At 37.5% G+C, this 72,089-nt stretch overlaps 3 protein-coding genes across 3 annotated transcripts; 2 read left to right on the forward strand and 1 right to left on the reverse strand.

Moving 5' to 3' along the window:
* Window positions 1-19,440: 19,440 nt before the first annotated feature.
* ENAM (enamelin) lies at window positions 19,441-22,260 on the forward strand. Its single transcript, XM_032398202.1, has one exon. It carries the CDS (start codon window positions 19,480-19,482, stop codon window positions 22,258-22,260), a length of 2,781 nt encoding a protein of 926 aa, XP_032254093.1. The 5' UTR covers window positions 19,441-19,479.
* Window positions 22,261-30,955: 8,695 nt separating this feature from the next.
* Window positions 30,956-40,229, reverse strand: JCHAIN (joining chain of multimeric IgA and IgM). The gene is made up of 4 exons (XM_032400510.1): window positions 39,923-40,229; window positions 36,286-36,412; window positions 33,930-34,010; window positions 30,956-33,076 (listed from the first exon to the last, which is right to left on the reverse strand). Exons 1-4 carry the CDS (start codon window positions 40,206-40,208, stop codon window positions 32,872-32,874), a joined length of 699 nt encoding a protein of 232 aa, XP_032256401.1. The 5' UTR covers window positions 40,209-40,229; the 3' UTR covers window positions 30,956-32,871.
* Window positions 40,230-65,415: 25,186 nt separating this feature from the next.
* UTP3 (UTP3 small subunit processome component) lies at window positions 65,416-67,170 on the forward strand. The gene has a single exon (XM_032400509.1). The coding sequence runs from the start codon at window positions 65,705-65,707 to the stop codon at window positions 67,112-67,114; it is 1,410 nt and encodes a 469-aa protein (XP_032256400.1). The 5' UTR covers window positions 65,416-65,704; the 3' UTR covers window positions 67,115-67,170.
* The last annotated feature ends 4,919 nt before the right edge of the window (window positions 67,171-72,089 follow it).

Raw genomic sequence — 72,089 nt, forward strand, 5'->3', positions numbered from 1 at the left:
GATTTAGTAATAGAAAAACAGACAAAAGTCCCTGCCTTAATTGTAAAGGAAAGACTGACAACAAAATTTAAGTTAAGAAAATATGTGTGAATTGATTATAAGTGCAAAAGAAAAAGATAAAGCAGAAAGGGAATTAAGGAAGATGATGGAGTGACAATTTTCATTAAGTTATCTCATCAATGAGAAAGTAACATTTGAGTGAAAGACCTAAAGGAAGCAAAAGTGTGAGCCATGTCAACTCTAGGAAAAAGATTCCAACCAAAGGGCACTGCCAGTGCAAATGTCCTGAGGCAGAAGCACACCCAGTATCATGATAAAGTAACAAGACCAGGATGGCTGGAGCAGAGGAAGGATAGAAGGCTGGAGGAGACGGACATCAAGTGAGATCAGATCACATAAGAACTGGTAGCCGCGTAAGACTATCTTTAATGCAGGCTGCGATGAGGAGAGTCATAATCTGAGGTATATATTTAATGTATCACTCTGGCTATTGATTTGAGAATAAACTGAAGAGGAGCAAGAAGCAGAGCAACTACTAAGGTGGTAAGATTGGACCACAGTGGTCGGAGGTGGTGCAAAATGTCTGATTCTGGATCTGTTTTGAAGGTAGAGCTGACAGGATTTGTCCAGGAATTGGAGAACAGTCAAGGGTGACCCCAAGGTTTTAGGTCTGTGAAACTAGGAAGACGCAGACACATCTCTTCAGGCAATTGATTCTAAAGTATCTGAAACCCTATGATTTGGAGAAGCTTCTTCTCTTTATTCTGTGGTTGGAAACTTCCACTCAATTAGAAACTAGTTCTTAAAAAATTGAAAATATATGGTATCTCTTTTAAATTATTTTCTCTCTTCAGCAAGCTTTACAATAAAAAAAAAATCTTTCTTTAAAAATAATGAAAGAAAAATGTCCATTGTTTAAAACCCCAGTCTCTTCCAGTTACTTTCTTGGGAACACTAAATGATGCTGGGTCCCTACATTTCTTGTAGAAAGGCAAGTACTGAATTGCTGTTGGGCCCAGAACGCTCTCATCATCAGAGGAAAGTAAAAGAACCAAGACGGGCCTGAGGCTAGAAACAGGGGGAAATTGCATGCAGGGGACACTTACTAACTCCGGTGGCCCCCGTCAAGTTGTACCACTGTTTGTGCCTCTGTTTGCCCTTGTGCCGCTGTTTGCCCAGCCCTGTGATGTTGGTTTGTGGCAAACGGAAAACGGAGACAGACCTCCGTGCAAACCCACGCTCTGTCTGCGGAGCCTTAGCCCATGTTTGTTACTTAATCATCCTGAGCCTCAGTCCCCGCAGTCATTAAATATCTACCATTCAGAGTTTGAGCAGAAAACAATATATCTGAAGTACATAACTGTATCCTCAAGTCATATGCTAAACAAATGAGTGTTAACCCCTTGAGATCCAAGGAGCTGATCTAACATCCTGTGGGTGGGCTTAGGAGATTCATTTGCTGTGAATAGGTGGGTGAATGTGGGTGGTGATGGGTGGGAAAGGGAACCCACACTATACAAAAGCCATAAACAGAGGGCTGCACCCCATATATATGGGCCTGTTTAGGGAGAAGAGTTTGAAATGTGTGCACCATTTCAGTGTAGTTGTGTCAGTGTAGATGCTAGCATTTTCTGGAAAAAGTGATTAGATGATGTCTGGTAAGAAATGATGTGATAGACTCAACAAGCTTCAACTTATTCAATTATCTAGTCTGCTCTAACTGTTCATTTAAAAGGTGATTCATCTCGCCCATCATGTGCAACATTCCCAATTTGAAGAGACAGTCTCTTGCTTTCAGGAGAAGGAAGTTTTTTTTGTTTTTTGGGTTTTTTTTTACTTTCCATGCAATTGAACTTTAAAAAGCCATAATTTGTGTTGGTATTTGGAATTGAAACTTCACAAACCCACTTCATTTAAGTTCACATCCCACTTCATTTTTGCAGAAGGTCCTTTATAAAATCTTGGTCCTGGTGTCTTGACACCACGGGTGAAAACATGCATACTGTGTAAGTCTACACTATTTAGAGTGACAGGATTAACCACAGGCAGACCGGCATTCAAATCCCCATTCTACCACTTAGTCTTGGTGCCAGTTATTGAATTTCATTAAGATTTCACTTTCTCAATGGTAAACTCTTGGTGGGGGGATCACGGTTGCTATCATGTAGGGTTTTTGTGAATATTAGATAAGAAAAATCATCTAAAGCACTTAGCACAGTGCCCAGCACATAGTACGTGAAGTTATTACTGTTATCTATGTTTCAAGGTTCTGTTACTATAAAAGAATGGTAATTAGGCTGGGTTTGTGGTCACTATTTTATTTCATTAGTTAAATTTTTATAACTGTCTCTTCTCAAAAGATACTTTAGACAACAGCAAGAAATAGTAGGAAGGTTAGTAGAATTAGAAGTATAGGCACAAGCAGACAGGCTCAATATAGGGTCAGAGGTAGATTCACCATTACATTTACGAAGTGCAGGGCCCTTCTGCCCCTTAGAGGGCCCCAGGCAATGTGTTCACATGACCATGAGTTTTTGTAAAATATGCCCACAATTATCTAAAACTGCTGTTTCTTTGGACTCCTGTGGTTCCTCAATTATGTTTCTCCTAAATTCGAATAGCAGTGGAATAGCCATGGACATTTGGGGGAAGTTGCAATGGGGAAACATTTAGTTTGGGTTTAGTACAGCATATAGATGTGATCCACAGTCAACTCTTGTATATACTTAAAATATTGCTAGCCACCCTCGTGTAGAAATGGCTTCTAGAAAGGTTCCTACTTCCCATGTTTCTCACACCCACTCATTCTGCCTGTGACCCAAACATGCAGGACCAGAGTCTGTATTGTGATAGGAATATGTCCCTGGCAGCTGACACTAGGAATATGTATGTGGAGAAGGAGAAACAGGCCTTGAAACATACAGATGCTATGATAGAGGCCAGGCAGTTAGTAAAAATATTGTTTTTTTCCAGGTTTTGTGATGTTTGTACTATTTGTCACTGTTTTAAAATCTGAAATTTGTTGCAATTTCTTTTCTTATCTAAACAAATGTTTACTTTCTTACCTAAATTTTGTGGGCTTTTTCCTCAAAGAAAGCCCCCAAGATTATACTAGCTTAGGTCTCCTATACTTGGGATCCACCGTTAATTAAACATCAAATTCAGCTCTGAGTTTCCTAGTAACCAGAATATTACATACTTAAAATTATGGCAAGAGAGGAGATAAATCATCATGATAGTTGTCAGAAAAGAAATCAGTATTCCTCCAAAAAAGCTATGGAATGGAAAAATCACTGGTCTGGATTCTCCCAGTAGCAATGTGACTCCAGAAAAATAATATATATCAAGGACAGCAAGGTTTTTCATGAAATAAAATTCTAGAAGAAATTTTCTCTATAGAGTTTTATGTAATGCATATTAAGTGATGTAGTGCAGCTTTCAGCACTATCTTATGGAAAAGTCCTTCGCTAAGCTTGCCATTGGTTTGACTAGCCCCGCTCACTTCTTCCAGCCTTGCCCCTCACCACTCTCAGCCCTGGAGTTCTTTCCCAGCCATTCTAGATATTTCTAAGTTGCTGAGATTCAGCTTTCTCATTCTTCCTCCAGACTTCACCAGTGCTGTTCTCTGCCTTGCATCCTTTTCTATGCTCTTCTGGCTACCTTCAACTCAGATATCAGGTAACAGCTTTTATCTCACTTCCTCTGGGATGCTTTCCATAAAATCACTCTTACATGCTCTGAACTTCTCCAATTTTATTCCTTATTGTAATGCTGTGTAATAACAGTACTCCACCTGATATTGCAATGTCTAGATCCACTGTTGGATAAATAGCTCTGTGAAGGCACAGACTATCTATGGTGTTCACCATTCTAACACCACTCACTTGGACTGTGCCCAACATAAATGGTCCCTTAATAAAGGCAGATTTCCTATGCCTATCTCATTTGTGAGCTTTAGTGTTACTTAATGAAGGTGATTTTTTAAAGGAGCTAAACTAATCTAAAAGTACAGCCTACTGATAGTATGACTGATCCAGGGACAGATCTTGGAGTTCCCAGGAGGCTTGATAGCTCTTTTTCCAAAACCACTTTCCTCAATCAGGTATTTCATCAGAACTGAACTGCAAATATTTTAGGGTTCTCTTAGACTGAAAGTCCAGCCCACTAATATTCTACTCTACTGGGGGAGGATAATATCATATGCTTGGGAAAACAAATAGACAGGTTTTTGTTAAAGAAACTAAAACACTGTGAAGTCTAATGGCATTCCCAATGTCCCAGGGTTGGTGAGTCATCAATCAAGAACTAGAAGCTAGAGAGTGTGACTTCCTGTGACTTTTCTCCACAGTTAACATTGAGACACCAAAATAGGAATATTGGCAACCACTGTTTTGAAAGGAAAAGCTAGAAAACTCCATCTTCCCACTATTGCTTCAATTCAGGCCAAGGCAGCACGGAGTGGAGGACAGAACAGGGGCTCTGGAGCCAGACTATCCAGCTTTAGATACCTACTGGCTGCGGAACCGTGAACAAACTATTTAATCTTTCTGCATGTTGGTTTCCTTGTAGTAAAATATGTGTAATAATAGAAGCTATCTCATAGGGTTATGGTGAGGAAAATAATGAGTTAATCCATAAAAGGTGCTTAAAACAGCTCTCAACATACACAGGAAATGGTCAACAAATAAATTATTTCTACACTGAGACGAAATCACAACCAGCTTATAGGAGGTGTAAGAAGTAGAAAAACATTTAACCCATATGAAGGACTTAGGCAGGAGTCAGGTGCTGTTCTTAAGCACAGTGTAGACGTTACTCAGTATTCTGAACCCCAAGGCCTGTGTTCTTAGCCACTGGGTTACATTTTCTTCTCCGGGTGAAGAGGGAAGATGGAGAACAAGATAGTCTACCCTCGATTCCGAATCATTTTAAAACTGATCTTGAGTACCTACAAGAGAGTTATGACTCAGAGCTCCAAGAAGTAAACACTACCTCTGAGGGTGGTCCAAATAAATAACCATCCACCAGCAGGAACTCACGGACATCCCAGAATAACTTTGTCTTTGCAGGCCAAAAGCCGGACTTAAACTGGATAAATCTGATCAACTTTATGATCCTGTTTCTTTTTTTCTGTATTCTATTTATGTACATTTCATTGCTCCAGGGGCAGTGGATGGTGGGTGGGGAGGGGGGACTGTATTTGTTTTCCATTTTTGCTTTGTTTTGTTTTTTAATGAATAAGCATAATGAGAATAATGAATGAAACATTCCTCAAAAAGTCTTCAGGAAATATATCAGTGGTCAGTATTAAAGCAGCTATTAAGCAATATCTAATCATAATCATGGATAACATCTATCTATCTATTTATTTATAAGATTTATTTGAGCTCTATGCTGTGAACTTTAAAGATTTTTTATTTATTTATTTACTTGACAAAGGGAGACACAGCGAGAGAGGGAACACCAGCAGGGGGAGTGGGAGAGGGAGAATCAGGCTTCCCGCGGAGCAGGGAGACTGATGCGGGGCTCAATCCCAGGACCCTGGGATCATGACCTGAGCCGAAGGCAGATGCTTTACCCACTGAGCCACCCAGGCGCCCCTATGCTATGAACTTTAAATGAATTATCTCACTGAATTCTTAACAAACCAATGAAGGAAATACTATTATTATCCTCCACTTTACAAATGAAGAAACTGAAGCTTAAAAAGATTAATTCAATCGACCAAGATTTTAAAACAAGAAAGTCATGGAAGTTGGAAGTTCGAACCCAACGCTGAGTTCTGACTCGGAAAACTTGCTACCCTGGTGTCTTGTGCAGAACGAGTGGGCACTTAAGCTGGGGCTTCACATGAAGAGGCCAGTCAGGAAATGTTTGTAGAATAAAACACTATCAACCATTTAATCTGTGAGAGTTCAACAGCAACTCTTCTTCTCCTACGACAGAAGAGCGTCTCACTTCTGTCTCATGTTTAGAGCCTGTGGATATGCTACATGAACGGTTCCAGAGAGAAGTGAAGGTTATGGGTACTTAGAAACTATGTGGCCACCAGTAACGAATTCCAAAGGCACTATTCATCTCAAGTGTTTCATTCACTAATCCTGCAGTGTGAGAGTGTTCTATTAATAGTAATCCATAGAACTTCAGCTCCACAGTTGTGCTTAGAGGAGGATCTTTTTGTTCTGAGAACTATGACTGCCTTTATTCCTTGACTCCTTAGTAAATCATTACAAGGTATAATATTAATGATAGTAGAATTAAAATAAAATAAATTAAAATAAATCATTACAAGGTGTAATGTGGAACCATGTACTGATCTGTCATTGATTATCACCCCATGCCTACTAGGTGCTGGGCCCTTGGCATGCATTATTCAATCTACTTCTTAGAAGAAACATATAATCCCCATTTTACTAAATGGAGAAACAAACAACTGGATATTTGTGGAAAGTTTAAACTCAGGCCTGCCAACTCCAAAGCCTGGCCTCTTTCCACCATATCTACAGTAAGAAACCGAAAGACTTTTCTGTTCCTATTGGCTTCACATCTAGGACAATGAGAGAATCTTAATAATTGGAGACAACAACAACACAAAAAAGTGGGGCAGTCAGAGACCTTTGGAGGATATGGGCTCTCCTTCAGGGAAAAAAAAAAATGCATTTACACCCAAACACATAAATTCTTATATACAATTTCATACATTTACAAATCCCAGTTAAGAGGTTAAGAAGACTGGTTTTATGGACAAGAGGGGGAACACAGAGAAAAAAAAGAGGAGAAACACTAAATTTTTTTTAAAAGCCAAATCATTAACATGTTCACTAGTAGTTGTAATTGTTTGGAGGGAAAAATCATTTATAAAATCAGCAGAGATGATTGGAGTCAAAGGAAAGGTCACAAAGGACTGGTTTCAAAATATTTTATCAAGTTAAGCACTTCTTCAGTGTTTTGAAAGAAAAAAGAGACTTGATTGTTTCCTCAATCCTACCCACCACTACTAAGAATTCCCATTCAATAGCTCAGCTGGATATTTAAAACATGAATTATTTCACAACCACTAACCAGCCTTGTGGCAGAGGGAACAAGGGTAAATAAAGAAAGCAGCCAAAAGTAGGGGCACCTGCCTGGCTCCGTCAGTAGAGCATGTAACTCCTGATCTCAGGGTCATGAGTTCAAGCCTCACATTGGGCCTAGAGCTTACTTTAAAAAAAAAAAAAAAAAAAGTGAAGTTTAGTGTCACCTCGAAATAACCTAAATGGCTCAGGCCAACATCAAAACTCGTCTCTCTGTGAAGGGCGCAGGCAAAGGCCAGCGTCATCCAGCTTCAGGATCCCCATTTCACCTACATGAATACACTGTCCCCTCCATGTCCTACCACTTGCAAATTCATCTCAACATACACACAGTACAAACAGCATTAGAGCTGCTACTCACCGTCTACAAAATCAAAGACACACGGGCACTTGCAGCAGATAGACTTGTACATCTTGGAGACAGACTTAAAAGATCTTTAGAACTTCATTGAAAATCAAATATTCTGGTGCAATTTTATTCTTTGTGGTACTACATTCAGGGAGATGGTGGGGGGGGGGGGTGCTCAGAAGTTATTTGGCCCAAGAGGGAGGACATAGCACCCCAGGTGCCTTGGAAGAAGAGCCGCGCTCTGTAGAACCACTGCATGAACTGATGCGCACTATCATACCGAGTAGGAACCAGTTTGGGGCATCAAATTCAGACAGTCTTAATTTTTAAATGCCAACAAGAAAATAAGCAAAGATCACCACGACAATTTTTTTTCTCTTGTGGAGCCAGAAGAGAACAGCAGAACCCAAGGACAGCAAAGAGAGCAAAGTTGCTCTCATGAATGAAAAGTAAAAATTTCCCGTTTATTTAGAAGGGAAATCTTTATTATATAAAGTCAGATTTCAAAAAACATCCATCACATAACCCCTTCAGTAAATTCCTCAACTCATCGCCTCATGAAGTTGTATCATCACAAATAGCTGAGAGTTCATTTATCATTTTGCCTATCTGTTCCAAACGCTGAATCCCAAGTGAATCAACTATATTTGACTTCAAAAAGAACACTATGTCCTGGTAGCGTTATGTAATACAAACCAAATGAAGTCACTGAGTTGTCCATGGAGATAACATTACAGCTCATTTTAATTATGTATTAAATAAATATTAATAATATATTAAATTGTAGTATATGTTGGCCTGCATTTCGATGATAATCCATGATTTATCACAATAGGATATAGTTAATATTCACTTTTGTTCCCTAAATATCTTTGCAAAAACAAAGTTTCTATACTTGAAAAACCCCCAAATTCATCAAAGGAAGCATCTTCTAAATCTTACAGCTGTAAGCTCATTTTCCTGGACTGTTATTATACATAATAAGAGACTTGATTTGACAGCTCCTATAATAACACATTATAAATTTACATTGGATGTGTTTTTTTACCTTAAACTCTTGTGATGGCAAAACCATTTTTCTCAAAGCTGATTGGTTGTGCAGGTCTACAACAGAGCTTAAATGTGACCTTGCTATCCCAAGCTTTCTTACAGGAGGAATTTTTTTATTTTAAGCCTTTTTGTTACACACCATGACATCTTCGTGAAGAATTTTTGTTTTATTATTAAGAAATAAACGTGTCTTGCTCCTTGAGATCTCCTTGGCTTCAGCAACTTGTAGTTATTTCCACTGTAGACCAGTAAGAATATATTACAGACAGGCTAACAAAGTTCAAGTAAAAGTTATTTGTTATATATTGGACCTACTAACTGGCATTGGGTGAGTATTAGAGATTATCAGCGTAAATAATATAGTGTCAAAAAAATGAACTTAATTCACAGATATTGGTTGACTTCCTTATTGCATTCTTTGATGTTGGTTATATAGTCATTGTTTGCATACTGATCTTCTGATAAAACTTTAAACTAGGTTTATTTGGTGGATTGTTTTTCTTCTAACTTTTCTTCCAACCTACTTAGATCTCATTTAATACTATGCTTTTGTACATCTCCCTATAGAGCAGTCAAGTTTTATCAACACTGCATTAGAAATATCTCAAAATACCGTTCCTGGGTCATTTGCTCTCTGATTTAGCTTTTACCCTTCTCTTAAAGCAACAGAAGACTCAGCTTGATTTTGAAATCCCTCTAATAAGGCTATGATTGGAGAAAATAATTAACATAACATGCACTGCCTTAGAGCTGAAGTTTTGCTATTCATTTCATTTATTTGTTTCATTTTTATATTTGAGTTCCTTCTCATGCCAAATCTGTATTTTTAAAATTTTGGTGAAAAAATGCTGCTTCAGTACAGGCATGGAGCCCCTCTTCCTAAGCTAGATAATTTGGTGAGTATTTTCATTCACTTTTTATAATACATACAGGTCACATATCAACTAAATATAGTCAGAAGTACATTTGAGAGGGTAAAACACTGTTAAATATGTCAGAAGAAACAAAGATGGGATGAAGAAGTAAGTATTTACATAGTCTTTTACTCTATAGCAACCATTATGCATGTTATTTTCAGTTAAAAAAAAAAAAAAGCTCATCATAGACTTTCATCCAACCATGAACCTCTAGAGATGGAAGGAAACTATCAGTCATCCAATATAATATATTAATTTTACAAAAGAGAAAATGAGTGGCATTTTGTATTGGCAAAACAAAAGGCTACATCTTCTTACTTAAGTGTGTGACATTATCAAGAATCTCAATGAAAGCTGCTACAGAGATTAAATGGATGATTAGGTAAGAGAGAAATTAAACGTCCAATAGTTCCCCAAAATCTTGGGCCCTAATCTTAGGAGGTAGATTTAGAAAGGAAAGCATTCACCAATATTCTCTTTATTAGCTTCCTTGTGTTCTTGTGAGCCTATACTGAAGACATTAGCTTCAGTTGTTATTTTCAATTTTCTACAATGCCATGACTCTGAAAATCTTTAATTAATAGGAAAGACATTTACATATTACTGCTTCCTTTGTTTAATTAAACTCTCCGACTCCTCTGATATATAAAAGGTAATTGACTACACCTATAATTTAGGAAAATGCTGAAGTTTCCTTTAATTATACTGCTCCTACGGGAAGCAAACAGAGGGTGAGCATTGGCTCAAAATACTTCTAGATGCATTTCATGCCCAGAAAAAGGAAAGAGGAACAAAAAAGACTGAGCAACCACTGGTGTCTACATGCTGGTTACTCTGCTAGGAATTGTGCTGGATCTGATGTACCACGAAAATAATTCATTCTGATTAAAACTTTCACTTTCCTCTATCGTATATGCAAATAGAAGAGAGTTTTATTAAGGAATTACGCAAGTAAGTGCTTCAGGAAAAAAAAAACCTTGTTCAAAGATGTAACTACAAGTCTTAATTACACAAGGCTTACATAATTAACTAGAGTGGAATAAATGAAATCCATGAAAACATTCTCAAACTTCACATGTAAATCTACAGTCTTCAATCTTTTCATCTATATGTTTAATCAAAGTCTCTAACAAAAAGAAATACACCTTTGCCTATATTTTTCTATTTCTCTGACCAGCCCTTGAGCAGAAGTGATATTTTAAAGATAAAATAATAATAAAAGCAATAATAATAATAAAAACAATAGAGGAAAGAATAAAAGGGTAGAATTCTGGAATATTCCAGCCTCTATATAATGGAATGTTGTCTATGGCACCTTAGAAAGTAGCTCAAAGTGTTGATTTTGGATTGCACCCTCACTGAAACTGGGATTATTCTGAATGGTGATTATAATCAGACATTACTATGCTGTTCTAAACCAGCCTAGCAACTAGCACCTCAAAATCATCAATATTCATATTGTTCAGGTAAACTCCTAGTTTCTAATGTCATATTCCAGTGCTATGAACCATCTCCCATCTTCTCAAGTATCAATCTTCTCTCTCCCTCCCTCACTTTTATCTTTCATATTTAATCTGACCTTTTCACAGTTTAGAACAGTACGAGGTAATGACTAGTAGTTTCTTAACTTAAAGGGAAAATGGCGGCCAAGGCCCCCATCATGGTCTATTTCTGTGCTCTCCAGCAGAATTATTTCACAGTCCAAAAAGAAAATCTCATTTTGTATTCCAGGTACCAAGTGGAAAAATGAAGATTCTCCTGGTCTTTCTAGGTCTGCTTGGTAATTCTGTTGCTATGCCAGTGAGTATCAAAAATTTTTTAGGACTTTTCTTTGTGTTCTATTGTTGCATAGTGTAGAGATAATTATTGGGTTTATTTCAACTGATGTTCTGAATTTGTCACTATTGTTCTCTTACTTCCAGATGCAAATGCCCCGAATGCCTGGATTTAGCAGTAAAAGTGAGGAGGTATGTATATTAAGTCTCTGGGGAGAAGTTTTCCAAAGCCCTGTCCTGAGAGTCCATTAAAAAAAAGAAAACTTTCTGATATATAAAATTTCTTATGAAAGAGACAGAGAGAGGGAAATTTGAAAGACTTAAACTCTCAAATCAAGGCAAAGTAGTAATTTCCCCAGCATCATACCACCTACATACTTCAATGTTCCTTTCCAAGGTAAATGTGAATTTGGGTTCAAGTACAGTTAATGTTAGCTTCTTTGCTAAGTTTTCAAGCTAGCAAAGGTAGACATTTGTATCAAGGGTTTTTAGAAGGTAGACACATAAGCATATAGTATCTTCTACATGACTCATAGCCAAGATCATTAGCCAAATCCAATATACATCAGAAAGGAGAATCATCTTTTCATAGAATTATCACATTCTCAAATCCCAAACTTCAAAAATTGAGTAGAACATTCAAAAACTTCAAAGTAGACAAGATTTTTACTCTGTTATTCTATATTGATTCCTCTCAAAATAAAATTCTGACTTAAAAATTAAAGTGACTTAGGGTTTTAATTGCACACTTATTTTAAATTCATGCATAACTAGTAAAAGACATTATGACTGTTGTATGTTAAAATCAGAAATTCAACTTATTTCCGGTGATTTGTAGACTGATTAGATAAAAAGTTTTCACTTTGTACCTTTGGATTCCTTTGGTCACAGATCATGCGGTATGGTCAATTCAACTTTATGAACTCCCCACATGTAAGTTCTGCTTTTTACTATTTCTGACAATTTCTTGTTTATATACAGATAGTTACATTATAAGGCTTGTCATAGCTACTAAAGATACCAATAGCTATCCATGTGTTTTAATTACAGTGTAATCATTATAAGAGTTTCAAGGGGGGGAAATCATTTCACCTGTCTCCTTACCCCAAATTTTCTTCTTGTTCTTTACTGTTGTTCTCTTATGTAAATAAAAATCATTTATTAATTACCAACATTCTTTATATCCAAGAGAAATCGGTTCTGGGAAAAGACCACACAACATATAATCACAAATAATGAGGACAAAAAAATAGCATAGTAAATACTCCAGTTGTATGTGTGTGTGGGGGGGTAAATTTTATTTGGATTATCTTGAAAGATAACACTAAAATTATGAAATAAGTTTTTATCTTATTTAAATAAATTTAGGTTATAACTAGCACTAGTGCCAACTCTTAGAAGCAACTAATAATGAATCACGTATCAGTTGGATCTTTTGGCATCATTTTTCTGACAAAATTATATGACAGTACAGCAATACAATATGTCACTTTTACTTTTGTGATGATCATGAGAACCATTGGAGGAAAGATCAAGGACTTCATCAATTTTCTCTTAATCCTTTATTCAAGCCATTCTCTTTGAAAGCTTCTCACCCACTATCATCATCCTTGCCAATTTTCTCTTCAACTATTGATTGGCCCAACTCTTTCAAACTCTCATTCTCGGTTTTAGGGACTTTGCCTGTGATTTGAAATTTTCACCAAGTTAATGATCATGAAATTCTGCATCAATGCAAGATTCACAATTTCACCTTCCATTGATCCACATGGCATTTGCTCTGTATTTGTGTTCATCACCCAAGAGACAGCAAGAGACTGATTAATGAAGACTGGGGATAGAGACTGGTGTTAAACCGGAGCAGGAATGTTTGAATGGGAACTGACAGTGTAGGAGGTCAATTCATAAATTAACTTTTTCAGATTATAACTACTTTTGCTTCCCTGCCAACCTTGAAATTGTGGAGATTTTAATAATGAAGATGGAATTAATGAAAATTCACCAGCAACCAAAAACCATAGGCACCATATAAGGATGTTCACACAGAGAATTTTTATTCTCTCTCTCTCTCTCTTTCATTGTTTTTCCTGTTTGTCACTCTCACTTCCTTTACCTTCTTTTTTGCTTTCTCTCCTTTTCCAGCCTGTAACAAGCCACAGGAGTTTTGAATTTGACGTCATCTCCTCTGTAACCTGACTCATTCACTTCTTACATGAGTCAGTGCTTCAGAGTTAGAAAACTATTAGCCAAATTCTTAAAATGAAATTTCTTACCTAATCCTGTCTTTTGCTTTGCTTGGTTGGTTGATTTTCTAAGAGACTGAAATTCATTTCTGTAAGACAACATTTAAAGAAATGCTAAAGATCTTGAGGCTTCCATGGTTGAGTTAAATTTCATAGAATTTTTAAGATCCTTGGCTGAGTTTTAGAGACTAACATTAATGGATGAGGAAAGCTGGAATCTCGGCCCTCCTACAATTTGACTGTTATTTGCTACCCTTGCAGATGGCACAACTGGGCCCCTTGTATGGGAATGGTATGCCTCAGCTCTTCCCACAGTACCAGATGCCCATGTGGCCTCAACCACCACCCAACACAGGCCACCCACAGAAACCCTCATCCCCTTCAGCACCCAAACGCCAAAAGAGCAAGACTGATCAAGCCCCAGAGACTCAGAAACCCAACCAGCCTCAACCAAAAAAGCCACCACCAAAGCGGCCTTTAAAGCAGCCACCACCTACCCCAGCACGGCCAGAAGAGGAAACCCAGCCACCTCGGGTGAGGTTTGCCCAGCAAAATTCCAAACCAGAGTCCATAAATGGCCTTAGAGAGATTGGGAGAGCCATACCCTCCCCACATACACACTTTCTCCAGTGTTTCTCAATACAGGTACTGCTATGTATGAAATTGAATCTTTAGTTTTTACATTCTTCTCAGATGATGTTGTACCACATATTGAAAATTGCCTTGCAAGTTACCTCCAGCCTTTGTTTGATTAAAAATTACCAAAATAGGGGCACCTGGCTGGCTTAGTCAGTAGAGCATGTGACTCTTGATCTCACAGTCATGAGCTCGAGCCCCACATTTGGTGTACAGATTATTTTTTAAAAACTCTTTTTTAATTAAAAATAATTACCAAAATACTGTTGCCATAGAGAGGTTCCTTTTAAAATGCAGAGACATCATGGTATTATAACATGAGCATTAACAGAAGAGTCAGGGAACAGAGATTCAAGTTCTATCCCCAGCCCTTATTTATTGAATGATTTGAGCAGTCCCTTTAAACTTTCTGGGCTGCAGGTTCCCCACGAGTAAAGATATGATCTCTAAGTCCCTTCCAAATCTATGCTTCGATGATCCAAAATACTTGAAAGGTAACACTGCTTCCAGTACTTCTGTGTGGCATAAATAGTCCTGACTTAAAATGAGAAGATGTGCAAATGGTTTCTCAAGATATTATCCAGTGTGGAGCTTCTAAAAAATGCTGTCTCTTCATCAACAAACAGACACTATTTATTATCAGACGCCATTACAGATATAGAGAATACAAAATTGAATAAAAAGACACTCCTGGATCATTTATCAACTAAGAGATTGTGGGCAAATGACTCAACTTCTCTGAACTTCAGAATCTTCAGTGAAAAGGAAATAATGTCTTTGGCACATGTCTTCTGTTTTTTTGTTTTTTTGTTTTTTTAAGATTTTATTTATTTATTTGACAGAGAGACATAGCAAGAGAGGGAACACAAGCAGGGGGAGTGGGAGAGAGAGAAGCAGGCTTCCCGCAGAGCAGGGAGCCCGATGCGGGGCTCGATCCCAGGACCCTGGGATCATGACCTGAGCCGAAGGCAGACGCTTAAGGACTGAGCCACCTAGGCGCCCCTGTCTTCTGTTTTTAAATGATGATTCAATCAGTTTACCTCAATAAAATGCACAGCACAATACCTAGAACATAAGTGTTCAATGATACTAATTGTTGTTGTTATTATTATTATCATCTCAGCCCTAAAAAAAAGGAAATCACAGTTTAATGCGAAAGGAGATGCAGACTCCCAGGTATCAAACAATTGTATTTAATAGGTTTGTTTCGTTTTCCTTTTATCCTTCTCACTTCCGCATCATTGTGATTCTTTCTTTCTCTTTAGGCATTCCCACCATTCGGCAATGGGCTATTCCCACCATTTGGCAATGGGCTCTATCAACAGCCACCCTGGCAAGTCCCACATGTGAGTTTTTTTCTTTATACTAGAAGTGAAAAATAATATTAACATGTTATATCTCAAACTAGTATGAGTTCATACTCTCTAAATGGAATGCCATATGCCAATCAGTGGAGAGTATGAAAAAAAAATCATCACATCAGTAATCATGTAGGGGAAAAAATGGTTTAATGAATTTTTTACTTGGACAAATTTGTGACATGAACAGTTGAAATCGCCAAACAACCACTAATAACTTAGTTAATGAATTGATTTTAAAGGACTGTGCTATTTCACTACTATTCCCCACTTTCCTAAGAGGTTAGAAAATACAAAAATTATCTTCATTTAATGTAATGGGGAAATTGAGACAAAATGGAGTTTGAAAATCATAAGATAAGCTATGATTAGACTAAGATCTTTCCATGATATCTTATTATTTCTAGCCACAGATGTTTCATTATAAAGAATCTTGCAAAATAATATGTATGAGAATCTTTTAAAGTTTAAAATCATTAAAATAAAACAATATTGAAATTGCATCACAGGCATTAAAAATATAAATCACAAAATAAACTATTTGAACTAAAGAAAAGTTTAAAAGCCAATTGCTGTTAAACTAACAGAAGCATCAAATATTTGATGACTTTTTATTCAGCTATGGCATTGGTTTTTCTTGTCTATAACTCTATAACCAAGAATCCTTCTTATCAATAAGGAACAATTCACTCAAGGAGTAAGAGTTCCTTACTTTTTTTTTTTCTTTAAAAGAGTGACTTCCTTTCACTGGCCATTCTGAACTCAGGAAACTAAGGCTGTACCAGGTGAAGATTCAAAAAGCAGATAAGCATGATTCTCATGTTCAACTATGATCTCATCCACATAGAACTTCCTTAAGGTCTGTGGGAGTTGGACCAATCTTCTAAACCCTCCCCTGAGCAAACACTCAGCCTCCAAGTTTGATTAGGAAAATAAACCTTGCTCAAATAAAAAAGTTATAGTAATAATCCAGGAGAAATTGTCAGTTTGTCATCCTAAATGTGACATAGACTCTCTAAAAATAGCATCATTGTTTAATTTCCATTATTACATGTTCTAATATGGATGTTTAGATCATAACAGCACTCAAATCTCTCTCTCTCTCTCTCTCTCTCTCTGTGTGTGTGTGTGCGTGTGTGTGTGTGTGTGTGTGTGTGTGTGTTGGGGGGTGATGGGGTGACTGCTAGGAGATGCAGCCATACATGGTATTCTGAGTAGGATAATCTAGAATCCAGTTGAAGCCTTTGTATTTACCAGTATTCACTGATGGATTATAATTATAAAAATTATAATTAATAGATTGTGAGAGCTAATGACTCAGAAGCTAAAAACGAACAATACTAATACCCAATCACTGACTTGAACTATTTTAAGACGCCATGAGTCATGCAAACAAATGGCAGCCTAGAACCTGGTTTTCCCTTGAGTTCACTATGCTTTTCACATTTCAGAGGGTACCACCAGGTTATGGACGTCCACCAGTCAGCAATGAAGAAGGTGGGGTGAGTACAAGTAAAGCTACATTCCCCATTAGGAATAACAATCCATTAGCCTCTGCTTTTTGATTCCTATATAATAAAAAGGTTAAAATTCAACACATGAATTTGTAGCTCAAGTGCCCATGATATAAGAAAAGGAGCCAGTAACAAAAATAAATGTGATATATCATTTCTCCTCTACATGTACTGAACTCTCTCCCTCCCTCTCTTCCTTTCTCCCCCACTCCCTCACTCTCTCTCTCTCTCTCTCTCCCCCTCCCTCTTTCTCTCTTTTATTCTCTGTCTCTCTCTAAGAAGACTAACATAATAACCTTTGCTCCAGAGTCTTTGGACTCTGGACAGTGGTGGAGTAACTAAAAAGCAGAGAAGGAAGGAAATGCAACCTAGAAAGTTATCCCCAGAAGGGAATTAAGTAATTATCTAACTCCTTCATTGTACAAATAAATTGAAGCCCAAAGAAGATAAATTACTATTCAATTTCAGCCACTGAGTTAGTGGATAAACTGGACCTAGAGCTCTTCTGACACCCTGTCCAATGGCTTCTTTACCACACCACACTAGAAGAGCCAAATGCATGTCACAGAGTGATACACTGTGAAAATATTCTAGCCCCCTGTGTCATCAGAAAAGTCATTATAGTGATTCTGGCATGGGACTCCACCCCTGGAGCTTACTTCCTTTTTTCCCCTAAATATATATGTCCTCAGTGAAATAGCTCTGGGGGATGAGGGGATGAGAAAGGGAGCAAGGAGGGAGTTAAAATAATGACATTGGAAATTACTATTTAATGGCATAAGGTGCTTTTAAAAAGGGGTGCCCGGCTGGCTCAGTCAGAGGAGCAGGCAACTCTTGATCTCCAGGTCGTGAGTTTGAGCCCCATGTTGGATGTAGAGATTACTTAAACAAACAAACTTTTAAAAACTTTTTAAAAAGTTAAAAAGTTTAAAAAATAAAATAAAAATATCCTTTTGAGATTGAAATTACCAGATAAAAATGATTCAGATAATTGTATGCATCCCAGAAACAGGAACTTTGAATTTTCAAAACAATAGTATGAGAAAATAAAGCAGAATGGCCCAGGTAGCATAGGCATGAAAAAGTCTGTTTTTCCTCCTCCTGGGATGTCACTTAGCAGAATGTCCTCAAGGTTCATCCATGTTGTCATATATCAAAGTTTCCTTCTTTCTTAAGGCTGAATAGTATTCCGTAGTGTGTCTTTACCACATTTGCCTTTTCCATTCATCTGTTGATAGACATTTAGGTTCTACTGTGAATAGTGCTGCAAGTAGTAGTTGTGATTTGCAACTGCATAAAGTACAAGGGAGAGGAAATGAGGCTGGATGGAATAGTTGCGGGCCAGATGGTTATAAAAGAATTATTAGCGTGCTGGTGGTGGTGGTGGCGGTGGCGGTGGCGGTGTTATATAATGTATAACATTTGTTAGGTACTTACTAAGTACCAGGCACTGAGCTTTACAGATGTTATCGCTTTTGACCCTCATGACAACTTATGAGTTAGATATTATTTTATCATCTTGAGTTTACAAATAACTGATGCTATCATAAATTGAGGTTAGCCCAAAGTCATACTATTAATACTGATGGAACAGGGATTTTTAACCCATATCTGTGTAGAGCTCCACTCTTTAGACCTGCTTTTTATGTTATGCTATGGGGTTTAGAGTTTATCCTGTAAGGTAGGGCAACTTTAAATAATATTTAAAGAGGAAAGTGAAGTGACAGAAGTTCTGCCAACCCCCACCCCCAAACTCTATTGTTCTGATGGCAGTGGAGAAACAAGATTAGAGGAAAGTAAAATCACACCCAGAGTAACCAGAAAGAAAACTATTGCAATAGTTCAAGGGTACCACGGATAGAGGAGGAGGGACAGGATGGAAGTTTAGATTTTATAGGACTTGGTTATTAATTGTCTAGGGGAAATAGAGGAGAGTAGAAACCTGGAAAACTGGGTAGATAGTGGTGCATGTTGTTTAGATATAGAATATTGGAGAAGGAAGTTTGGGGGTGATAGGCCCAATTAACATTCAGTTGGAGGTACCTATGAGATCTTTAGTGATGAAGTCTTGCTGCCTCAGCCTCAGAGAGAGTGTCATGGGCCAGATTTATGGCTTCAGGAGTCACTGGTTTATATCTATATTGAAAACATTGGCCTGCAATAGATTGCTCAAGGCAGGTGTGTAAAATGAGAACAGAAGAATGAGAAGGATAGAAAATGGAATCCTTAAAAAAATAAAAACAAACAAAAAACCCCTCAGATTTAGGATCCAGGCCTAGGAAGAGAAAACTGAGTGGTAACGTCAGAAAGAGTACCCCAAGAGAGAACCAGAAGGGAGTAGGGTCAAGGAAACCAAGGCGGAATTAACTTTCAAGAAAGAAAGCATAGCTAAGGTTTTAAAAGAAGCATATGGTTAATATCCCTATTACACTAAAAAATTCTGAGCAACAGCACAGTGGGGAACAAAGAGTAATTACTGATTTCCATCTTCTTCCCTACAGAATCCTTACTTTGGATATTTTGGATATCAGGGATTTGGGGGTCGTCCTTATTATTCAGAAGAGATGTTTGAACAAGATTTTGAAAAACCCAAAGAAGAAGATCCTCCTAAAACAGAGAGTCCGGCCACTGAGCCCTCGGGTAATTCAACAGGTCCTGAGACTAATTCTACTCAACCAAACGCACCCAATGCTGCAGGGAGTCAGAGCGGAAATGACACCAGCCCAACAGGAAACAGTGGCCATGGCCCAAACACAGCTCAAAACCGGGTTATCTCACCCTCTACCGTTAATGTTTCAGGCCAGGGAGTACCAAGAACTCAAATCACATGGGGACCAAGTCAGCCAAATATTCATGAAAATTATCCAAATCCTAACATCCGAAATTTTCCTGCAGGGAGACAATGGCGTCCCACTGGTACTATCATGGGGCACAGACAGAATGGGCCTTTTTACCGAAATCAACAGGTTCAAAGGGGTCCTCGGTGGAACTCCTTTGCTTTGGAACGCAAACAAGCAGTTCGTCCAGGAAATCCAATTTATCGCAAGGCTTATGCTTCTACTGCAAGAGGGAATTCTCCCAATCATGCAGGAAATCTGGGAAATGTCAGAAGAAAGCCTCAGGGACCAAATAAATACCCTATGGGAACCAATGTTGCTCCTCTGGGTCCCAAACATGGTACTGTTGTCCACAGTGAAAAAATCCAAAATCCAGGAGAGAAACCAGTAGGTCCGAAAGAAAGAATAGTCATTCCTACAAGGGATCCCCCTGGCCCCTGGAGAAACTCTCAAGATTATGGAGTTAATAAATCAAACTATAAACTGCCTCATCCTGAGAGTAACATGCTAGTCCCAAATTTTAATTCTATTGATCAACATGAAAACTCTTATTACCCAAGAGGAGATTCCAGAAGAGCCCCAAATTCTGATGGACAAATCCCAAACCAGAATTTGCCCAAAGGGATTATTTTGGAGCCAAGAAGAAACCCATATGAATCAGAAACTAATCAGCCAGAATTAAAGCACAGTACGTATCAACCTGTATATCCTGAGGAAATTCCTTCCCCTGCAAGAGAACATTTTCCTGCTGGAAGAAATACTTGGAACCACCAAGAAATCTCCCCATCTTTTAAGAAAGATCCTGGGAGACAGGAGGAACACTTACCTCATCCTTCTCATGGCTCTAGGGGAGGTGTTTACTACCCTGACTATAACTCTTACGATCCCAGGGAAAACTCACCATATCTTAGAAGCAATATGTGGGATGAGAGAGACGATTCTCCCAATAATATAGGGCAACCCAAAAATTCGCTGTACCCCATAAATACTCCAGAGCTGAAAGAAACAGTCCCTTATAATGAAGAGGACCCAGTTGATCCAACTGGAGATGAAACTTTCCCAGGACAAAGTAGATGGGGTATGGAGGAGCCAAGCTTTAAAGAAGGTCCAACAGTTAGGCACTATGAAGGCGAGCAATACACCTCAAATCAACCAAAGGAATACCTTCCCTATTCCTTAGATAATCCATCAAAACCCAGGGAGGATTTCCCTTATGGTGAGTTTTACCCCTGGGACCCAGATGAAAATTTTCCACCATATAATACAGCCCCTACTGTACCACCACTTGTGGAGAGGGGCTATTATGCTAATAATGCTGTTGGACAAGAAGAAAGCACTCTGTTTCCTTCTTGGAACTCCTGGGACCACAGGATTCAACCCCAAGGGCAGAAAGAAAGAAGGCCATATTTTAACAGAAATTTCTGGAATCAGCCAACAGCTTTACACAAAGCACCCCCTAGCCCACCACACCAGAAAGAGAACCAGCACTATCCTAGTAATTCCCCAGCTGGGCTTCAGAAAAATCCAACATGGCGTGAAGGTGAGAATTTGAATTATGGCATGCAGATTACCAGGTTAAATTCACCAGAGGGAGAACATTTGGCTTTCCCAGACTTAATTCCTCCAAGTTACCCAGCAGGTCAAAAGGAAGCACATGTATTTCACCTAAGCCAGAGAGGCCCTTGCTGTGTTGGTGGCTCCACAGGACACAAGGACAATCCACTTGCTCTCCAGGACTACACTCCATCCTTTGGTCTTGCACCAGGGGAGAATCAAGACACCAGCCCTCTGTACACAGAAGATAGCCACACTAAACATGTAAGACATACCATCTCCCCTACAAGCAACCTGCCTGACCAAAGAAACAGCTCAGAGAAAAGACTGCCTGGAGAAAGTCAAAACCCAAGTCCTTTCAGAGATGATGTGTCCACTCTGAGAAGGAACACACCATGTTCGATGAAGAATCAACTGAGCCAGAGGGGAATTATGCCCTTTCCTGAAGCCAGTTCCCTTCAATCAAAGAATATGCCTTGTCTCACAAGTGACCTTGGAGGAGATGGGAACAATGTTTTGGAACAAATATTTGAAGGCAACCAGTTCAATGAAAGAACTGTTGATCTTACTCCTGAACAGCTTGTTATCGGTACACCTGATGAAGGCCCTCAGCCAGAAGGAATCCAAAGTGAAGTGCAAGGAAATGAGGGTGAAAGGCAGCAACAAAGACCATCAAGCATCCTACAGTTACCATGCTTTGGCTCCAAAATAGCGAAGTATCACTCCTCCAGCACTGGAACTCCATCTAGCGTTGGAAGGCAAGGCCCATTTGATGAAGATCCAGTTATGCCTACTGGAAGTCCTAACTCATTGTCTAGGTTAGCTACTGGGGCACAGTTTCAGAGTATAAACGTAGACCCACTTAATGCAGATGAACACACTCCATTTGATTCTCTTCAATTAGGGACCAATCCACAGGACCATGTGCAAGACTGCTTACTACTTCAGGCCTAGGGATTATCGCAACCAAACATTCTTTGGGGAAGGAAAATACCTGATATTCTACAGTGGTTCCCCAACATCCCCCCACCCCTCACCAGACTCAATTAAGTATCTGACCCTCTTAGTGATCCTTAAGTTTTTCCCCATTCCAGCAATAGGAGTAGTGGCCCAGGTGATGCTGATGAGGTTGAGCCTCTGGGGGTTGCTAGATTCAGTATTGTCACTAATTAACACGGACCTTAAAAAGAAGTAGAAAGGCTATGACCTCCATCACCTTGAAACTTGGAAGCCACTTGTCTGGGTTAGTTTCCCTTTGTTTGCTGATTCTTCCTTTTTCTTTCAAAGTTCCATACTTGCAAAATTCTCTGGTTTTGCAAGACAGAAAGGCAGATGAACTTTCCATTTTATGCATGGAGATCTATATATCAGTATAATCCCGATGATTATACAGTTTTTTCTTGTGTTGGTCTTTGTCAGTTTTTTTTCCTAGCTAATATTCTTTTGACATCTTTTATCTCCCACTACTTCTCTCTTTGCTCTATCATTTCCCTTCTTCCTTCTGTGTTTTCTTTCTGTCCGCTATTCTGTATTTAGCTTCCTATTTTTTCTTTCCCATCTTTCTCGCTTTCTGTCACTTTTTACATCCTAAGCCATTATCCATCACTTGTCTTTACCTCTACCTTCTTTGTTATGTCTTCCCCTCTTCCCATCTTTCTGTTCTCTCTCCTAATGGATCACTTGTCAATCAATCCTTTTCTTTTCTTCCCTTCAATTTATCTTTTTCCCTGTTACACCATTTTCATATCTTAAGACCACATATCTCTCTTCCTTTTTGTATCTACTCTCCAAATCCTATGCTAGTTTTTTTGACTCAGTCTAACCATCATTGTAGAATATATTTCAGAAATCGTAGACACTGGTACCTACTTTTGTTTTTAATTTTCTCATGGCCTTTACCAGGTAGATACAGCTTAGCCAGAGGAATACGTTCAAGAAGTGTGGGGGAAGACAGGCTAGTTACCTAGAACTAGCAGCCTGGAGACAAGGCTTAGGAATGTGGGGAGGGAAACACTGCCACACAGGGACTGAGCATCCAGAAAAAAATGTGGGACTTGTCACACCCTATCACCAATTCATACTCTGCAGGACCTAGAGAGTACATTTTAGGAAACACTATCCTAATCAAATAAGAGAAACACTCTATGGTCAGTTTTCCTTAATAGTATAATATAAGTGATTCTACCAGCGTATGCTACTACCAACATAAAGTCTTATTTTTTCATGTCCTGGTAGAATTACTTGCAGACATACTTTCTTTGTATCCTGATTAAATAGTGTAAATTATTTTGTAAAGTAAATGTTTCTGTATTGCCTTGCTAGAATACATCCAGGGGTTTTGTTTTGTTTTTTTGTTTTTAATAATGGCGTGTTGGACTACTATCTGTATATTCCTTCCTAGAGGGGAAGAATTCTTGGAATTATCTAGAAAGTTACTTCTAACTCTAAAGAGTTTCTTAGGAGAAAATTTCCTGGGACAGATTTTATAAGAAGATCTCAGAAATTTGAGAATATCTATGTTGAAAACTTCAAGAGGAAAGGAATCTTGTCCTTTGAGTCTTCTGAATTTCTTGGCACAGTGTCTTGCACATAATAGATACCCAATAAATATTTATTGATTGACCAATTTTAAAACGGCTTTCAAAGCTCCCATGAAAATCCTGTGGTGTGCTTTTCCTGTGGGTATACTATACAGGATACTGAATTAGCCATGTCATACTCTGTAGCTTTAGATACTCAGCCACATTTGCAGAACATAGAATCTCAGGCTAGGAAGGGATCTCAGAGGGAGATGATTTAGGCCATCCACTAGTTGCCAAAATCCCCCCACCCACACTTTTATATTTTAATCACACACTAAAAAGTCATTAACTTTTTCTATACAAAACTGTCTCTTAAGAATTATCCTCATCAAAATAAAACTACATTTTTTTGTTTTGCTTTCTTTCCAGTTGATTTTTAATCTAGATATGAATACTTTCTTTGTAAAATCCGCATTTGCTTCAGTATTTCATAAAACATATGAATCTTATAGTTGTTTTGGCAGATGTATTGACAAATCTTTGTCTATGAGGCACCGTAGTGTAAATTATCATCTAAGACATCCATAATGTAAAATGTAAAAGCACATAGGACAAAAATATCTATTGAATTTGAGATAGAGAGTGAAAAACCAAGGGGGTGGGGAATGTCCATGTAGAAAATCCCTCTATCTCATCAGCTCGGGTATCCTTGTACAACCTGGACACCAGGCCTGAGTTCCCTACAGTAAAGTGATTATTCTGTGTGCCATTGGTAATTTATTAATAAGCTCTAAGGTCAAGGTGCACACGTGAAGATGGAAGGCTCTGAGCATGATCCCCTTCTTCTCTAGCACCCACACCCCACCACCATAGCCCCACCTCTACGGTGAGTTCCTATGTCTAGAGGCTGTCACCTGTTGGTTCTAAAATGACTGGATATAGCCTGGTGGTGTCTTTTGTCAACAAGTAAATACAGAATGAGAAAATAATACCTCAGGATAACAAACAGGGAAGATAATCTCGCAAAACAAACACACACCTGCTTTATAAGTTTTCTGTCTTGCATCCTGCAATAGATTTCTCCAGAGGGTATTGGCCATAGATCCAGCTGGCTGGGGGAGATCTTACACTTTTTCATGTTAAGTAGGAAGCAAACTAAGATGATGAAATGTGGGGACAGCTACGTCTGAAAACTTGGCCTAGTAGCCACGGTCATGGAGGTTCTTCCTCTGGTTTTCAGATCCCCTGAACATGTTTTACTTTTTACTCCTATCAGAGTCCCAACTTTATACATTTTAAAGAAAATTCATGAGACATGACCTTTGAGTTACTTCTATTGCTTGCTTTGGCACATCTCTGCCTTTCCTTAGCCCCCTCTCCTTCAGTCAGGACCCTAAAGACCCTAAAGAAGATCTATCTTGCCCTCCAGAAACCAAACTTCATTTCTAAAAACCAAAAGGGGAACTAGAAATGTTGGACTTAAAATCAACAGCTCTGTCCCTCCTTCACAAAACCTCAAGGATTTCACTGTGACTCAGGCCAACTTCCCAATGAAAACTCAGAAGAACACTACACTTGATGGGAAGTAGGTCATCACCACTTCACAACGGAATATAGCTTTTGGTTTTGGCCACCTGTTCTTCCTTGCCTCTGCACCTCACCCCTAACCCAATAATATCAGCCACTGGACCTATTGTCTCACTTTAAATTCATGGGCAATGACACTTAGAAACAAATGTCAGCTGGTAACAAACAAAATTCCATGTTGGCAGAGGAAAACGCTTTAAATAGAGAAGGATGCAGCCGAGCTACAATTTGACACAGACAAAATTGTGAAATTGATGAAGCTGTCCTCGATGCCCCGTCACCTGCTGGGGCAAGGTCCTCTGCTCTCAGAGTGCTCCATTCCACCTGCCTGAGGACCCAGCACCCTCCCTTTCTGTGCTTCATCAGAACTTGGACAGCAATTTCCTCTGAGCTTATCCAAAAAACCATGCCTCATTGCTTTCTGCACTGCACAAAGCAGGTATTGACTGTGCCTAACTTGGCAAAAAGATTCCTTCCCAAATATTGGCTAAAATGCAGGCCTCCCAGATCAATCAGCACACCCTTAAAGAGTGAATCCAATCATGGCATATTTCCAGAAGGATAACAGGGTAATGGTAGGAAATTTTATTTGGGTAGGCCCTTGTCAGTCCCTTAGCTATAAAACCACACAGGCAGCTGTCTCTCCAACAGAGGACTCAGGCTCTTTCTGACAGTGTCGCATGCTATACCAGCATTTTGCAAGCTTTAATGCGCACCTGAATCTTGTTACAATGCAGATTTTGATTTCGGCGTCTGGAGTGGGACCTTTGGTTTTGTATTATAAACATGCCCCCAGAGGATGATGAATTAGCCAGTTGGCAGACCAAAGTTGGAGTGGCAAAGTGCTAGGCTATTTTCTATAAATAAGGGACAACTGCACACTCACCAGGGTGGGAACAGAAAGGTCTTGACCACTGAAAAAACTGAATATTACCAACCTGCAAGGATATGCATAAATAAAGCATGTAATTGGAATAGAGAACACAAAGAGAAAGAGGAGCAGGCCAAGCCTACATTTATGTTATACTTCTTCCTGTCTCTGCATGACTCCTGTATTTCTAGAAAGTTCTACTTCCATTCTATTTCATTAATATCTCCTCCAAGACTACCCCAGCCCCAACATCCCCAGCTTCCCTGAGGGCTCACAGCACATCATCTTTTATATTTAATATTGCTTTTTTCCTGTGTTAGTTCTGCCTACGGAAGGAGAAAGAAAACTCCTCAAAAGTGAGGCCCAGTTCTCATCCTTCTTGCGTATGCCTCATAACACCTGGCACTGTGCTGAGCACAGAATGGATGCTAAATAAACATCGCTTTTTCTTTAAATACATTTTATAAATGAATAGAAATTCAGAATTTCCCAAATTTTAATATAATTGATATAAAATAAAAATTAATAATGATTAATATTTTTCTAATTACAAAACACACACTCACTGTTGAATATTTGGCAACTAATGAAAAGTAAAAGGAAACACATAATCCTACCTTCTAATGTTAATATTTTGTCCTATTTTCTTTCATATGTGTGTATGAGGGACGGGGGTCTTAAAGTAATTCTTTTACTAAATATCCTACATTTCCCTCTTCACATTATATAAGAAATTTCTATACAATTAAAAATACTTAATGCTTCATTTTCATTGTCTGAAATATTCAGAAATATAACTATACTATCATTCCCTTTGATGCTAGAGGTAAAATTTCTTATAAATTTTCATTATCATAAATAATGTTGTGATAAATATCTTTATGCCTCTTTGTCCATATTTTTTATTATTTCCTCAGAAGTGGAATTATTGAGGGAAATGATCTAAAAATGTATTTTATTTTCGGGATAACCTCCAAAGCACTGGCTTTGGAGTCTGAGAGTCTTGGATCCAGTTATAGGTTCTCCATATACTATATGAAAATCTTAAGAAGATTATTTCATCTCTTAGTATCTCAGTTTTGTGATTTGTAAAATGAAGACAGTCCTTATTTCATAGGGCAGTTTCGAGCATTAAATGAAAGGTGTACTAAAATGCATATGCGTTGTATGTCATAAATCAACCACCAGGGGGCAACGGAGGTTTCGAATGTTAACGCTGTGGTTCCTAAGCAATCCCCCAAACAGCCGCACCTGGGAATTTTTGAGACCTGGTATTTCTCCTGATGCATCCCAGAACTACTTAATCAGAATCTCTTGGGGTGGGGTCCAGCAATCTGTTACAATAAGTCCTCCAGGTGAGTCTCATGCAATCACTGATCTAATACATATTTACATTTTTCCTTGATTTGTTGCCTGGGCAAAAAGAAGAGCCAAAAAACAATTAACAAACAAAAACCACAGCAGTTTACAGAAAGTTAGTGAATGCTACAACAGCTGACCTAAGTGATATACATACATTATGTATATTGGGGTTTTGCATTAAAAAAACTGTAAGATAGTAATTTTTATTCCCATTTTTCAATCTTAGATTCAATGAACTTACCATTATTGACCTGTCATTCAGTCACTTAGTCTGTATTTCAACCTGGGCCAGGGATTTACCCACTATCCTACACTGCCACCCCAAAGCCAAGACCTGGGAAATATATCAAAGGTTAATTTTCCTATCCCACTGCTTCTAGGTTAGGGAGTCCATGCATGTCTGATTATGAATGTGTATACATTGGTGTATTTATGATGCAGTAGTGTAATTATGATTCATTTTGAATATCAAGTTATATAAAACAATTAGAAATGACAATAGTCTTAAAGTGAAAACTAAACACTTGGCTTGGGTCTACCGGCTTCTAAGGGCTTAGTACAAAAAAGCATTGCTCCTACTGTTAATTAACATAATTTTTCTCTGTTGGTGCTGAATGTGCTCAATTAGGTAAATGGCTAACTTGTCAAGAACTATACAGAAGGAAAACAGTCTCACCAATAATACCCACTTATGCCTATCTTTTTAAAATATCCATTTAATTCAAACTAAAAAGAAAGGACAAAAAGTACAAAAATAATTGACTTTTTGACAGGTCAATGAATTGGTTGTAAGAAAATGTTATAGAGGGAATAAATGATTGCCAAAGAGCTTCTATTAATATTTGTTAAGACTATAGCAGTGATTCAGTTTTCATTGCCATTTACTAGACAAATGAACCAATCAAATTGTTAATTACCCACTGAGTTGGGTTTCTCATTACAATATAAAAGTAACACCCAAAGAATTATTGTGAGGATTAAATGAGATGGCATAGGTGAACCGCCTGGCATGTGAAGAATGCTCAATAGCATCATCATTAAATCAGATACCTCATAATTGGCTTTATTAATTTAATTTAGGCCCTGCAGGAGCAGAATCCAAGATGAGATTAAAGGTGCAAGAGATTTATTAGGAAAAACACCTGTAAGAGAATATGGGTGGGAGCCCAAGAAGACTGGGAGAACTATCAGACCCTGATGCAGGTCTGGCCCATGTGGAGGAAAGAGGATAGGAAGGAAGGTTGGGTAGATAACATCTAATGGTGGTGCAGTGCCAAGAAATTTTTAGTGAAGCTGATTGGGGAGTCAAGTCACTCACCCATCAGGGGAGTCCTGTGTCTCCCAGGAATGAGCCTGTCTTGGTATTCTTGCCATACTCGATCATTATTGGCTGAGAGCAGACACTCATGGACCTCTTGCACAAACACAGCAATTCATACTAGAGCCATTAGTCAAATAAGCATCCTGCAAAGAGCCAAGCGTCTTTTCAGAGCTGCCTCTTCTACACCGATTCCTTTGTGTTCCCCTGCTAAATTATCCAATGATACAAGCAAACGTATGAATGAATGTTAATCTTTCTTCAACAACTCTCATTTAAGAGCCAACAGCTGCTCTGGATTTATACTGAGTGAGTTAATGCTCAATAAAGCCATTAGATTGGTGTCTTAGCACATGGTAAGTGGCCAAATTGTTATTAATACACTGGGTCTTAGAGTTTAACTGAACTTCTGAAAGAATGAAGACCTACAGAACTGTAAGTTTGCAGTCCTCTTTCAGCTGTCATTTAATGAGGCAATAACCCTGGAATAAGGGTCTTTCTTACAAGAATCTGCAACATGGGAACAAAAACTTTTTTTAATTTAAATCCAATTAATTAACATATAGACATATAGTCTATCATTAGTTTCAGAGGTAGACTTTAAATGATTCATCAGTTGCATAGAACACCCAGTGCTCATCACATCATGTGCCCTCCTTAATGCCCATCACCCAGTTACCCCATCTCCCCACCCCCCCTCCCATCCAGCAACCCTCAGTTTGTTTCCTTTTGTTAAGAGTCTCTTATGGCAGCAATGTCCACAATAGCCAAAAGTGCTTTCCTTTTTTTTTTTTTTAAGCTTTTATTCACTTATTTGTCAGAGAGAGCACAAGCAGAGGGAGAAGCAGGCTTCCCGCTGAGCAAGGAGCCTGATGTGGGACTCGATACCAGGACCCCGGAATCTTGACCTGAGCCAAAGGCAGACGCTTAACCAACTGAGCCACCCAGACGTCCCCCAAAAATGTTTTCTACTGGGTATGCAGAAAAACTAAAGGAAGGATGGGGAAAGAGCAAAGGACCCTCTACAGAAACAGTCTCCACCTAAAATTCTCATCACAGGGGAAAAAAAATTTTTTGTGACTGTATGAGGTGACGGATGTAAAATAAACTTATCGTGATAACCATTTCACAATAGATACATATGGCAGTCATTATGCTGTACACCTTAACTTATACAGTGTTCTATGTCAATTATAGCTCAGTAAAACTGGGGGCAGGGGAGGGCAGCAATGTAGGTTCACAGACCTCTGGGGAACTTTCCTGGTATAATCTGAAACAGCCCCTTGACACAGAGGTCAGGGAGAGACCAAAGAAAGAAGCAGGCCACTCCGTGCTGGAGGTGGCAATTTTAATAATAACAAAGGGAACTTACATACGAGGCTTGTCTTGGGCAGCAACAGGATGAATGGATCCCCTCACCTGCCCACCAAATCTTAAAATCTTATAAAGAGGTCTTAACTGGGCTCAAGCATGTATACCATGCAGGTGTTTTCAACACCACATCACTGTCTCAAGGCAATGTCCTTGGAGCAGCCTCCAGGAGCTAGAAAGGCTAGAGGAACCCACATTCCAAAGACAGGGGAGGGGTAGAGAAAGTTCTAAGTGCCCAGGTCCAGCTCATGGGTCAATCAGTGGTCACATCTTTTTTTTTTTTTTTAAAGATTTTATTTATTTATTTGACCGAGAGAGACACAGCGAGAGAGGGAACACAAGCAGGGGGAGTGGGAGAGGGAGAAGCAGGCTTCCCGCTGAGCAGGGAGCCCCATGCGGGGCTTAATCCTTGGACCCTAGGATCATGACCTGAGCCGAAGGCAGATACTTAACGACTAAGCCCCCCAGGTGCCCCTTTTTCTTTTTTTAAGATTTTATTTATTCATTTGACAGAGAACACAAGTAAGCAGAGCGGCAGGCAGAGGGAGAGGAAGAAGCAGGCTCCCCACTGAGTGGGGGGAGCCCAATGCGGGGCTCGATCCCAGGACCCCGATATCATAACCTGAGCCAAAGGCAGCCACTTAACTGAGCCACCCAGGCGCCACTGGCCACATTTTTTTTGATCACGTTCCCCAACAGGAAGTCCCCCATAAATTCTCACAACACTTTGGACCCTATTTGTTTGCCTTTATGAGATTCTGTCAAATGATTGTCATTATTTATGCATATGTCTTGTCTCCTCAAGTAAGCTGTATTCATGTTCGTTCATTCCGCAAATATGTATTGAGCATCCCAATGTGCCAGGCACTATTCTGGGTGCTAGGGATACATCACTGAGCAAAATAAAAATGCCCGCCCTTGTGGACCTTATACTCTAGTGGGGGAGAGAAACCATAAAATGATAAATAAGTAAATTGTATAGTCCACTAGAGGGTGATAAGTACATGGGGAGAAATAAACCAGGAAAAGGAGAGTTTGCAGTTTTTAAAAACAGGGTGAGCTTCGAGAAGATAACTGAGCAGATGTCTAGGGAGTGAGTGGTGATGACTGTTTTGAGGGCACTTATTACAGCTTCATCACCAAAAAATGTAGCATAGTTCCTTGCATGTGATAAATATTTAATAAATGTTGACTGATCAGATAAAATTCAAAAACTTGGCCAAAACCACACACTAGATTAGTCAAGAATGATGTGTCTTTAGCGCATCAACTATGATTCCTACTGAAGCACGAGAGTGTCCCAACTTTATCCCCCCAAAAACAACAACAACAACAAAAAAAAACCAACACTGAATAATCAGTATGAACACGGCGGAAATTATGAAAAATTACTGTTACCATTTAAAAAAAAAGAAAACAGAACAATGCCTCTTCAGGAAACTGACTTTTACTAATCAGCCTCCCGTTATTTTAAATCGAGAGTCAGCATTTACTTTCCACAGAACCCTTGGATATGTCTGTCAGGTGGCCTTGGCTTTCTGCCATAAGAAGTTTTATGTGCCATGATAAACATTATGTTTGTCAAGAGGGACCTTGTCTTTTAATTTAATTTTAGATTTAAATGACAAAGCTATTTCAAATATGTGCATGTACGAATTCAGTGATTAATGCATAATTATACCATACTTACAAACTGCTCATCAGTAATAAATTATATTTTACCTTACATGCAACAAAGTTAACACTAGTAAACTTTTCAATAAATTATTTCACACAGGTGTATGCTTATGAATCTATTTAATTGTTCAAGCTGTGCTAGAGAATACATATTTTGGATACATATTTCATTAGACTCAGTTACAACATAGATGATTTCCAATGGGAATTTCTTATACTATCCTGATTATCAAAAAAAAAAGTCTGTATCATCTGCCACCAAATCTGTGCTATGTCAAAATATATTTTTCAATTATGCATTTAATTATGTCACTTTTGGCTCATTGGTTTCATAAACGGAGATCCCATTTTAAATTATTTTTGCAAATATTTCCAAAACATGTTTTCTAATTATAATTTTTCTAGGGAAGACATGTAATTGACCTATGTTTACATATAAATTTTCTCTGCACATGATACTTTTAAAAAGAGAATAGAGTGGAAGGTGCAAAAGCTCTGGCTCTCCGAGGCAAGGCCAAAAAAAAAAAAAAAGTGAAATTTAATTATGTCTTCTGATTTTTACTCTTTGAATTTTATTTTCTCCTCTTGTCTATTTTTAAATGCTAGAAATTGTATTTTTAAGGTCGTATACCCCTTTGGGCAAGGATTATGAGAGATTTCAATACTTAGAGTGAGAACATACAGTTGAAAAGCAATTTCAGTAAAAATAATAATGTTACTATTTCTATTTGGGGGGTAGTTTTATATTAACAAAAAAAATCACTGTTTCAATATCATTGGTAGTAAATATATTAACTTCTGGATCAAAATGAAGAGCCTTTCAAGAAAAGTAGCTGTGCAGTCAGCAATGACTTAAATTAGTCAGGGTAGCAGGAATCCGGGGTCAAGGCTGTTTCCACCATTTTGGTCTGACCACCATATGTAAATGGGACCCAATTTGTGTAGCACTTGTTTCTGTCATAGGTGTAACAGGTCTCACTGTCTTCATCACAGAGATTGCTCTGGGAGGCGATAACTACTTGATTATCCAGCTCCACTTCCACAGGATCACATTTTTTACAGCTGAAAAATAAATATATTCATTTGACAATCCCCATCAAATGTTGTCTCGGAATCTGAGTGACTATTCGTTTCTATCCAAAATTAGCTGGCTCTTGCTCATGACTCCTTTCAGACCTCAGCTACTCTACAACAATAGTTAATGGGAGTTTTCAACCTTTAATATATAAAAATTAGTTGAAAGTAAACAATATAACTAATGATACGATAATATGATGTTTTGTCTATACCATACAGCAAATTCTACTCTTCTTAGGTTTGTTCCCACCTGTATACTGGATTAAACAAGTTCTTTATAGTGACAAGGAAGGCAGAATATTTTTAAGAAAAAGAAATTGGGGGCGCCTGGGTGGCTCGGTCGTTAAGCATCTGCCTTCGGCTCAGGTCATGATCCCAGGGTCCTGGGATCGAGCCCCCAGTCGGGCTCCCTGCTCAGTGGGAAGCCTGCTTCTCCCTCCCCCTGCTTGTGTTCCTGCTCTCACTATCTCTCTCTCTCAAATAAATAAATAAATAAAATCTTTAAAAAAAAATTGTTTGATGTTGGATTCCATAGCTTCCAAAGAAACACCTGCATGTTAATATGTCTGAAATCCAATTACTTAACTATTAAGACAAATTGGCCCTTCTGTACTACTGGCAATAATTTCTTATTTAGAATGAATTTATAACTAACTTTTATCTGTGATAAAGTTTTATAAATTTATGATATCTAATAATTAACATAAAAATTAATGTATTCAAAAGCTCAAATTACATTGGTAAATGTTTATACCCCATATTTTCAGAAACATTCTTACTAACAAATTTAAAGTTATTAAATTCCATATCTATATTAGCATGAAGGAAAATCTCTTACAGGTCAGACAAATGGTATACAAATTTGGTTCTCACTGGCGAGGTGGGATCAGAGATATTCTCCCGGTTGTTCAGAGGAACACTAAACAAAAGAAAGAAATCAAGATAATGAAACTAACAGATATTGCTTTTTTTATAATAGGTATATTGCTGGGACAGTATTTACTATTTCATCAGGAATTTAGTACATTTAGCACTCTATAGCACTCTAAAACCACTCTACAGTAATACTATTACTCCGATTTCACGGTAATTTGCCATATCTTAAACATTTCCCATTCCAAATAAACCTCACAGAAACAACTCTGTCAATGATCATTGCTTACCTGGCAAATCCCTGCTTTTCCTTTAAAAATCAGCTCAAGTTTTCCCCTCTTTATGATGATCCATTCTCACTCCTGAACAAATTCCTTTCTCTTTCGTCCCACTGAAGTTCATGTATCTTTATTATAACAAATGCCATATCACAGTCGCTTGTCTACAGAGAAGTTGCTTCCCCAGACTACATAAGTTCTTTGAGGCAAAACCATTTATGTATTCTCAGTGCCTTTCTAGATGTGTGTCATGTAGGATATGTTCAATATTTGTGGAATAAATGGACAGATATTATTATCCATATTTTTGGAATGCAGAAATTATAAACCAGAGATCTCAATGACTTACCCAAGTTCACACAACAACTAAGTAGTAAAACTGTAACTGGACTCCAGACCTCTTGATTTGGTGATGTTCCATGAAAAAGTAGGTAACACTTATCAACTAGTTGAGATGATGTCATTAATTTTTACATTTTTCATATACGTCATCATTTCTCCTCACCAAATGACACGAAGGAAAACATGAGGATGGATTTAGCAGCACTATCTACATAGATATCAAGCCAAAACCTTAGATACCATTCCTGAGTGCCGCCTCTCTGTAATGACCGATATCTAATCCATCTCACAGTTCAGCTGATTCTGATTCTTTGCAATCTGTGCACTTGGTTTAAGACACTGCCATTTCTCTCCTAGATTGTAGCAATACCCTCCTTTAGTCTTGACCCCTCCAATGTATTAGCCACATTATTGCCAAAATGGCCTCTAAAATACAAGCCTAATGTTCTTCTCTGCTTAAAACCTACAGTGTCTCCACCCAGAAAACAGAGCATGCTTACGATGGCATAGAAGGCCCTTCATGATACGCCTGCACCTCTCCAGCCCCATCTCTCCCCGTGCGACCCTCTTTACATGCTAGCTGGAAACAAGTGCTTGCAATCCCACAAATTTACCATGCTTTTTCTCATCTCCAAGTCTTAACAATAACAAAAACAGCAAGAGTTCTAACCTTTACAAAGTACTTCTAGTGTGTCTGGTACCATGGGAAGCATGTTATGTGATGATTTCATACAATCTGCACAGCACCCATTTCCTCTTCCCGGAATGACCTGCCTCGCCTACCGACCCTTCATGCCCCACACACACTTACCCAGGTCACTCCTGCTAGCTGCCACTTGCACCACTTAACTCCAAACACCCCTGGCTGACTCCCACTGCCACTCTCCCTTCACCCTCCGGGATTGGACCGGGTGCCCCTCCTTAATGGTCCTATAACATCTTGTGCTGATTCCTGTCACAGCATTTACAATACTGTATTGTAATTGCCTTTTAATTGTTTGAAGTTCCCTACTAGACTGTAAATTATTTGATGGCATGGACTGTGCTTTATATAAATTTTTGTATCACCAGCTCTAATCCTCAGTGGCATTCAGTAGCTCTCAATAAATGTTTGCCGAATGAATGAATGATTGAATGAATGGATCTATTCTTTATTAGATTGTAAAGGCTCTAGTAATATCAGGAAAAGCTTTATATAATGAGAAAGATAATACACATGTATGAGTATCTACTGTGGGTTTTCAAACACTGTCCTAGATGCTTTTGTTCATTAGCATATTTAATTTTGTCCATTTAGCATCTTTAATCCTCATATAAAGTCTATGCGTATATACACATACATAGATAATTATCTATAGAAACAGGTTCATGTAAGTGCTACACATCAAAAAGAGGAGTAGAGGGGCATCTGGGTGGCTCAGTTGGTTAAGTGACCAACTCTTGATTTCCACTCAGGTCATGATTTTAGGTTTGTGAGATAGAACCCCGCATCGGACTCCATGCTGGGTATGGAGCCTGCTTAAGATTCTCTCTCTCCCTCTCTCTCTGCCCCTCTCCCCACCCTGCTCTCTCTCTCTCTTAAAAAAAAAAAAGAGTAGAGACATAGGTATTACAGTCAATACGTTCAAACAATGGCTAATAAATGAAAGTATCTCTGCTTACAACATGAAAAAAAAGAAAGAAATTTAAAGTGCCACATACATAATTCTGATGTTTCTCTCCACAATGTCTTCACTAGGACCTTCGGGAGAAGGGATGATCCTGGAAGTAATCCGGGCACACTGACACTTGTTGTCAACAAGAACAGTCCTTCCATCTTCATCTTGGGCTTGAAAGATAAAACATATTAAGAAGAGAGGGGGAGAAAGGTCTGTTTCTATACTTTTATTTAATTTATCTTTTTTCCAGTAGAAAAACTAAGTTTTATGGTCGATCGGTTTCAGCTTTCTCCAATTTTGTCCTTTTTCCTAATCTAAAATGCTAAGTGGAGTCTCACAGCATTGTGAAGGAAATCCAAATGCACTCCAAACAAATTGTTTTCTTTTTCCCTTGGCCCAGTCTGTGGGAACCCAGGCTAAAAGAATTCTAGTTTTCATCTAATGCTTTTAATAGAGGCACAGCTCTCTGAATAATGTAGCCTTGTAAAAAATCAGTGCCAAATGACAAAATGATAGAGAAAACAAAAATCTAGACTAGATGTCTCTCAGACCAAAGTAATTATTCAAAAGTAAACAAAAAATGACATTAGACTTTGTGAGTCCCAGTTGAAGTGTCACATCCTTCCTGAACTCCCATTTATACACTTTTTTCCATCTGTAGGTTGGATTAGAGTTAAAAACAGGCACATTTTCCCCAAGATAACCCTACTTTGTGAGACTTTTAAGTATTCTCTACTATAATTTTCCTAAACTTAATTATATTCTTCTTTTTCATAATAACAATCAGGCTATCATGGCATAATGGTTCAGTCAAATAAAATAATAAGTGCTATATTTATTACTATTTCTTATAAGAATTATTTTAAAAGATATGCCATATATACATGTAAAGTGCTATGAATTTACAAAAGCAATTTAGAAAATATTGTGAGGTACAAGCTCTATTTAATATAATATGCTGTTTACAGAAAAAAAAATAAGTGAATGGATACACAGATGACCATTAAAGCCTTAACTCTGAGTATCAACACTTATTGTCTAATCTGAATATTGGACAAAGAGGTCTGGTAAGTGTTGCAAGGAATAAACAAAGAAAATTTCTTATTATCTGGACTTAGATCAGTTAACAGGCATTTGAAGAATCAATAACAACTTTATTTAATAGTGCTAATTAAACAATAGTAATAATGTTTGATATATTTTTGTTTTGTTTTTAAATTAAACTTTTTTAGATCACATGCACTCATAATAAATACTAGAGAGAGAACCCATGTACATTTTACCTAGTTTCTCCCAGTGGTAACATCCTGCAAAACTATAGTACAATTTCCCAACCAGAATACTGAATTTGATAGAATTTACCAATGTTAGCTTTTACTCAATGTAGGGTACTTAAAACAAACAAAAAAACTTATAACCCACTACCATAAAACTAACCCATTAAATATGTTTTTTATTTCTATAATTTTAACTAAATGGCCTTTAAAATTTCCCCCCATCAAACCTCAACTTAAAAAAAAAATTTAGCACATTAATTCAAGTTACAAAGGTTAAATGATCAGGATAGATATAATTGTAACTGTAAGTCTAATTATTTCAGAGGTGTCCCAAAGCAGAGAGGACCTAATTGCAGTATTTCAGTCTTGATGATAATCGTCATTACAAAAACATTTAAGACCATTGTTTTGTACTTCTAATTGTTGGACATACTTTACAATGCATTATTATGGAATTATTCATAACTTCTTAATACATCTTCTGATAAAAGTCTTTTATAGTATTGGAGAAGAAACATTATGAAATCAAGATAATAACATAATTCTTCTTAACATTTTGAAAAGAATAAGATGACTTAAATGGTGTCCTCTTCCCTACTCCTATATTCCTGACTCTTAAATGTTTTTCTTTTTTTCTTTTTTAATTTAAATTCAATTAATTAACATATAGCATATTACTAGTTTCAGAGATAGAGTTTAGTGATTCATCAGTTTCATATAACACCCAGTGTTCATTACATCAAGTGCCCTCCTTTTGGTCCATCACCCAGTTACCCCACCCTGCCACCCACCTCCCCTCCAGCAACCTTTAGTTTGTTTCCTATAGTTAAGAGTCTCTTATGGTTTGTCTCCCTCTTTGATTTTGTCTTATTTTATTAAATGTTTTTCTCAAAATATAGAAAAGTTCTATATTTTATTTATAGTATATAATTTATTTTCTTACCAGAAACCAAGGAAAAAACTATCAATTTTTATTACTATTTATTATTATATATAAATATTGTTATTATATATAAATATTGTTATTATATAAAAATAAAACTAATATATCTACCAGGAAATGTACAAATACAGTCAATTCACCAAGACTTAAAAGATTCTAACATTCTTACTTACAGGCAATATTTTTCCAAATAAACCTGTTATAGATTGTGCCTGAGACATAGCAGGTGCTCAATAAATATTTGTTAAATTTAATTCAGTTCAAACAAATGAGAAAATACACTTAACAACACATACTAGATATGAACATAATGAGTTTACTAAAAGGTGATTCTCCAATACAGGCAGAATAGGATAGAAGTTAGGAGCAGGGGCTATAGGGTCAGATGGCCTGGGTTCTACGTGTTTGCTGTGTGACTGTAGGTAAGTTATTTCGCCTCTCTAAATCTCAGTGGACTCAACTATATGTTAGAAATATTAATAGTACCTATCCTCAAATGGTTACTATGAGAATTAAATGGAATAGTATATGTAAAACAGTTAGCATAATGCCTGGAAAATAGTATGTACTCAATAAATGATAGATCTTTTATATATGTTTTACATATATGTTTATAGGTATATAAACATGTTCATAAACATTTATTTATATACATAAATACATATACTGTACATGTTTTAATACTAATATTTTTGTGTGTAAATATTATTAGAAATTCATTATTTCTAATGCTAAAGTAGTATAAAAATATATGTAAAATGACTATTCTTAATTACATCATACCCTGTTCTGAAATAAGAATAAGCTCAGTAAGTGTTAGAAACAATCAGGCCAAATTATATAACTTCTAACTCATTACCCTTCTAGATGAAAATTATTACATCTATAGTCAGAATGTATTCCATTTTCTACAGTAGTTTGAAAGGTTAGTAAACAAAATAACCAAAGTTATACCATCAAGTCATAGGCAACCTGTGTAACATTAAACATTGTTAAAGTGTCATAATAAATCTGTAGGCTCAGATCCAGAAAAGTTGTTAGCACTATTATTAGTCTCTCTGGGGAAGTAAAATCCCAATGCATTCCATATTGTAGTTATAGTAATTATTACTTCATTTCTCCAGAATATTCATTTAAGATACTCAAGGAGAAGATTACTGATTTTCAAGATTCAAAATGAATATTTATATAAGTATAGTTATCAATACTTATCCAGAAATATATATTTTCTTATTCTCTAAGTTATAGTAGGCAAACAAATAAGAGAAAAAAAGAATAAAAAGAATTACAATGAGTCTTCTCTGCTTAAAGATCACTGCCCATATAAAGATTAAGGCATGTTAGAAAAAGTAGCCAGCTAGCTAGCTAACCAAAGCACAAACATAAATGTTTAAATCTGAAGAGCAGATCTGTGTTATATTTTTCCTTTTATGTGGGTTAATTTTCAAAATACCACATACCTGTCACAAAAACAGCCTTAACAAAAATGGCTAGGACTCCCCAGAAAAGCAAATGGTTCTTCATCTTGACTTCACTTCGAGAAACTGAAGTTAAAGTCAGGGTTAAGGTGTGTGATCTATAAGGAGTGTGCAAATGATGGTGCTTCTGCTTTCTTAAAATAACACTCCAGGCAGCTAACAAACTAAAAACAATCACAACTGCGGTTGGAGTCAGAAATTTAAATGCTGCACTGGACAGAGATGTATGTCTCAGATTTCCGTATTTTCTTCCAAAGTATCCCCCCATAAGCCATGCTTTAATGCAGTAACTCTTTATTTTACATGTTTCATTAAACATGAAGATTAATAATAACTTCAAGTCAGGAGTACATTAAGAATGTTTAAATAGGGGTTCTCAAATTTATTTCCTAGATAATAAAGTTTTCAAATCAAATATGTGACATTTGTTATGCCTAGAACAGTAAATGAAGGGAGGAGAAGGAGGAGAAATTAATTAAAGCCTTTCAAGGTCCCAATTGTACCTTATGTCAACTTTTTCTACTAGTCCTTAATTAACCAAGTTACCAGATTTAAATATACATATTCTACATGACATACATAATATATACATAATCTGATTGCTTTCAGTTATTTTATAAACTCAAACATGAAATTGGAATTTGAAACAGATGGATACTAGATGTATCAGTTGCCATGGTTTAATTTGATAGCATTAAGGCAGACCTTGTGTTTGATAATCTAGTAACAGCTTTTGGAATTATAAACCCATGAAATGATTTTCATTTGAGATGCCTCAACAGAAAACTGAATCCCTGCAGTATTTCTTGTAAGTTTTTGTCATTAATTAGTGTCAAAAAGCAAACAAACAAACAAGTAAACAAAACCCTGAGCTTTTGGACAGGGCATCACCCTACCCTCTGCCCCAACATGTTAGAATTTCCTATCTCTTAGGCAGGGTTGGTTCCAAGATGATGTTGTTTATATATATATATATATATAACATCAAATATGTTACTTTTGGTTCTCAGTTCTCTAATTTTTAAGGGTCTCCTAGAATTTTGAAAGGCACTAAAGAAATGCTTCAGGATCATAAGTAGGCAAGCAGATTTCATAGCTAACAGCAGAAGGGGGCAGAATGAAACTAATTATTAAAGGCTGGCACATAACTGAACTCTTTCAATCATGTACTGAATGTCTAACATGAACAAAGTGCCAGACACTAGAACACATAATATTACTATACTGTCAAACTTTACTCTCATTTTAATTTCTACTATCATAGGACTTAGAAACTATTTGGGGTTAAGAAAAACATACTGGATTCACATGAACAATTTTATCTATTAGGGAAAAAAACAAATCTGAAAACACATTATTTTAGTGTTTGGTCAGGATGTCAAAACAAGTATCAATACTTAAGAGCTCCTCATTTCTAACTGTAGTTTCTAAATGACTGATTTATTCATTCACTCCAAAATAGAGTAATTAGAAGTTAGCTGGATAGGGGCACCTGGGTGGCTCAGTCATTAGGCGTCTGCCTTCGGCTCAGGTCATGATCCCAGGGTCCTGGGATCGAGCCCCACATCGAGCCCCACATCAGGCTCCCTGCTCCACTGGAAGCCTGCTTCTCCCTCTCCTACTCCCCCTGCTTGTGTTCCCTCTCTCGCTGTGTCTCTCTCTGTCAAATAAATAAATAAATAAAATCTTTAAAAAAAAAAAAAAAAAGAAGAAGTTAGCTGGATACTTTTTTGTTTAAGTCATTATTTCCTTGAAAATAAACTCAAGTCTAGATTTCCTCCCCAAAGCAAGTTGGATAAATCCTTGGGTACAAAAAGTTTCCCCCAAAGCTTATTTTTTATAAAAGCAAATATTAGTTGATTCATAATTACTAAGCTAAAGAAAAGCTCTATATTTGATGTTTCTATCCTTTCAATCTTACAGTTTTATATTTCTATTATATAAACTATGCATCTAAAAGAGAAAAAAATAAAAGAAATTACTCAATAAAAATAAGGGCTGGAGACCCAAGTGGCACCTTTGCCACCAGAAGAGAGTTACTATACCTGCAATATAGGATCAGGACCAGTGTATTGCTCAGTGTGGTCCAGGGATTATCTTCCCTAGTACCATCTGGAGTACTAGTCAAAATATGAATTTCCTGGTTACACTCAATCAGAATTTCTGGAGATGTGACCTTGGAATATGTATTTTTAGAAAGCCTTCCAGTTGAGTCTAATGTACAGTAAAGTTTGAAAATTCATAGACTAGAAGCATTGGGGGGAGGGTGATAACTAGCAGTATTATCTATTTCTAGAAGAGCAAGAGGTTAATAAAGGTAATTTTTAAAAAATAAATAGGCTTACATTGAAAACAACTTAGTTGAAGCTTCTATTTACTTTTACAATTCTGTGCTATAGGTGAATTGTTCCATAATCTGTTTTAGCACTAAACAATTATATATAAATAACAGGTCCTGGGGCGCCTGGGTGGCTCAGTTGGTTAAGCGACTGCCTTCGGCTCAGGTCACGATCCTGGAGTCCTGGGATCGAGTTCCGCATCAGACTCCTTGCTCAGCGGGCAGTCTGCTTCTCCCTTTGACCCTCCCCCCTCTCATGTTCTCTCTCTCTCTCTTATTCTCTCTCTCTCAAATGAATAAACAAAAAATCTTTTAAAAATAAATAAATAACAGGTCCTGGTTTAATCTTTAAACCATTTCATCTCCAGTTTTAGTTATGTTCTTCCCACCAAAAAATGTAAAATGTGAATAGTAGAATACTTTCCATGCAAGTAGTTAAGTTACTGGGAGCTTAGCCACATTGTTCTAAATTCTTCACCAAAAATGATTTATTTTTCGACATTCATATATAAGATTCTTATAGTAAAAGGTTCAGTGATAGACTCATCTGAATGAAAGAGATCCTAAGATAATTTAGTCTCACCTTCTTTACTCCCATTCAAGTTTTGTTTCAATTTCCTATACAGCAGTCTGAGTTCATTCAGCATTTGCTTAAAAACCATCTGAAATAGGTCAATGCATCACTTCCTCTGGACACAGCTTATTATATACTTGGGATATTCAAATCATGACAAAGACTTTATTCTCTTGGGACACAGAAGACGCTCTTCTTGTTTTGATCCTATCTCACTGGTGACTCCTTCTAAGTCTCTTGCTGAATTTTCCTGTGAATATTGAGGTTTGATCCTCAGCTTTCTCTTTTCTCTCATCCTTTCCTTAATTAACTTTAACGTGACTTTCAAAGGCGTAATTCTAGACTTTACCTTGCCTGTTGAGCTCCAAACTCCTACATCCAACTTTCTATTTGATATCTCTACTTGTCTAACAGGTATCCAAAACTTAACCAGGCAAAACAGTAATCTTGACAATCAAGCTACCCTCACACTTCCAATCTGATCTTTTACTGTCTCTAGTCTTCCTTATCTCAGTAAATCCACCTGGTTGTTCAAACCAAATCCTCTTCTTTGATTTCTTTGTTTTCTTCTCCCCCATATTCAGTTTACCACCATATCCTGTTGGTTTTATTTCAAGACTATATCTCAAATTTATCTGATTCTCTCCATTTTCACTGCCAGCCTGGTCCAAGTCTCTATCCTCTAGCCTAGACTACTACAATAGCCTGAGTCATAAAGTTATTTTTCCTTTGCCCCAGAATTGGCTACTAGGGCTCACAGCTAACAACCAAGAATGGCTAAGTACCCCAAATTCTACAGAGAGTCAGACACTTCCTCCAAGGCTTACCAGAAAGAAGAACAGAATTCAACTTATGGCCATCAACCACCACCACCATTCCTGAGCTCTCTCCTCTAGTCTTTAAAGGACTTTGGAGGGAAAAGGGAAATGACATCATTGGAGCGCTTGGCTTTGTGGAAATAGTAGTGTTTGTGGTAAGAGACTTTCCCCCTTTATTCTTGGGAGAGGGAAGGACAGGGTGCTTTTTTCTCCCCAAAGTCAAGTGAGGGAGAGATTCAAGAAAATCATTCAAAGAAATCAGGGACCCTGCAAAAAAGGAAAATTGAGAAGCAATAGAGCATAATAGTTAAGAGAAAGGATTCTGAGTCTGATTGCTTGAGTTTATTTCCCAATCCATCATTTACTAGCTGGGTGAAATGGGCAAACCTTGAACACTCATTTAACCTCTATCTGTAAAATGGGGATAATAACAATACATATTTCTTAGGATTGTTGTGGAGCTTAGCATGTATTATAACATATAGAGAAGTTAGAAAAGATCTTGGCATATGGTAAGCACTCCATTAGTAGTGATTATTATCATCAGAACCATCACCATTATGTTGGTCACTCCCTGTTGAGTTGCAGAAAACACAAACCCAACATGGAGCTGTCTACTTTGAGGAAAGCATTCATGGGAGAACTGGACATTTCCCCTTGGGTTGTGGGCATGTAGAACATAGAAACCGATATGTGCTCATGGTATATGACCCCTTATAAGGTATGAATGAAAATGTCTTAAAAAAGTGATAGTAACCAAAACAGTATGGTACTGGCATAAAAACAGACACATATAAAATAAAAAACAAATAAACAAACAAAAACACATATGTAGACCAATGGAACAGAATCTAGAGCCGAGAAATAAATTCACACACATAGAGTTAACTATTATTTGACAAGGGAGACAAGAATATTCAATGGCAAAAGGAAAGTCTTTTCATTAAATGGCCTTGAAAAAACTGAATATTCACATGCAAAAGAATGAAGCTGGACCCCTATCTTCCACCATTCACAAAAATTAACTTGAAATGGATTAAGGACATAAACATAAGACCTGAAACCATAAAACTCCTAGACAAAAACATAGTGGAAAAAACTCCTTGACTTGGCCTTGGCAATGAGTTTTTGGATATGACACCAAAAGCATAAACAACAAAAGCAAAAATCAACAATTAGAACTACATCAAACTAAAATCTTCTGCACAGCAAAAGAAATAATGAACAAAATTAAAATGCAATTTACAGAATGAGAGAAAATATTTGCAAACCATATATCTGATAAGAAATTAACATATAGAAGATACAAGGAACTTATACAACTACATAGCAAAAAACCCAAACAATCCAATTTAAAAATAGGCAGAGGACTTGAACAGACATTTCTCCAAAGAAAACATCCAAATGGTTAACATGTATATGAAAGGTGCTCAACATCACTAATCACGAGAGAAATGCAAATCAAAACCACAATAAGATATTACCTCACACCTGTTAGATGGCTATTACCAAAAAGACAAGAGATAACAAATGCTGGTGAGGATGTGGAATAAAGGGAGCCCTTGTGCACTGTAGGAGGGCATGTTTTTTTTGTTTTGTTTTGTTTTTTTAAGATTTTATTTATTTATTTGAGAGAGAGAGAATGAGAGAGAGAGCATGAGAGGGGGGAGCGGGAGAGGGAGAAGCAGACTCCCTGCCGAGCAGGGAGCCCGATGCGGGACTCGATCCAGGGACTCCAGGATCATGACCTGAGCCGAAGGCAGTCGCTTAACCAACTGAGCCACCCAGGCGCCCTAGGAGGGCATGTTAATTGGTACAGCCACTATGGAAAACAGTATGAATGCTCTTCAAAAAATTAAAAATAGAACTACAATATGATCCAGCAATCCCACTTCTGGGTAATATCCAAAAGAATACCATAGGAAATTAAACCACTATCTCAAAAACATATCTGCACACCAAGTTCATTGCAGCATTATTCACACTAGCCAAGACATGGAAACAAACCAAGTGTCCATAAACACAGGAATGAATAAAGAAAATGTGATATATATGATGGAATATTTTTCAGCCATAAAAAAGAGGGAAATCCTGTCATTTATGACAACACAGATGGACCTTAAGGGCATTGTGCTAAGTGAAATAAGTTAGACAAAAACACTTAACTGATTTCACTTAAATGTGGAATTTAAAAACATTGAACTCATAGAAACAGAGAGTAGAATTCGTGGTTTCCAGGGGCTGAGGGGTGGAAGAAATGGGAAGATGTTGACCAAAGGGTACAAGCTTCCAGTTATTTATAGATCTTGGATACTAGCCATTTATCTGATATGTCATTTGCAAATATCTTCTCCCATTCCGTAGGTTGCTTTTTAGTTTTTGTTTTTAATTTAAATTCAACTAGCCAACATATAGAACATTATTAGTTTCAGTTATAGAGTTCAGTAATTCATCAGCTGCATATAACACCCAGTGCTCATCACATCACGTGCCCTCCTTAATGCCCATCACCCAATTACCCCATCCCCCCACCTATCTCCCCTCCAGCAACCCTCAATTTCTTTCCCATGGTTAAGAGTTTCTCATGGTTTGTCTCCCTCTCTGATTTCTTCCCATTCCATTTTTCCCTACCTTCCCCTATGCTCCTCTGTGCTGTTTCTTATAGTCCTCATATGAGTGAAACTATATAATTGTCTTTCTCTGATTGACTTTCTTCGATCAGCATAATACCTTACCTCCAGTTTCATCCAGTTCTATATAAATGGTAAGATTTCATCCTTTCTGATGGCTGAGTAATATTCCGTTGTATGTATATACCACATCTTCTTTATCTATTCATCCACTGATGGACGACTAGGCTCTTTCCATAGTTTGGCTTTGGGGACACTGCTGCTATAAACATTGGGGTGCAGGTGCCTCTTTGGATCACTACATTTGTATCTTTGGGGTAAATACCTAGTAGTGCAATTGCTGGGTCATTGGGTAGCTCTATGGGACTTCATCAAGATAAAAAGCTTTTGCACAACAAAGGTGACTATAGTTAATAATACTGTATTGTATACTTAAAAGTTGCTGTTAGAGAACTTTAATGTTCTTACCATAGCAACAACGACAACAATGATAATCATGTGAGGTGAAGGATATTTTAACTAACCTTCCTGTGGTAACCATTCCACAATATATATGTATCAAATCATCACATTTTACACCTTAAACAGTTATATGCCAATTATTTCTCAATAAAGCTGGAAAAGAAAAAGAATACAACCAGAGTTTTACTAACTTGGGGAAGGAAGACAACACTCTGAAGAACTGTTAGCTTTATTTGTAATAGCCTAAAACTGGAAGCAACCTAAATATCCATACACAAATTGAGTGAACAAATTGTGGCATGTTATTCAGCAATAAAAGTGAATAAACTATTGATACACAAAACAACATGAATGAATCTCAAAGTAATTATTCTGAGTGAAAGAAGCCAGACAAAATATCTTAAAAAGAGTATATGCTGGGGCGCCTGGGTGGCTCCATTGGTTAAGCGTCTGCCTTCGGCTCAGGTCATGATCCCAGAGTCCTGGGATCAAACCCCGCATTGTGCTCCCTGCTCAGTGGGGAGTCTGCTTCTCCCTCTGCCCTTCCCCTGCTCCTTCTCTCTCTCTCTCTCACACACACACTCTCTCTCAAATAAATAAATAAACCTTTTTTAAAAATTTTAAAAAGAGTATATACTGTATGATTCTATATATTATATATACAGAATATATATATATATATATATATATATATATAGAGAGAGAGAGAGAGAGAGAGAGAGAATTTGAATATAAGGACTTCATCAAGATAAAAAGCTTCTGCACAGCAAAGGAAACAATCAACGAAACTAAAAGGCAGCTAGGGCACCTGGGTGACTCAGTTGGGCATCTCTTTGGTTTCCACTCGAGTCCTGATCTCAGGGCTGTGGGATCAAGCCCCACATCAGGCTCCTGGCTGAGCATAAAGCCTGCTTGTCCCTCTCCCTCTGCTCCTCCCCCTGCTCACGGGGCTCTCTAAATTAATTAGTTAATTAATTAATTAAATCTTTTTTAAAAACCCTAAAAAGAAGCCTACAGAATTGGAGAAGATATTTGCAAATGACATATCAGATAAAGGGCTAGTATCCAAAATCTATAAAGAACTTATCAAACTCAACACCCAAAGAACAAATAATCCAATCAAGAAATGGGCAGAAGACATGAACAGACGTTTTTCCAAAGAAGACATCCAAATGGCCAACAGACACATGAAAAAGTGCTCAACATCGCTCAGCATCAGGGAAATCCAAATCAAAACCTCAATGAGATACCACTTCACACCAGTCAGAATGGCTAAAATTAACAAGTCAGGAAACGACAGATGTGGGCGGGGATGTGGAGAAAGGGGAACCCTCCTACACTGTTGGTGGGAATGCAAGCTGGTGCAGCCACTCTGGAAAACAGTATGGAGGTTCTTCAAAAAGTTGAAAATAGAGCTACGATATGACCCAGCAATTGCACTACTGGGTATTTACCTCAAGGATACAAATGTAGGGATCCAAAGGGGTACGTGCACCCCAATGTTTATAGCAGCAATGTCCACAATAGCCAAACTATGGAAAGAGCCAAGATGTCCATCGACAGATGAATGGATAAAGAAGATGTGGTATATATATACAATGGAATATTATGCAGCCATCAAAAGGAATGAAATCTTGCCATTTGCAACAACGTGAATGGAACTAGAGGGTATTATGCTAAGCGAAGTAAGTCAATCAGAGAAAGACAAGTATCATATGATCTCACTGATATGAGGAATTCTTAATCTCAGGAAACAAACTGAGGGTTGCTGGAGTGGTGGGGGGTGGGCGGGATGGGGTGGCTGGGTGATAGACATTGGGGAGGGTATGTGCTATGGTGAGTGTTGTGAATTGTGTAAGACTGATGAATCACAGACTTGTACCTCTGAAACAAATAATACATTATATGTTAAAAAAAAAAAAAAGAAGAAGAAGATAGTAGGAAGGGAAAAATGAAGAGGGGGAGAAATCGGAGGGGGAGGTGAACCATGAGACACTATGGACTCTGAGAAACAAACAGGGTTCTAGAGGGGAAGGGAGTGGGCAGATGGGTTAGCCTGGTGATGGGTATAAAGAGGGCACGTATTGAATGAAGCACTGGGTGTTATACGCAAACAATGAATCATGGAACCCTACATCAAAAACTAATGATGTAATGTACGGTGATTAACATAACATAATAAAATTTTTTTTAAAAAGGGCTAGTATTGGGGCGCCTGGGTGGCTCAGTCGGTTAAGCGGCTGCCTTCAGCTCGGGTCACGATCCTGGGGTCCTGGGATCGAGCCCCGTATCGGGCTCCTTGCTCGGTGGAGAGCCTGCTTCTCCCTCTCCCTCTGCCTGCTGCTCCCCCTGCTTGTGCTCTCTATCTCTCTCTCTGTGTCAAATAGATAAAATCTTTAAAAAAAGGGGGGGGGCTAGTATCCAAAATCTATAAAGAACTTAGCAAACTCAACACCCAAAAAATAAAAAATCCAGTTAAGAAATGGGCAGAAAAACATGAACAGACATTTCTCCAAAGAAGACATACAAATGGCTGACACATGAAAAAATGTTCAACATCACTCAGCATCAGGGAAATACAAATCAAAACCACAGTGAGATACCACCTCACACCAGTCAGAATAGCTAAAATTAACAAGTCAGGAAACAACAATTGTTGGCGAGGATGCAGAGAAAGGGAAACCCTCTTACACTGTTGGTGGAAATGCAAACTGGTGCAGCCACTCTGGAAGACAGTATGGAGGTTCCTCAGAAAGTTAAAAATAGAACTACCCTATGACCCAGCAATTGCACTACTAGTTATTTATCCAAAAGATACAAAAATAGTGATTCAAAGGGTCACATGCACCCCAATGTTTATGGCAGCACTATCCACAACAGCCAAATTATGGAAAGAGCCCAAATGTCCATCCACAGATGAATGGATAAAGAAGATGTATATATACAATAGAATATTACTCAGTCATCAAAAAGAATGAAATCTTGCCATTTGCAATGACCTGGATGGAGCTAGAGTGTATGATAAGGGAAATAAGTCAGTCAGAGAAAGACAAATACCATATGATTTCACACATATGTGGTATATAAGAAGCAAAACAGATGAACATAGGAGAAGGGAAGGAAAAATAAAATAAGACAAAAAAACAGAGAAGGAGACAAACCATAAGAGACTCTTTAACTATAGGGAACAATCTGAGGGTTGCTAGAGGGGAGGTGGGGGGGGATGGAGTAAATGCGTGATGGGCATTAAGGAGGGCACTTGTAATAAGCAGTGGGTGTTATATGCAAGTGGTGAATCACTAAATTCTACTTCTGAAACAAATACTGCACTATGTTAACTAACCTGAACTTAAAATCTTGAAAGAAAAAAAATTTGAATATATATTATAAAAATATATAGGAGTACATTTTAAATATTATTTTTAAATTATATTTTAATATATTTATATTAAAATTTGTGTTGTATTAAATAATATATTTAAATAATTATAATAAAATAATAATTTAATAAAAATTATTATTTTAATACAAATAATTCTAGAAAGTGAAAACAAACCTACAGTGACAAAAAGCAGATCAGTGACTGTCTAGGAAAGTAGGGACAGGGAGAGAAGAGAGGAAGAGAAGGATTATAAGGGTGCCTAAGGCTTTTGGGGAGGATATATATGTTCATTGTCTTGATGGTGGTTACAAATTCCTGACTGTACATACATGTCCAAATTTATTGTACAGTTTAAATGTGTGCATTTCATTGTGTATCTATTACATCTCAATAAAGCTATTAAGAGTTCACATCTTCAGAATTCAGTTTTTAAGTATGATGTTAGCTTTTCCTTGAATGTTCTTTATCAAGTTCAGGAAGTTCCCTCCTATTCCTAGTTTGCTGAGTTTTGTTTTTTTTTTGTTTTTTTTCTTTTCAGAAATGGATATTACACTTTTTCAAGTAGCTTTTCTCTGATTATTGAGATGACCACATGATTTTCATGTTTAATACAGTGAATTATAATGATTTTAAATGTTAAATTAACCTGGCATTTCTGGGGTAAACCCCACCTACTCATGATGTAATATACTTTTTATAAATTGATGGATTCAATTTACTAAAATTTTACTTTGAACTTCTGCATTTATGTTCATAAAGGATATTGGTCTGAAATTGTTCTTTTCTTATAATGTCTTTGCCTGGTTTTGTTATCAGGATAATCCTGACCCAATAGAATAAGTTTAGAAGTATCTTTTCCTCTCCAATTTGCTGGAGGAGTTTGTGTAGAATTAGTATTATTTTTTTCTTTAAATGTTTGGCAGATTTCACTAGTGAAGCCAGGGCCTGGAACCTCTCTCAAGGCAAGAAGCTGGGGCAATTGCAGAGGTCTTCATATCTGTTTTCTGTCTCTCTGTCTAATGTCCAATCTCTTAAAAATCATTGTTTCACAAGTTTGTCAGGTTCTTTTAGTTGTTTCTGGTGGGAGGGTAAATCTGGTCTCTATTATTCCATACAGTTTCAAATTGAATATTGGAGATTTGAAGTTAAAAGTGAATTTTGGATATAAGTTTTTATACTGAACTAGACTTTTTTTTTAATAGACTACTCTTTAGACCTGTTTTAAGTTCAAAAAATAAATTAGACATTTAATGATAGAAAATTTCCAAAATTATTGAATCTTAAAACATTTTCAAGGGAAGGCAAAGAAAAATTTAATCATGGTAATTTGGAAGCAATAATTTGGAGAAAAAAAATGGTTTCATGTTTATAACTCATTAAACTATTCACTGCTCCAAACTCTTCTCTATATCCAGTCTTACCCCCAATACTCATTGTCTACCCAGCAGACGGTGATCTTTTCAAAAGGTAAATTAGATCATATCTGATTCAAAACCTCTAATGGCTTCTCATTACACTAAGAATAAATTCAAACTCATTATCTTGTCTGATTTCCCATAACTCTCTCTTTGACTTATCACTCTCCAGCTACTTCCTCAGGGCCTTTGGACTTTTTAGTCCCTCTGCATGAAACACTTTTCATATCTTTGCATGGCTGGCCCTTCATCATCATTCAAGTCTCAAGTTAAGGGTCATTGCCTCAGAGAGAATTTCCCTGGTTGCAAATCATCCTAACCAATCACCAGTCACTGTCTTATTACCCTATTTTATTTTCTTCATAGTATTTATCGTAGTTTGAATTTCTTATTTAGTTTATTTAGTATGTCTCCTCCTCATTAGAATAAAAGCTCCTTGAGAATGGCATTGTCTTGTTGCTCACTTCTGTTTCCAAGATCAAATCACAAGAATAACTAAAATATATTGATTGAATAAAGGATGAATGGAGAACATTTTCATAAGTTGAAACCTGTCTCTAATTTTAACTGTCTCTAGCAATATTAGTCTCTTTTTTGAACAGGTTTTATAGTGTCAATGTTGCTTTTTTAAGTGTTGTTTCCAGATATGCATACAGTAGTCCAAGTGTTATCCGACCAAGTATAAAACAGCAGAACAGTAATATTTTTCAATAAATGCCACTTAAGATAGTATCTCACTTTGGGCAGCTATGTTACACCACTGACTTCTAACAACTTTATAGTCAACTAAATTCCCCTTTTAAAAAATAAGTGCTTCTATATAGTAGTAACTTCCCCACATTTAATAGTTAAACAGTGGGGATTTGGGTATGAGATTTAGCATTGGTCCTTAAGTTTTATCTTACTAAACTCAGACCAACATTACAACTTATTAGATTCTTTTTAAGCCCAGATTCTGAAACCTAGCACATTAGTTACTTCTCTCCGCTTCACAGCATCTACAAACTTGATACGCATGCCAACAGAATCCTTATTTAAGTTGTTTAGAGAAATGTTCAATGGGTTAGTGCTGAAGACAGACTTCTTTGGCACACATCAGAAGTCTCATCTCTACGCTAACACCAATCCATTAATAAGCACATTTTGGGTATAGCACTTCATTTCAAGTTAATTCATACAATACCATACTGTCACACAGACTATAATTCTCCATGTTGTCCATAAAGATAGTATGAATACTTAGCTTAAGTAATCAATCTTTCCTCAGCCTCTATTTTAATAATCATGCGATTTCTCCCCTTGAAAGTCTTTCATAATGTAAAAAGATCCTTGATATCCTGGCATCTTGCCACTTAAACACTTAAAAGGGATGATGATATTTTTTAATAGCCTTCTTGGCTTTAAATCCAAGATGTAGCTGAACTCTCTTTATTTTCCTTTTAATGGATTAAATTCTGCATTCAGTGTAACAAATCATTGTTCCCATTTGTCCTTGAACTTTATATGAAAAACAAGTTTTGGTAATGAATAGTACTGTCCAAATCAGCTCCAAAAACACAGCATCTCAAATACATCACAGGATCATCAGGAACACAGCCTTTATACCTTATCTATATGTACCATATCTCTACTTTCTAGAGCTTTGAGACACTAAACAATACAAAAGTAACTTTTGAATCAACTCAGAAAAATAAACTGAGAGAAGATCCTACTAGTACCAGAGGAAGGGCCTTCAGCCAAGACAAGCTGACAAAAAAATGATCTCCAAGAGAAGTGAAGCAAGATAAAACATTCAAAAGTGGAAAATTCTTTATGTGTACATATACACAATATAATGAATATATAATGCAACCAGTTTAATTTTAAACATCCTGAAAGTCCCAAAACATTCCACAAATCTGTTGTACATAAAGTTATTTACAAAGATTAAAGAGGGAGTTTTCTAAAGTGAGCTAAAGCCTTTTATCTGACTGGCAATCTATTCTTGCCCCCAAGATGATCCTGGCTGGATTGCTCTGGACTTTCCAAAACTCCTGTAGAGCATTCTCTTCCCAATTCCACAAGAGCAGATGTAAGTTATCAAGAACCATTATCAGCTCTTTTTCATGGCACCTTGGAGGTGGTAAGCTACTTTATGTTGAAGCTGAACGTCTCTTTCCCAGCTACTGGCTGCCAGAAACTCATTGAAGTGGACGATGAATGAAAACTTTGTACCCTTTATGAAGAGCATATGGCCACAGAAGTTGCTGCTAACACTCTGGGTAAAGAATGAAATGGTTACATGGTCCAAATCAGTGGTGGTAATGACAAACAAGACTTCCCCATGAAGCAGGGTGTCCTGACCCATGGCTGTGCCCACCTGCAGCTGAGTAAAGGACATTCCTGCTACAACAAGGAGGATTAGAGAAAGAAAGGGCAAATCTGCTTGGGGTTGCATTGTGGAAGCCAATCTCAGTGCTCTCAACTTGGTCATTGTAAAAAAAGGGGAGACGGGTATTTCTAGACTCACTGATATGACTGTGCCTCATTGCCTGGAGCCCAAAATAGCTAGCAGAACCCACAAGCTTTTCAATCTCTAACAAAGATGATGTCCGCCAGTATGTTGTGATAAAGCCCCCAAACAAAGAAGATGAGAAAACTAGAACCAAAGTGCCCAAGATTCAGGGTCTTGTTACTACACATGTCCTCCAACACAAGCATCGACATATTGCTCTGAAGAAACAGTGTACTAAGAAAAGTAAGGAAGAGGCTGCAGAATATGTTAAACTTTGGGCCAAGAGAATGTAAGGAGGCCAAAGAAAAACTCCAAGAACAGATTGCCAAGAGACAGAGCCTGATTCTTGAGGTTCTGTCAGAGAATCTACTTCTAAGCTCATTCAAGTTTTTGGCAGAATTCAGTCCCTTAAGCTTTAAAGGTGACGTCCCCATTCCCTTCCCTGCTGACAGGTGGAGGTTGTTCCCAGCTTCTAGATGATGACAGCAATCCCTGGCTAGTGGCCTCCTTGATCTTTAAGGGTAGAAATAGTGGGTCAAGTCCTGCTCTGGTCTCTGCTTTTGCCTCATCTCTCCTGCTTCCAGCTAGGGAAAGTTCTCTGCTTTTACAGCCTCATGTGATTACACTGAGCCCATCCAGATAATTGAAAATAAACTCCCCCATTTTAAGGCCCACAGCCTTAGCTACAACTGCAAAATCTCTTTTGCTATGTAACAGTTAACATATTCACAGGTTCTAGGTATTAAGGCACGTACTTGGGCATGAGGGGTGGGTCGTTTGCAGGGGACATTAGTCTGCCTACCACAGAATTAGACAAACACTGCTCCAAAAAGAAAGGAAACAGCAAATAAAAGGCCCAAGATGGGAAAGAGCTTGGACAGGTCAAGTAGCAGGGAGGAAGGCCCTAGAACTGTAGCAGAGTGAAGGGGAGAACTGCAGTAGATGATACCATGCACTTCTTTATAGAAGTAACATTTTTTCCCATTTGAATTGTATAAATTTAGAATCTATTTTGAATTTTAGAATTAAGTCATTCTAAAGCTAAAGGTCGAGCATAGGCCTCCTAACTTCTAGTCCAATTCACCTTCCTCAAAACTACAAGTCATTAATATTTTTTTCATATCTATATGGAAAAATTTCTATTTGACATTTTTTAATCCTAAACATTTTTGCTTATTGCATACAGAATTTCTGTATCTGATCATGTACATGTAAAATTTATATTTAGATATCGGGAGGCAAAAACTAAATTTAAAAAGAACACAAAATACGAGGAAGAAACTTCATCCCAAATTCTTTCTAAAAATTAAAAAATTAAGACAAAAAAACTGAACTCTTTTTTCCAATGGCTTTCCACAGAGACTATTAGGGTAATCTTTTGTGGTTAAATGTTTATAAGGAGAATAGCACCTGTGTTGTGGTCCGTTTTTAAATAAACTTGCACCTGCAGTGGTTTTTCATAGAATTGCTATTTGGGATATAGTCAAACAGTTGTTTGTCTATTATGCAGAGCTCTCTCCTCTTACCACACTACTTTCTGGGCAGGTCCTAGATTTTAAACAGCCTATTTCAAAAAATCCATTTTTAAAAAGCCAACAGTTTAGATTTCACGGTAATTTCTTCAGAGACACAATAATAAACAAGATTTCCAGGAAACTCCTCAAACAACAGTATGCTCCTTTCAGTTCATGAATTCCAGTGGTCTGGTCCCTTGCTGCTTTAAGGAAATTCTAACCTATTTTCAGAAGAGGCCTCTGCTCTATTCAAATATGTCTGCTTTCCTTTTCCTATATATGATTTGCTAATTCCTGTTTCAGAATCTTTTTTACTCTGTCATTTTCCTCACCATAAATTTCTTCTCCCTTTCTGCCAGTCCTTGTCAAAAATCCTAAAATCTTTAAAATTAATTCTCGTAAGTCTTCCCCACATAATGTCATCCCATTCTGTTCACTCCACTACTCTCTGTACTTCATTGCTCATCTTATATCTCTTTATATCATTTTACATGAGTTAGCATATTACTTTACATTTTTATCACTTCTCTTCATATGTGTATAATTTATCTCTTATGCTAAATTAATGCTTTCTAGATGCAGAGAGGGGTTCATAAAGAGCAGCAGCAATTGGCACCAAAGAATAGGATAGGAAGAAACACCAAAAAAGAATTATAAAGAATCAGTTAGAAAAATGGATGAGAAAATAAAATTTTTCTTGCTCTGACTCTTCTATTCAGAGTTTTTACATCATATATAAGTACCATGCTAATTCTGTTCCCTAATAAGAAAGCATAAATTCATGATGGAGAATATTGAGTCAACTATTTTTAAAATACCTAATGCATTCTTTCAAGACAATCATAGTAATTCTTTTGTACCTCTCAGAGTTTCAAATAAGCTGCTTTGGCCCAAAAGGTATGCAGTAATTGATTATTTCCCAACTAATTTTGCAAGATTGTAGTTATAAATGTATCTTATTTTAATAATTTATATGATACCTAAAACAACGTAATACTTTACAGTGTAAAGATATGTTTTAAGAGACATACTACTGTATCTACCATATTCCTACCGAACAAAGCAAAGTCTCTGGAGTCAGATTGCCTGGGTTCAAATGGGACTTTGGTAAATTATTTAACCTCTAATTTCCTCAATTTAATCTATAAAATGAGTATAACTATAATACATACTTCATGGGATTGATGAGAATTAACAGTTGTAAAGCACCTAGAACATGCCTGCAACATATAAATACTCAATTATTTTAGCAACTATTATTATTATTCTTTTATGTTGAGATAAGATAGCATCTTCTTTCAGAATTACATAAATGCTAAGGTATAATGGTTGGCAGAATAGTGGCCCATCTAAGATAGGTCCATGTCCTAATTCTCAGAACCTGTGAATATGTTACATTACATGGCAAGAAGGAATATAGGTTGCAGGTGGAATTTTGGTTGCTAATCAGCTAACCTTCAGATGGGGAGATTATTCTAGATTATCCAGGTGGGTCCAACGTAATCACAAGGGTCCTTACAAAGGAAAGAGGGAGGCAGGACAGTCAGTGAAAGAGTGAGAGGCTTGAAGATCCTGCACTGCTGGCTTTGAAGTTAAAGGAAAAAGCCATGAGCAAGGGAATGCAGGTAGCATCTAGAAGCTGGAAAGGGCAAGGAAACAGTTCCTCCCCTAGAGCCTCCAGAAGGAACAGAGCACTGCTCACACCTTGATTTTAGCCCAATGAGACCATGTCTAACCTACAGAACTATAAGGACAATAAATGTGTATTGTTATAAGCCACTAAGTTTGTGGTAATTTATTATAGCACCAATCAGAAATTAATATAGGTATTATTTTGGCTCACAATATCCTAGTATAATTGGGGCAACCATGTATTTTTATTTTTAAAAAATTTCTCTTTAGCGGCACCTGGCTGGCTCCATCAGTGGAGCATGTGACTCTTGATCTTGGGGGTGTGAGTTTGAGCCCCATGTTGGGTGGAGAGATAACTTAAAAATAAAAATATTTTTTTAAAAATTTCTCTTTAATGCACGAAATAAAGTTGCCATTATAGCAAATATTTATAGGTGGTCTATAAAACTAATGCTGCTTACCTAGCCCTTAATTCAAATGGTCATTCATTTATTTATTCTTTCTTTCAACAAATATCATTGACATCTACTCTACATAGCAGGGACACAAGTGAACAAGAAAAGTTTGACCTTTGATCAGATGGGTTTACAGTTTATTGGGTAATGATAACATATATTTACATGATGACAAAGTACAACGTGCCATAGGAGGAGCACAGATGTTGCAGGAGAGGGTAGGCAATGTCGAGAAAAGCTCTGAGAGGAAGTAATGTCTATGGTGAGATTGAGAGATGAGTAGAAGTCAGGCTTAAAAGGGATGAATATGGTTTAGGATAAAATATAACACTGACAATTTGGAGTTGAGAGAAAACATGGCTATTCAAGGAAATGAATGTTCAATATGGCAACAGAAATCCAGAGACTATGTGTTTTATATGTTTCAACATATATCTTCCCTTAAGTGCCTAGTACAATGTTGTATGCTGTGCAAAATTAAAATATTTTAATTTAGCATTATTTTATGATTTGGTTGTAGAGTAGTGATTTTGTATAGTTAATTATATTATAGTTGATTATTAAATATCTCCAGTTCAGTTCCTTAGCAACATGAAACAAGTTTTCAAATATTATCAGTTATTTACATTTATACAAAAGGAAGTACTTATGTAAATAATGTGTTCACTATTATTTTAAATATTGTATAGTAGAACATTAATTGTAGTAGCTAGTAATCACAGTGTGAAGTAATGCTCCAATATGGCAATCAATGTAGACAGAAAGAAGTTGAAGGAAAATAATTTACAGCAAATAAACAATTTTACCAAAATCACAGAAGAAAAAAAAAAGAAGAAATCTTCCCAAAATTCATCAATGAGGAAATAGCAGACGAATCTCTGAATGATAACCTCTATTTATGCCTTATGATTATTTGCCTAGACTCTGAACACATCTACTACATTCATGCCAAAACAAAACTGGAGAGATGAAATATGGCTGATGCCTCTTAATTCTCTTATTTCCTGCCATTATGTTGGTTGAATTTGATACTGTATCTCTGAGCAATCTTAGTCTATAAATCTGAAGGTCCAAGTTTTTTAGTACACATTGAAGCAGAAATGCATAGGTCTCTGGGCTCTACAAGTTTTTCATTAGTGATAAAATATAGATTAGGAAACAGTACAATAAAATGATTTTAAAAACCAACCTCAGTATGAGACAGACTTGAGTTTAACTACCAGTTATATAATCTTCGGCAAATTACTTCACATTTCTGAGCCTCATCCATGAAAAGAGGATAATAATGGTACCCTTCTCATTAATATACTGTAGTAAGATAATGTACTTAAAAGACCTAACGCGGGGCACCTGGGTGGCTCAGTTGGTTAAGCGACTGCCTTCGGCTCAGGTCATGATCCTGGAGTCCCTGGATCGAGTCCCGCATCGGGCTCCCTGCTCAGCAGGGAGTCTGCTTCTCCGTCTGACCCTCCCCCTTCTCATGTGCTCTCTCTCATTCTCTCTCTCTCAAATAAATAAATAAAAAATCTTTAAAAAAAAAAAAAAAGACCTAACGCAGTGCCTGGTACATAATTAGTATCTCCCAAAATATTCAATGTTATTGATAATAGCTAGTGGAGAAGGCCCAGACAGGTATTAAAACTGTTGGACATGATAAAAATGCGAGTTGAGCACACAAGGAGGCTTTATTCAGATGTACTTTGGTGGTGGTGGTGGTGGTATGTTTCACAGGGTACGTTTAGGGGTCTTAAACTTTAATAGGTTTAAATTATATATTTAACTGCATATAGCTCATTTATTAACCTGAACCTTTTAAGTCTGACACTTGATGAGAGATAGATAGATAGTCCTGTAACTGTAGTGGCAAGCAAGTAGTATACTCCTTCTGGTCTAGTTCATGTGTGCTAGCTACCTAGGTAAAAACAATCAAACCTTATTTTGCCTGATTTCAATTAAATATCAAATATAGTTCCATGTTCCAACTGAATGTTGAAGACCCCCACATGTCTTTTCTAGTTTAGATATTTCTCCTAAGCTTCAGACTCATATACTCTATTGTCAATACACATTAGACACTCGAACTTCTTCACAGACACCTCAAATGCAGCCGTTTTGAAGTCTAAAACTTAGACTTAAGTTTCCTGTTTCCTGCACCCTGCTAACCTCTTTCCTCCTGAGAGGAAACCTGGGAGTCACTGTAACTCCTTGCCTCTTACACTTAATCAGACACTAAATCCTATAATACCATCTCCCAAATAGCTCTTAATCTGTCCACTGTTTATATCCTTATTCCCAGGGCCCTAGTTTAGACACTAAAATTCATCACCTAAATGACTGTAGCAACCTCCGCACGAACATCTTGCCTATAATCTTACCTCTTCCCATCAATTCTGCCCTGTTTAAAACCCTCCAATGGTTTCCCTTTGCTCTTAGCATAGAGTCTAAGTTATCTCTTAATACCACAAATAGATATAGATCAATGTCCCACTTGCAGAAGCTTATTAAATTCTTAGGTTGTTTTAATAACTTCTAATACCTTACTGAAATTTAACAGAGCTCAATTTAACTCTCATTATTTGATTAGCTATTTACCAGTACTTACTATGTATGGTAACTGAGTAACTGTATTAGATATTGTAAGGGTTAGAGATTAACAGTGATATATCGGGGAGGAAAGATGAGACAAGTACATAAATATTCTTAACACAATGGAGAAAATGTTTTAAAATCCCAGCATAGGAGGAGTTAAAAGGCTATAAGATGCTAATGGAAGGAAGCATATCAGAGAATACAGCCTGGAGAAAATATGATTTTAGGTAGGCCTTGGAGGCCTCTAAGAATTGAGATATAGGGCAGCATAAGCAAAAGCCAAGAGAAAGAAATCTCAAGAAGAGAAAAAGAACAATGAGTATTTTAGTTTGGCTGGACTGTAGAATTCTTCAAGAAAAATAGTAGGAAAGCAGCTGGAAAAATAAGTTGGGGCCAGATAAAGGCAAACCCTGAATATTAGGCTAAGAGCTAAGGCCTTTATTCTATGGAGAATGAGGAATGGCTTAAAGAGAAATATTTTTTCTGAGCCATGTTTCAAAAGACCTTAACCATCAAAGCTATAATTTTCATAGAATCAATACCTAATATGTAAACAATTATATCTACAAGGTTCCTCATGATAAAGAAAAGTTAAAAAGGATTAAAATAATGTTTGGAAAACAATTACACAGTATTTAGTTATATTAGAGTTTGGAAGGGGAACTAGTGTTGCAATCTCATTAAATTCTTCATTTCATAATTGAGGCCACCAAACCAAGTCATTGTCAGTTAAAAGCTTAGATGTGTTCATATGTTTATCCCACATTTCAGTACAAGTTCTATATTTTACTTCTGGATCACTTTTAGGATTTTTGTGTCTTTAAATAGATACAGGTCTTAGCTGCAAAAAGAATCTATAACCTACTAGTTTCAGGGTAAGTGGTTTCTGAGAGAAATGAAAGCAGATGGCAACTATATTTCATCTCTTCCATTTTCTTTTTTACAGTTAAAAATAATCCTTCTTTCTTTTCTGCAACCAAAAATAGTTCAAGTAGTTTCTTTGATTATATCAAACTATCTAAAGAAGTTGAACATCAAGGACGCATTTTCCCATTATTACTAACATAAAATTATTTTCACCGTTACTACTTCTTTGAGCATTAAAAAAACAAACAAAAACAAGCTACTTCTTTTGACAACTTCAGTCATCACAGCCTAGTCTGTGACACTGGCATTAAAAGTAAAAATGCATTTAACTATTAGCTGAAGTACACAAAGCCATATAATAAATATTTGATGTTTCAAAGGTTACTTTTAAATTAAAAAAAAAAACTGCTGATGACGAGAGAAGCACAAAAGACACTGCAATTCATTGTTAAAGGCTGCCGTTTTCATATGCTGACATTGAGTATAGAAACATACGTATTCAAGTACTGAACTAGATTCTGGGGATTTTAAAAATGACTACATGGATCCAGACTTAATGGGGCTCATAGATTTAGTGGAGAGAAATAGAGTAGTAGAGCACGTAAGTTAGAACAAAAGGTGTTAGTAGGGGAGGGATCAAACTTATGGCTGGAAAGGTTACTTTTTGGCAAAACTGAACTTTATCTTGATAGTAACTGAGAATCATCAAAAGTTTTTAAACAAGGATGTAGGATGATAGAAATTATATTCTAGGAGGATATATCTGATGATACTGAATCAAATGTACAGCAGCGACTGGAAATGAGATTTATAAAGGGAATATTTGAAAGCCAGTACTAGCGAAGTAGTTTAGCTATAATACAGTGTGGATTCTGAAGACAGACTACCTGGGTTCAAATTTAGTTCTACTCTTACTAGCCTTACGACCTCATTTAAGTTCTATGTGTCTCAGTTTCTTCCATTAGAGATTATTATAGTACTTTCCTCATATAGTTGAATGTCAAGAGCTTGTAACAGTCTTGGCACATAATAACTGCTCTCAATGTTAGCTATTGTTGTTGTTGTTGTTACTATTATTGCTATTGCTGCATAGGCCATAATTGAGATCAATTTAAGCAAATTTGGTGGTAGAATACCTTCAACACCCAGAACTCATGCCCTGAATAAAGTATCCTAATATCACCTAATCTGTCACTCACAAACCCCTACCTTCCACAGTAAGAAAATCCCCCGAAAGTCCTAGACTAAGGCAAAAAGGGTATTCTAAAAAAACAAACAAAAACCTGTTGGCCCTCATTACCTGTAGTTTGCTAATGCCTAAGCCAGGCATCACAATAATGTAATAAATATTCAAGTTGATGATAAATTATAGTAGCCACAAATATGGTTAAATGCCAAATGTTATTCAATATTTGTTCATTTTCTCTGGGGACTGTTTTTCACTTATTTTTTTTTTTAATTAATTAATTAATTTATTTATTTATTTTAGAGAAAGAGAGAGAGAAGGTGTGTGTGTGAGCGGGGGGAGGAGAGGGAGAGAGACAAGCAGACTCTGCACTGAGCTCAAGCCCCACGTGAGGCTCCATCTCATGACCCTGAGATCATGACCTGAGCCGAAACCGAGTCAGATGTTTAACCAACTGAGCTACCCTACCTGTTTTTCACTTTAATTGGCACAAGCTCATAACAAAACTATTAAGCTGTCTTTTCAGAAATACAAATTTTTGAGAAAAAAATTTCCTCACCTAATAATTCTAAGATTAAGCCATGGAAGATCAGGCTATGGGACCTTCTGGAATTGAAAAACTGGCTTCTGAACGGTTCTTTATCAAAAAGTTCTGAGAATGTTGGACTACAGCACTCTCTCAACACACAATGGATATTGCAACTCTTTTCCAAATACTTACAAAATGTAATCTTTAGTATAAATAATATTAGAGCCATGTGATCATTCCCATTAAAAAATCAAAAATATTTTTCTAACTTCTCTATAAAAATATACACATTCTGGTCCTGAAGTATGGCTATAAATTCTCAAATAATTTGCAATAAAATTAAGCAGAAAAATTGGGATTTGTGGGCCTAAATAAAACTTAATTTTATGTATAATGAAAATTTAATACATTTAAAGCAAGGATATAATTACAGTCCCACTTAGATACAACATTGTTGAAGCAATATTTCAGAATAACAATCTAGAGGCAATCTCTCACTCCTCTGATCTCTCACAGCACGGGGTTTACATCACACACTGCTTTGTATTTCAGTAATCTGTATGCATGTCTTCTTTTATATCTGATTATTAACTCTTTCAGGGAAGAGACTCTGACTAATTCACCTTTGGATCTACTACAGAATGTAGTATGCTGCTACAGTTAGTAAGCAGTTAATATTTGTTTAATAATAAAATCTATTAAAATTTACATTCAAAAATGAATTCTGTGCTTACCATCAGAACATAGGACTTTTACCCACACCTTTTTAATTCATTAAATTGTATTTTCTAAACTCTTATGAAGGTTTTAAAATGCTTAAGATAACTTTTAGCATTTTAAAAATATTTAAATCGAAATATTACTTTTCTAAAAATTTGTATGATTTTTCTAAATGACACTATTTGTTCTGCAAAGAAATTGTATGTCACCCTTAACTTTAGCATCATATTGAAAGTTCAGATCCTAACCCCCTACATTTGAAGGTGTCATTAATACTCTGAATCTATCATATGTAATGTCTGAAAATTTAAACCTTGAACTATTGTAAGATTGTAGGGCAGTCCTTTCATACTTCTAGCCCTAATAATACTTCTAAAGACAAGTTTGATTAATTCTCCCTATTACCACCCTCTTCCTCAAATATTTTAATTTATGCTCTTGATTTCTGTCACCTGCCCAGCAAAACCTACCCTCTGGAAAAGGTCTGAAACTAATTTACACTGAAGAGGCAAAAGACTGATAACAGCTCCATGTGAAAGCCTGGTGTGGGAGGGAGCCCTGTGCCTGGCTTCTGTGCCAGGTATGCTAATGTAATCTCCCCAAGTCTCTGTTTCCGCATGTATAAAATTAAAGTAGTTAGAATTAATGATACCTGAAATCCATTCCAGCCCAGATTATCACCCTTAGGAATGTTTGTAGCCTTATGCATCATTCATTCAGTTTATGAAGCATCTGAGATAGACAGGTAATCAAATACTGTAATTTCAATACTTATTCATTAAACGAAGGTTGATTGAACACTTACTCTGTGTCAGACACTGTACTGGGTGCTTGCAATATCAGTGTTTGCAGAGATCTACTAGGTGATATAGAAGAACTGAGGAAAAGACAACTAAGGAAGTAGAGATCAAAGAAGCAATGCTTAAGCTCTTTCCAATACAGCAAACATTTCCCAAGTTTGGGCAGGAGTACTAAACCCTTCTTAAGTAAGGGTATTGGTGTGTACAAAGGCAGCAATGTAAAAGGCACGTCGAGTGTTTTCGGCAGCTGAAGGCTGGGTTACATGGGACAAATGTTCACAGTACTTATCCCAGTTAGAATTTGGCACGCTTTGTGTGATGATTTGATTAACGCGTGTCCCTCGCTAGGCCACAAGTTCCTTAACTGCGGAGCAGCGTGTGCCTTTGCCCACCATTGTTTTCCCAGAGTCTAACACACTGTCTCATGCTTAATAAATGTTGAAGAATTAATTTAAAAAAAAAAGAGGGTCCTCCCGTGAGTGTCATGTCCAAGCATCTTGAAGAGTGAACTGTCCACCAAAAAGTCGCGGTGCCTTCTGCAGCCAACCTGAGCTCCTGGAAAGTCAACTCCTGGAGTGGGGCTCTGCCTGCCCACCGACACCCGCCCGAAACCCCCTCAGGGTCACAAATCACCGTCGAGTCACCGAGCCCTGAGGGCACAGAGCTGGAGATGGGCTAACAGCCGCCCCGAGGCCCGGGCAGGGTTCTCGAGGCCCGCGGCGCCGTCCCGGCCTCAGGTTATGGTGCCCAGAAATGTAGAATTTGGACGTTGCGGAGTCCAGACAGATGGGCAGAGAGGACATATAACAACTGCAGTGACTGGAGAGCTCCTATAGATGTACACTCGGCTGCCGGTCGGAAACACCTGGTACAGTCGCAGTGCAGCTCACTGGACAGCCCCGGGGCCTCTCGTAGACGTAGAGATAGAGCCCCCTCTACCGGCCCTGGCGACCTCGCCTCGCGATTCTCCCAGCCACGCCCAGACTCGCGAGAGTAAGAACGGAGGTCTCAAAGGGCTCCACGGAACGAAACTTCCTATATCTAGTGTTCCTTCACGGAGGGATTTTAATTCACCGGAATCGATTGGCGTTAAAGGGCAAAAGCGAAGAGGAAGGTGCTCTTAACCCGACAAAGCCTGTGGGACGGAGCAGGAGTCCTGGTGCACACGCCAAACGGAGAGGATCCTGGGGGCCGGAAGGAGGTGGAAACGCCTGCAGGGGAGCAATTCGCCTGCAAGCTCCCACGGGAGGAGAGCGCGTGGCTGTTTAAAGAGGCGTGTTGCTGGAGCACGTGGCTGGTTCGCGGAGGTCGGAGGTTGCAGAAAGGCTGACATCGGTGTAGAACTTGAGACCGTGAGTTATGGTGGGGAGATCCCGGCGGCGCGGAGCGGCCAAGTGGGCAGCTGTGCGAACCAAGGCAGGTCCCGGCCCAGCGGACGAAAATGAAGACGATTTAGAAATGCCACCCTCGCCAGGGGACTCTAGCTACTACCAAGATAAGGTAGATGATTTCCATGAGGCCCGATCACGGGCTGCCTTGGCTAAAGGCTGGAGCGAAGTGGAGAGTGAGGACGAGGAGGGTGGCGATGAGGAGGAGGAGGTTCTAGCCCTAGATATTGCTGATGAGGACGATGAAGAGGATGATGATGACGATGATGATGGTGGGAGCTCCGTGCAGAGTGAGGCCGAGGTATCTGTGGATCCCAGTTTGTCGTGGGGTCAGAGGAAAAAACTTTACTATGACACAGACTACGGTTCCAAGTCCCGAAGCCGACAAAGTCAACAAGAAGTAGAGGAGGAGGAAAAAGAGGAGGAAGAGGAAGCGCAGCTCATTCAGCGGCGCCTCGCCCAAGCCCTGGAAGAGGATGATTTTGGGGTGACCTGGGTAGAGGCCTTTGCAAAACCAGTACCTCAAGTAGATGAGGCTGAGACCCGGGTCGTGAAGGATCTGGCGAAAGTTTCAGTGAAAGAGAAGCTGAAAATGCTGCGGAAAGAATCACCAGAACTCTTGGAACTGATAGAAGACCTGAAAGTTAAGCTGACTGAGGTGAAGGATGAGCTGGAGCCATTGCTACAGTTGGTGGAGCAAGGGATCATTCCACCCGGAAAAGGAAGCCAATACCTGAGGACCAAGTACAACCTCTATTTGAACTACTGCTCCAACATCAGCTTTTATTTGATCCTGAAAGCCAGGAGAGTCCCTGCACATGGACATCCTGTCATAGAAAGGCTTGTTACCTACCGAAATTTGATCAACAAGCTGTCAGTTGTAGATCAGAAGCTGTCTTCTGAAATTCGTCATTTACTCACACTTAAAGATGATGCTGGAAAGAAAGAACTGAATTCAGAAGCAAAATCCACCAAGGCCAAGCCAAAATCTGTTTCAGAGACTGCTGCTGCTGCCTCTGCTGTTGCAGGTATTTCTGATGATTCTGATCTTGATGAAGAAGCTGCACTGAAATACTATAAAGAAATAGAAGACAAGCAAAAGTTGAAGAGAAAGAAAGAAGAAAATAGTATTGAAGAACAGGCTCTTGAAGATCAAAATGCAAAGAGAGCCATTACCTATCAGATTGCTAAAAATAGAGGACTTACACCTAGAAGAAAGAAGATTGATCGCAATCCTAGAGTGAAACACCGGGAGAAGTTCAGAAGAGCCAAAATTCGCAGAAGAGGCCAAGTTCGTGAAGTTCGTAGAGAAGAGCAGCGTTACACTGGTGAACTCTCTGGCATTCGTGCAGGAGTTAAAAAGAGCATTAAGCTTAAATAAAGTTTTCACTTAAGATTTTTGGCAATAATTTTAGATCAATAAATTTTTATTTTTAACTCTTGAAGTGATTGTATTGATATATAATACCTAACCTTAAATTTTAAAAATTCTTGTCAACAGGGAAACTTGGGTTATTGCTCATTTTTTTGTTGTTCTTTAATTTATATTATTAAAGTCATACTAGGAATTTTGGGAGCAACACAAAAGTGCTTGGTAAAAGAGATGGTGTTGAAAAAAGTTCTCCAATATTCTGTCAAGTAGTAGCCTAGGAAAGTTTCACAGCTGGTTGTGGAGCAACTGTCAAACTTAGAACACTTTTATAATGTTTTTATGAAGAGAATGCACCTTTGGAATCGTCTTATTTGTAAGATAGCCTATAAAATAGTTCTGACATATTATTTTCATTTACCTAAGTGTAGTTCTTGAGCAGGATACTTGTAATTAATAGGTTTAATGTTAACTTAAAGATTTTATACATGCTGTGTGGTAAAAGCTTAGTAATGAAGAGGAACTTTGGTTAAAAGTAGAAAAAGATATGCTTTAATTACATTAGTTGTGAACATTGTCTAATAGTCCTTAATGTGGTAAATAATGTAAAAATTCCATTTTCAGTACTCTACCGGTGACTTGCAGCAGTTGCTGTTTGCACACTCCATTTGCTGAAAATTTGGTAGGATTACTATGAGGTAAGTGACAAGTTCAAGTGGTAAAAAAAAGTTACATGTTTCTTTAGTTATTCTGGTCTTTAAAGTAGGAGAGAGATGCTGAGATGGTGAACTTGAAAATATCTGGGATGATGCCAGGGAAGAAAATGACCAGACTAGTGAAGGAAAGCACAAAAGATGTTGTAACTCTGTCACTGTTCATTAGCTATTGTTCATTAAATATCTCTAGCTGCTAGAGATACAGAGATGATCAGTGGTTAATATTTATTAAACAACTGCCATGTACCAGTTGTGCATCACCTCATTTAATCTTTATAATAACTTTCTGAGGTGTGGTACTGTTCTCTGTATACCACTTATGAGGACGCTGAAATTCCAGGAGGTTAACCTTATAAAGGACACAAGCTTGGGATTTGGACCTAAACCAGCTTAACTTGAGCCTTATCTTAACCTCTGGCTTACAGCTGCTTCCTCAGTAGCACACATGTCAAATTATTTTATTTTTTTCTTATAAAGAGGTAGGTTGGAAATAAAAAGTAACAGTAAGTGCTATGGTACTTTTGAAAGCACTTTATTTATACTTAACGTCCTTACTCCTCACAACTTTGGTGCTGTAAATTCTATTAGCCATATTTTATTTTTTTTTATTTTTTAAAGATTTTATTTATTTGACAGAGAGAGACACAGCAAGAGAGGGAACACAAGCAGGGGGAGTGGGAGAGGGAGAAGCAGTCTTCCCGCCGAGCAGAGCCCGATTGGGGCTTAATCCTAGGACCCTGGGATCACGACCTGAGCCCAAGGCAGACGCTTAACGACTGAGCCACCCAGGTGCCCTGTTAACCATATTTTAAAAATGAGGAAACTGTGGCTCAGTTGGTTAAGCGACTGGCCTTCGGCTCAGGTCATGATCCCAGAGTCCTGGGATTGAGTCCCGCATCGGGCTCCCTGCTCGGCAAGGAGCCTGCTTCTCCCTCTGACCCTCCCCCCTCTCATGTACTCTCTCTCTCTCTCTCTCTCTCTCTCTCTCTCTCGTTCTCTCAAATAAATAAATCTTTAAAAAAAAAAATAATAACTTTCAAGGTCATGTAGCTTTTAAGTAGTAGAGTCAGGATTTCAATCCAGCCTTTCTGGCTTCCCTTTTCTGATACAGTAGGAAAAGTATAGGTTTTGCAGTTAACTTACTAGGGTGCTTTTGAGTTAATTACTTGATTTCCAACTCATTTTCTTCTTCTGTACGGTACAACTATATCTACCTTGGAGAGGTGATGTAACAATGGTTAAGAGCTCTGAGATAATAGAAAATATGTGTTTTGGCTCTGCCCCCAATTCTTGGCACAGAACTCCTAAACTGTTGTTAATTCCTAAGTGATAAGAGCACTAGGAGCATTTTTTTGATCTAACGAGGTGACAGGGTGGGCTCCTGCTTGACTCTGGGATGGGGGCTAGTGCCCAGAAAGATCAAGCCATATTAAAAGCTTGGAATTTTCAGCCTCACCCCCCACTCAACAGAGAGGGGAGAGAGGCTGGAAATGGAATTGATGATTGATTATGCTTATGTGAGAAAGCCTTCATAAAATCCCAATAGTATGAGGTTCAGGGATCTTCCAGATTGGTGAATTCATCCACACTGACAGGGTGATGCACTCCAACTCCATGGGGACAGCATCTTCTGTGCTTGGCACCCACCCACACCTCACCCTATTCATCTCTTCATCTGACTGCTCATCTGTATACTCATATCCTTTAATAAGCTGGTAAACATTAAGTGTTTGCATGAGTTCTGTGGGCCACTCTAGCAAATTAATCGGACCCAGGGAGGGGGTCGTGAGACCCTCAGATTTACAGCTGGTCAGTCAGAAGCACAGGTAACCCAAACTATCCAGGTAGAGAATGTCAAAATTGAGTTAAATTGTGTAATACCCAACCTGTGTCACAATTGGTTTGTGCGGCAGGGGGGGCGGGGGGCCTCACATCTGGTGTGAGAAGTATTGTTGAGTTTAGTAGCATAAAGGAAACACAGTTTTCCCAATTCGAGGGCAGACTAGACTACCCAGGTTCATAACCCATTTCCATTACTTTAGTCTATGACTCTGGGTACATCTCTCTGTTCCTTAGTTTTTTCATCTAAACTGGGAGTATTAGTAGCAGTACCTGCTTCATGGAGTTTTTACAAAGATTAATATTAAATTAATAATTAAAGTAAAGCACTTAGAACAATGCCTGTTACACAGTAATCACCTAGTAAGTGTTGGCTCTTACAACAGGGTTGTGACAACACATCTCAGCACACAGGTGCCCAACGAATTGTAGCTAATACAGAAACAGAGAATAAAGTGTAGTCATATGTAAAAATGACTGAGAAATTAATATCCTAAGTTTGAAAGAAGAGGGGAGCACTGGGTGAGCACATGAAGGAATACAGAAAACCTGGCACAAGACAAAAAGCAAGTAAATGAAGTTAGAGGTTAAAAATATTGGATGTTCTATGTCAAATCCCTGCCAGATGTATAAAGTCGTGATGAGGGAAAAATGTTTTAAAGGAAGAAAAGCTTTCCATTTAGGAAAGTGGAAAAAATTACGCCTGTTAAATATTCCTCCAAATATTCCTTCAGAGACCTCACAACACAGTGTAAACAATTCAGGAATAGCTAGGATATAGATGGTGCTATCCTCATTAAAAACGTAAAAATTGGCCTTGCCTGATGTGAATTGATAGTTAATGAAGTAACAGATTGCTAGATATAATATTTACATCATCCAAATTTTGTATATACATATACATACATTTAAAGGGCACTGAAGATGTCCTGGGTACCATCCTAGCATGGGAATAAGTAACTACTCAATGTGATCTCTTACCATAGTGACTCACTTTGTGAACTCAGGAGTGTCATGGGTAACAGTTCCAATAAAATAGATTACTGGTTTCTGGCATCAATACAAAGCAACAACCTGTTAGTTTTATGTCAGCATGTTAAGCTGTGGGTAACTATTGAAAATAAAAATATTAAAAATTAAAGTACAAGAAAATACCAAATTAGTGGTCTAGTGATTTACTCTACCACTAACCAGCTGACTAGCTTTGAGTAGTCAGTTTTTCTAAGCCACAGTTTCTTACCTATATTCTTATGAAGGAATTAAATAAAATAAATGTATCCCTTTAATTTTTGTGTAGAAATAAATGTATTTGCTTATCAGACCTCTAAAACTACCTTTATGGTCAAAGCTTTTGGCACCTGGGAAATTACTTTTTATAGTCTTAAAGATACACAAAAGAAATTATATCTCTGAAGAATGGCTAGAATTGCTTATTCCTTGCTTGTTGTCTGAAGTAAAAGACATAAACATAACTTAAAAACATATTTTAAGTTAATATGTTAACATTACCAAAATAATTCAAGAAAAGTGAAGGTCAGTAAAATTTACATCTCAGGTCACAATGAGAAACATGTACCACTGTCTGAATAGTAAATGATCCCAAAAAATCATGCAGGATTCAACTAGAGTTCCAAATCATTCAAATGGAATATTACTTCAGGTAATAAATCAGAGTTTAAAAATTCTTTTAGATAGTGATTCTTTCTAACACATTTGCATTATTCCATTAAACGTTTAAGCACAGAAACAGGATAAAAAATTTAACACCACCCAAGTCAACAAGTGTTAACATGTACGTTTTAAATTTTGCTTAAAGTATATTTTCTCAGTATCAAAGTTTTTAATTTAGTTACTTCAGCTATGCAATCCAGATGTTTTCTGGATTCCTTCAGCTATACATTTTTGAAGAAGAAAAAAAGATTTTTTTAACGTTTGCTTTAAATGATAGTAAATATTAAGAATCCACATTTTTAAAACTATAAATAAAACAAAAAAAGCCCTGGAGGAAATGAATAAAATGGTCTGTCTTAAGAGAAACAATGTAGGGTAGCAATTAAGAGTTTGACCTCTAGAGCCAGACTGAGTTTAAATCCCAGTGTCACCACTTACAGTGTGTCTTTGACCTACTTAATCTCTGTTTCAATTTCCTCACACTGAATCATGTATGATGTTATAGTCATTTAAATAGTTAAACCATATAATATACATTTAGAACAGCACCCGGAAGGTAAGTGCTTAGTGTTAGTTAATATTAATCTTTTTTTTTTTTTTTTTTTACTATTAATCCATTTAAAAAAATAATTTACTCCACTTGAAAGAGTTAATTTTCTCCTTGGTTCTCTCATAGTGCTTTACAGACCAGAGTGCCTAAGGATGAGGTAGTTAAGTTTAAAAAGCAGATTTCTGTGCCTACCATCACATTCAGATTTAGC

Source organism: Phoca vitulina, unplaced genomic scaffold (genome assembly GCF_004348235.1).
Source record: "Phoca vitulina isolate PV1807 unplaced genomic scaffold, GSC_HSeal_1.0 scaffold3, whole genome shotgun sequence".
In the NCBI taxonomy this organism is placed as follows: domain Eukaryota; kingdom Metazoa; phylum Chordata; class Mammalia; order Carnivora; family Phocidae; genus Phoca; species Phoca vitulina.

Bases quoted from the DNA above. Each gene is read 5' to 3' on its own strand.
- ENAM (XM_032398202.1), top strand. From the start codon at position 19,480: ATGTTTGAACAAGATTTTGAAAAACCCAAAGAAGAAGATCCTCCTAAA.
- JCHAIN (XM_032400510.1), bottom strand. From the start codon at position 40,208: ATGGGGGGATACTTTGGAAGAAAATACGGAAATCTGAGACATACATCT. The intron at 34,011-36,285 runs GTATGTGGCACT...TCTTTTGTTTAG, and splicing joins GAGAGAAACATCAGAATTAT to TGTTCCTCTGAACAACCGGG. The intron at 33,077-33,929 runs GTAAGAGATTTT...TTTATTTTTCAG, and splicing joins GTATACCATTTGTCTGACCT to CTGTAAAAAATGTGATCCTG.
- UTP3 (XM_032400509.1), top strand. From the start codon at position 65,705: ATGGTGGGGAGATCCCGGCGGCGCGGAGCGGCCAAGTGGGCAGCTGTG.